The sequence below is a fragment of the Pelecanus crispus genome, chromosome 15, assembly GCF_030463565.1.
Source record: "Pelecanus crispus isolate bPelCri1 chromosome 15, bPelCri1.pri, whole genome shotgun sequence".
NCBI lineage: Eukaryota > Metazoa > Chordata > Aves > Pelecaniformes > Pelecanidae > Pelecanus > Pelecanus crispus.
Genome location: NC_134657.1, coordinates 4,953,979 through 5,014,926, shown reverse-complemented (window position 1 = coordinate 5,014,926; position 60,948 = coordinate 4,953,979). Strand labels below are relative to the sequence as shown.

Here is a 60,948-nt window from a genome sequence, read left to right as displayed (position 1 = left end):
CCCACGCACCATGCAGGGAGCAAGGAGAAGCAGCTGGTACCCTCAAGGTTCGTGTCCGTACAAAAGGGTATTTTTTTGCTGCATCCTGCCCCCATGTTCTGTGATCTGCAGAAGGAAGGGATGCAGCACCAGTCCTGCTGCGAGCCTGACTCTCTTATGGGGCCTGTGGAGGAGCATGGGTTTCCTTCCTTCCTCTCTCTCTCTCTCGTGTGTGTGGCATGGAGTTTGTTTTTTCACTTGCCATCCCAATCTTTGTTCTTGCCTCATACGGGGTCCTCTTAGTAATTCTGTGTTAAGAGCAAAACCAGACCACTGCCGCTGATGTCTCTTAAGATTAAGGAGAAGCTGCTGGAGCAACGGTAGAGGCTGGGGCAGCAGCTGGAGCTGGGGCAGGAGTTGGGGCTGGAGTAAGGGCTGGCTCGCCCTGCGGCCTGGAAGCATCACCATGTTCTGTGGAAGAAGCAGCCTCCTGTGGTTCTCCATCTTCTTTAGTGGCCAGGCCCTCAGGGTCAGGCAGCGATTCTTCAGAATCTGTGTTCAGGTCTTCCTCTTCGTCATCCTCCTCCTCGTCGTCATCATCCTCCTCCTCTTCATCATCCTCCTCTTCTTCATTCATCTCCTCCTCATCATCCTCTTCATCCTCTTGGGAAGAGTCATCCTCATCCTCCACATCACCAGAGCCAGATGCCGCCGCCCGCCTCTCCTGAGGTGCGGTCCCGGCTCTGCTCGGTGATGGACCTTCAGTGACTTCTGACTGCTTCTTGCTGAGGTCCAGGGAATCATTGAGGCCCACGCCAGCCGCGTTCTGCAGGAAGAAGAGGGAGCTGTTGTTGTCAGTGCTGAGGTTGAGGGAACTGTCCAGGTTGATGGAAGAGTTCTGGATGTCATACTCGAGAGTGGAGTGGGCAAGGCCCTCAGGGCCAGGAGAGATGGCAGGAAGCTCCCCTCGCTCCTGCTTCTCGTGTTTGCGCTTGTGCGAGTCCATCTGTGACATGCCCACCACCGTGTGTTTGCAGCCAGGATAGGTGCAATGGAAGTGGGAGCACTTGAGTTTGTACTTGCAGTCAGGCACCTCGCAGTCCACGCTTGAGCTGAACTGGCAGAAGCCAGCAGCACTGATGACGTCCTGCTTGCCGTGGTGCTTACGGTGGGCTGTCACCTTAGTGCTGTCAGTGCAGCGGAAGCCACAACGCAGACAGTGGAAGTGTGTGCTATTGCCAGAGAACTGACAGTCTGGGAAGTTGCAACTCAGTGAAGACTTGAAGCGTTTGAAATCATCCAATACCAGGTTGTCAACACGATCGTGATGCTGGGCGTGCTTATACATGTGGGTACGGCCACAGAACTTGTAGCCACAATTCTCCCGTGTGCAGTGGTAGTGAGTAACCTTGAGAGAGAATTGGCAGCTGGAGTCCTTGCAGTCCTCGTAGAGGTCATAGCGCCGAAATCCCTCCAGCATCATCCCTTCATCCAGCATCTTGCGTGAGGATGCGGTCTTGCGGCGCTTGCCAAATGGGGACATGTCCTCAATAATCCAGAAGCGTTTTTTGGCCCCCGAGGCAGTTGGCATAGTGATGGTATTCCCTGAGGAGAAAAAGCAAAGAGTGGTGTTGCTGACAGCCAGGTCTCTCTTCATCTCCTAACCACCCTGGCAAGCTCTGCATTTGCCAAGACACAGTGCTGCAAGTGTTCCCACCCAGCAGCTCATCCCTCAAGCTCTAACTAAGACTGAACTCTGGGATCGTGGGCTGGCTGATGCCTGCTGGACGTGGCTTCCTCGATTTTCAGCATATCCCACCTTGCCTCTAATTGCCGCTCTTGTATATTGGTATTGTCCAAATGCTAACTGTTGCATCTCTGTTTTGCTGCTCTCAGTTTCTCCTGCTGCTTAGTTAATGTCTAGTTCTATTTCCTCAAATCAGACTTTAATACAGAGGAGCTGGCTTGTTCCAGTCCAAGGACTGAGGTGTTTTACTGTAGCTCACTGGGGTTGAAGTGGTAAAAGAGTTTAAGCATGCTAAAAACTGGTACATGTATACCATTTTCCCCTATCCAGGCTCTTGTAATACGCTACAATTGCCCAAGGACAGGCAGGAAGTGAAGGAAGATCCCGTGCCTGATTAAAACTGCAAGGGGGGGAATTTATAGAAATAGGATGGACTTTGGCCAGGAGACTGCAACATCCCTCACTGTAATGAGCCTACATGTTACGATGAGTGCACTTAGAAAGACAGATGGACAGATGTTCAATGGGGCTAATTCTCATCATCACTAGCCAGTGGACTCTGAGAGAAAATACCAGTTCTACAGCTTTCCCTTGGGTCTCAAAAATCACATGATGCCCCTAGTAAATAAAGAGCCCTCATCTATCTTCCACTTTCATTCACAGGGCCAGCATAACTGGCTAGTGCTCACGTCCCCTAGGATCAAGCTGACATCAAGGACTCGACCTCATTATATCTATTAACTTTTTTTTCTTCTCTGCTTGCTATTTCCAGAATCAACCCACAATCTCCAGTATCAACATGCAGCACAGACAAGGTTGGAGGCAAGAATTTCTCACCAGGTGCAGAATTGTGAGTGTAATTGGAAATTATAGCTTGCAACTAAAACATACTTGGTTGGGTGTTTCCCGCCCCTTGATGCCGACACTGCCATCCTCTTAAAAAGAGGCATGATTTGTGACAGGCAGTGCCTGGGGCCTGAGAATCCAGAGCAGCTTGCATCCTTGTCTAGGAGACTGAAGAAACAGTCATCTGATTGACTGTTGTAGAATTTTTTTTTTTTTTTTTCCTCTGGCTGATAAGCAGGTCTTAAAAGTGATGAATGCAATTTTTGCCGTATCTGGCCCTTCAAATGACAACCCTTCCAGAGAAGGATCATTGAAGGGAGCCTCCAAAAGTTAAACTGGCACTGTATTGAAAGATACAAGTCAATGGAAACAGTAGCAGCAACCTAATCTCCCGCATCGTTCGCATGCCTGGGCTATACAGATTGCAGGACAAGCAAAGAACAAAAGATTTTTCCACAGCCATTTGTTACATGGCACTTTTGCTCAGACTGCAAATAAGGACACCAGCTTGGGGCATCCATGGTGAGACCATCTTTGTGACATGTAGCTGCTGGAAACTGCACGTTAAGGCTAATTTAACCAGCTACCAATGAAATAATAACTTTCTGTCACTGTAGATTTTAAATTAGCAAGCTCTTAGCTATAGAATCTGTGACCAATTACTCTCTGCTCTCCCCTCAAAACATCTGGTATTGTAAAATCTCGTTCTCCCCTTCCAGGCGACTAGTGTAAGTGCATTGTTGCCTGGACAAATCGCTGCTATCCAGATCAACTCCTTACTCCTTCTTTTAAAAAAAATTACAGCCAAACCATCAAGTTTTTTATCATTAGTATAAATGCTCATCTTGTCTGCCTTCAGACAGGAACACGGGATAAGCCATCTTAGGGGAAAGACTCTGGATGGGAAATCTGGGGAATAAGTAGAATTCAAATGTTACCTCTTTTAAACTCAATGTATCTGCCCAGCTTTTACAACAGTTCAAATGGGTTTGCTTAAAACCTTAGTTAAACCAATTTTGTTTTCTCATACAGACAAACTTTCAGAGCAAGGGTATGAGAAAGAGATGATAACCTGGTACGCTCTCCCCCTTCAGCCATGAGACAATGTCCAGGCCCTAGCACCCAACTGAAGATTACAAGCCTCAACAGATGTAATCCCAACGGTAGGTGCATGCCATAAGCTTGTCTTTTCAGCTACTAATAATGTAAACATGCACAAAACTATACAAAGGTAAAAAGAAAAGAAACTTAAAAATATATAATTAGAGGAAAGCACAGCACAAGGTTAAGATGTTTCAGGCTGCATGCAAATCGGTTTAAAAAATAAAAGGGGGGGGCGGAATATAGTTTCTTGTGAATTTTGTTCTTTGGAGCACGCTCCTCTGGACAAGGCAAGAATCCTTCTCCTGCCAAGTCCCATGAGAAAAACCTGTGAACTTCCAAGTGGAGTTGGTCTTCCAGCCATACTCCCAACCATTTACCTTGGATTTGCGCATTACTAAAACCGGCAGGAAGAATGACTGGGACATTTGTAGGCTGCCAGAATCCTCTTAAGTGTGAACTTTAAGCACAAATATGCCTTTAATTAACTAGAAAATTGCTGGGAGTTGGGAAAAGAAGCCAAAACTGAGACACACCCTAAAAAAACATTCCCAGCTGGAATGAGAATCTCCAGCCTGAGACATCTCTGATCTTAGTCACACATGGGAAACATGGCAGCTTAAACTAAAAGTCTAGCTGTATTTTCTGCAGCTGTTAAGAGCAGATGTAAGTAACAGTGAGTGTGAGAAACAGCCTGAGCTGTCTGAATGATGTCATCATGGTGACACTGACTGTACTTCACTGTTACTTGTGCTGGGGAAAGCAGCCCTGAATTTTATGGCTTCATATATGAACAGGAAGCAGTGAAGCTTACAAGATCTATAAAAATAGGGGAACTGGGTACCTTGTTGGACATTTACCTGCTGAGGTGTGTGCAGCAGACTACGGTAGGCACTGCGTTAGGTGGCCTGAAGATCTAAGCAAGAATTCCAAGTCCCATTAAATGCTACATGAGCAAAAGTTGGCTTTGTGGCCACCCTGCTGAGGCTGAAAGTGCATTTTAACTATGGAATTTGTTAGATTTTTGCCTAATTTGGAACTGGTGGAAATTGCTCTCAGGTATCCAAATGTCTCTCAGTGATTTGCTGTGGTTTTGGTTAACCTTCTTCGCTGTGGTTACTGTGTCAGCAGACAAAAGGAGTAGGCATGGACAGGCCCTCGGATAAAGTTAAATACGACACAGAGTGACGTATGCTTTTTTACTGACCCAAAGGTGCAGAGGAAAAAAACGTGGCCAGGGTGAGTGGGGAAGGAGATGGGCACAGGACACTAAGAGAGAAAGCAAAGAAGTGTTACCTGCTGCATCCTGAACTAAGGGAACGTCACTTTTTACTGGAGTTGGAGTGGCAATGATGGGCGAAAACCCAGTGGTGCTGGCGGCAGGCATGACAATGCCTCTGCTGGATCCAAGAGTGGCACTGAGCAGAGAGTATGAGAGACAAGATGGAGAGAAGAGATAGGGGAGGGTGGGAAGGGGAGACCTAAGCAGGGCTTGTGAGAAAGATGGAGGCAGAGATGGTGGTTGAGGTTGTGGTGCATTGTGGGTAGCATCATCGGCAGCAGCAGTAGCAGTAGAAGGAACCAGGCAGCCTGGAGAATGTGGAGAGAAAAAAAAAGCAGAAAAAAACAAAAACAAAAAACCAAACCAACAAAACAACAACCAAAAAAACAAAACAAAAAACAAAAGAACTGAAATGAGAACCCAAGAGCAGAAGCAATATGATGAAAATGGAAAATACATTCACAAATGTATGAAACAGAACTGTAACAGAGAAGAAACAGAAGGTGAGGAACTGACAGCATCAGGAAGAGGAGGGTTGTCTCTGCAGAAGGTAAGGTGGCTTTAGCGGCATGGGGGAAGAGCCACAGGCTTTCACGCAGGAATTCCTGCTTGTTTGGTCCTTGTTCATCTCTATGGTGCCAGCCTGTACCAACTAATAGCTGTTAAGGGCGGTCTTACACTTTGGGCGGGTGGAGTTGCTCACTACCTGGATAGCGGTGGGGGGGGCATTTCCTAGGAAGCGTGACTTGGGCCAGAGGGCGTAGTGACAAAGGAGAGAGTGCCAGGAACCACTGTCCCAACAGAACTCTTTGGAGGAACTTTAATGTCACGGGGCAACCACTGTCATGACCCAGCAGCGTTCATACAACATTTGGTTAGATGTGCTACATGATAACCTTCATCTTAACTGGTGTGGGAAAGAAAAGTAGGAAAATGTGTACAAAATTAAAGCAAATTCAGTGAGGCTGCCTATCTAGAATGTACCACTTATCCCTGGGAAGGACAGCTAAGAGATCCCTGGATCACCACCAGATCATAACAGAACTCATGAAAGATATCCGACTACTGAAAAGATAATGCTGTGATAGAGGGCAGTGGGAGATGGCTATGCATTATCCTGGCAAACAGGAAACAATGGCAGAAACTTACTTCCAAAAAGAGGGGATGATGGAGGTCTCCTCTGTGCAACACAGCACAAAGTGGAACAAGAGTTTTTGCATGAGGAAGGGAACTCAGTGAGCTGGTTTTATATGTTGATTTCTGAAGATGTGGTGGGTTTTTTTCCCCTGTGTATATAATATTTGCTATTGCACAGTCTTTCTGCACCTCAACAGTATAGGAAAGTGCCTGACTTCAGATGCTGCACAAGGAAATACAAAAATCTATCAGGGGAAATGCCAAGTACAGAACAGACCCACAACTTCTTTTTTTTTTTTTCTTCTTTTTAAAAATCAGTTATTAAAATAGATCCAACTCCAAGACACAGGATAAAAACCTCTCATTGGGGGAGAATAAAGATACGCTGTTAGTTCATGGATGCTTGAGGTGCATGTTTTGATGGATCTCTTCTCACAAATGATGGAGGGGGCTAGGTTAGTACGAGGCACTGTTGTGAAGCTGGTACAGTTTATGTTTTAAGGTGTAGTGGTCCTTTGGCCTCTCTTCATGAGTTTATCTCCCAAGAGAGCAGGCAACTGATGATCCATTTCACCCCCCCTTCTCTCTTACCTGCTGATGTACTTTCATTGCCCACTGGAGTGCTGGAGCAGCTGCGGTCCATATTGGAAGATTCAGAGGAGATACCCCCAGGGCTACAGCCAGTGTAATCCATGTACTCATCTGTTTCAGTGTCCATCATGCTCGGGGGTCCCTGAAAGGAAGCTGGGGTTCCTGATGAGGCTGGGCTGGGTGCCATGCTGCCAACCTGGGGGAGATTTTCATTTCTTGGAGTGTGGCCAATAACCTGCAGCAAGAAAACAGGACGGGGACTTTCACACCAAAAGCAAGATGCCAAGACCAAAACCATCTGTCTGCGCGTTTGTTTCTCTCTGCCACGGTTCATGAGGGATAGCTGGAACATGCTCGTGAGTGGAACCCATGGCACTGTGGCTAGGAGCGTGAATCTTCCTTCACCGGGAGCTCAGAGCATTAAACTTGGCACATGGATCCTGGTATGTGAATTGTGATGCGCTCAGAGGCTGGGAGTGTTAATCTTGGCACCAGCATCCTGGCGTGTGGATTCTGATGCATTCAAAAACAGGAGGTGTTAATCTTGGCATTACTACCTTACTGTGTAGGTCCTGCTGCATTTAGAGACTGGAAATATGACTACTGGCATGACTGTCCTAGCGCCTGCATGCTGAGACATTGCAACAGGGGAACGCAGACTGAAACCGGTGACGTATGCGTACGCTCTGTTCACATGCAGCTGTTGTGGCCTGGCATGGCATGGTCTTCTCTGGGTAGCTACATAGATAGGTACCCCGAAGCAATGTATATCCAAACACACCATAAGTGCCTACTGAGCACTAAGGAATGGGAAAAACTGGAGTTAGTACATTTAAATGCAGAAAGGCAGTGGCGGTACAGCAATCTGGTTAGCTTTGCCACATGCCCCGATGTGTGGCTTCATTCTTGTTTTGTTCACTGGACTGCTCCATGGACTAAGCACAGCAATAGACTAAGACTAGCACTGTATGCTCCCAGGATTGCTCAGGCCACGATTACTACTTCGCCACTGCTGAAGTGAGATAGGATTGCCAGTGAAAGGAGATGGAGGTCAAAACTAGCATTTTCTGCTCAGCATGTACTAAAATTCTTAGGGCTAGACTCAGCATGTACTAGGGGAGTAGTGAACGCAAATGTAGTTGTTAAATCTCTCCTAAGCTGGATACTTGTACCTAGGCCTTTCGTGTTCAGAACAACAGCTACCACAACAGTAACACCGGTTCCTTGGCATCTGTGAACTCATTAAATCCAACAGCAGTAGACTTGAACAATTAACTTATTGACAGTACTTAATAACGAATAGGGACCTCTCATTCCCATGTTGTGGAATGAAAGGGGGTTCCCATCTTGCTTCTACAGGTGATCCCTTTTGTTTTTCATACGCCAGATGATGTCCTTACGGTCAGATCAGTCTCAGGAGTTTAAGTAAAGCTAGCTTGTTTCATCTCCCAAGTCAATGGAAGCTAAAGCAGCTAAGGAATAAGAAGAAGCAGCAGGAGGTTGCAGGACTGTTGCCATTCTGAGCAGCAGCTCAGTGCTGCAGTTGAAACTCTTCAATTTATTCATGAAACGGACAAACCTAATCTGCCAGTTGCTCTCAGTTACGTGTTAGAAAAGAAGCAACTGCATCGCTCTGCTACTTCCTGAGAGAGGACAAGGAGTGCCCCAAACTAACTCCAAATCAATAAGGGAAGAGAAATTTTGAGACTGGTATTTCTCCCATCCTAGGTGGAAGCAGCAAATAATTCTTTATGTACAACAGGAAATTTTTGCTTTAACCAGCACGTTCAATTCTTCCACATCCTAAGCACTTTAATTTTAATAAGCCAATTGCTGTACACTGAGAGAGCAGGGAGGGAGTGCAAGTTGTAAATATGAGTATTTTAGTGTTATCCTTCTCAATTTTTTTTCTCTATAATTCACAAGGAAAAGCTGTTTACACTACGTAATGCTTTGATGTCTGGGCTTCATCGTCTTTCCTCGTATTGTACAAGTCCAACCAGGTAAAGCTAGCTTGGGTGAACCAACCAGCTGCACCCCCCCAATGCAGACATACATCCTTAAGAGTTTGGGTACGGGTGTCTTGGCACTAAAGCAGTTCTGCAGCAAGCAACCAAAGGGACCAACGCTACATGCGGATCTACAACTTAAATAACCAGTGAGTCACCTGAGTAGGAACACGATCAAAGTTCTTCCCCAGCATCCTTCTCATGTGCTTTCTGGCGTGGGATGTCATTTGGTGCTTGAGCAGGAAGGAGAACTGGCAGCCCTCTCGAATGCAGTGGAAGTGGCTGTTCACCTGGTTGTATTTGCAACCTACAGACACAAAACCATTGTATGTAGTACATGAAAGGTACCAAGAAGGAAAGGGACTGTAGGGAAGATGATCTGGGGACAGGACAAGGCTGTTGCTACATGGGTATCTGGTGGATTGAAGATTATCAATAGTCACGGGTTCTTCAGGAACAGTCCTGAATTAAAATGAGCAACTGCAAGAGAGGATTACAGCATACAAAGATTTTTTTTAAAAAAATGAGCCTGAGCTGCACGCTAGTCCCATCCCTCTTCGTTTTGTTCTAAAGAAAGGAACATTACCATTACATCTAGTAGTGCCTAATGCTCTCCAGTCTTAGCCTTTCCCTTACAAAAAGAACAAACCCAAGACATTTAACTGTATCATAGAAGTTACAATCAAAAATACATCCTCATAATTAGATTAGAAATGAAAAGTTCTTTTTCTCTTTTTTCCTTTTAACTGTGCTCTCAGAAAAGCAGTCTCTTAAAAGCTCTAGCTCTGGACAGCGTATGCTCTCTGGTCAGATAGAAATGAGCCAAGAAGTGTTTATTGCCACTCCAAATTTGTTGTGTAATAGGGGCAGCTACTAAAAACCAAGCAATTTGTATGGGTTCTGGCATACAGCACTTGACACATTTTGCTCGTGGATAGTGCCATGCATGCTGGGAGTTTGTGTAGCTCATTAACAGACAATCCTAAACAGCTACATTCTATAGCGGATAAATAATGGCTTGTTGCAGTTAAACCACAGCTATATCAATAATCAGGGTCTGTCTGCTCTCCATCATCCCTTGGCCATACCCTTACACACACAGAGGGACAGACCTACCGACAGGCTCAGTTTTACTCACCTATCTATCATCTACACCCATCCACCTTACATACGTATGTATTTTTCATCTCTCTCCCTCCCTCACCCGCACACACAGGTGTATATATTTATACACACACAAACTTACATATAAAAAAAAATCTATGGGGTGTGTGTTTGTTCAGAAACATTCACAACCCTTAAAGCAGGCCAGTGCTTTCTGCACCTGCTCTCTATATACACACATATGCAACATAAAAAGCACAGAGATGTACAGAGAAGTAGACATGCATTTACATGTTGGTGTAACCATATACCCCTACACGAACACATCCAGCTACACCATCCCATCATGCTGCCTGTTATCTACATAGGCAAATGCAGCATGCTGGCTAAACGTATGCTTCTTGCACGGCAAGCCCAACCTATAGGCCTATGTACATACTGCTGGATGCACGTACCCCATCGCTCCCAAAAATAAACTCTGCTGACACATGCACAGCCTGTAGATGCCTCACTGACAAACAGCTCCTGAATCACCCAGTCCTCTTTAGCTCACAGATAGCGTTTTATGTGCGTGCCAAGTTTATGTTTGTTTAGGTATTGCACTCCCCCACAGCCCCACCTCATCTGCCCTCCCCATCATGTTGCGCTGTTCTTTGGGATGGAGAACAAACAGTGCTGGTGGGACTGAAACAGTATCAGCAAAGGGCAGGTGAAGGCTCGCCTGTTGCTAGGGCATCCGTGTAGGCTGGGTATCATATATCATTGTCCTGCTTTGTCTAGCCCTGCTATCACCTGAAACACCTAAAGTTGAGTAAATAACAGCAACTGCTGAATCTACCGACATGTGTAAATGAGACCTAGGTACGTACTGACTGTGGCGTGTTGACACTCATTACCCTGGTTACCACAAACAAGCTACCATTTGGTATAAAGTCTTGATGTATTCAAAGCTGAAAAGAGAAGTTTGGTTCTGGTTCTTGTGGCTGTTTCCCTGCAGTGTGAGAGAACAGCACCCAGAAATGTTATTCTGAACCCTGTTTTGTTTCAGCCTTTGTTCCAACCAGGAGTGATAGGGAAGACTGGGTCTGTGATACTGTTAAGCCGAAACGCAACTGGAAGGGTTAAGTGAATCCCAGGCAGTTCTGGATAGAGCTCCGCTGGAGCAATCTTTAGGGATTTCCCCCCAGTTCAGAGCCCTGGATTTCAGCTCTAGAATACCTCCCTGGGAATGCATTCTGCTTTCTGTTGTGCGTTTGTTTTACCAGCTTTACACTAGAGGCACTTAGATTTAATAACTACTGCAGGGCTGCTAATAGTTTTGGCAAGTGGGCAAGCCACCGTTTGAGGTTGTGCCACAGCTCAGGTGTTTCCTTAGGCCGTGCTCTGGTGGAAGGCTGGCACAAAGACACAGCGCTGTACTCCCTGCTGCTCACAAGTGGATGCGGAGAATGGTTTTGAAGGAGAAGGGAGTAGTTTATTGAATCCTCTTCTCCATAGCGTTAGCTCTGGTTATTTGCCCTTTGGCTTTCAATATGCCGCACTGGCGATGGCTAAGAAAGAAAAAAAATTATTCATTTGAAGCTGCCTGGAATCAGGCAAAGTAGCAACTTCCTTGATAGAGGAAGACTTTCACGCAAGAGACTCATCAGAACAGGCATTTCCCCTGTGCTGCTGCTTTACTCCTAAGAGCACCCTTAAACTCCACCCAAGACAAGCAGTAGGCCCAAAAGACTACAAAGTACAAAAAAAAAACCCCAAAAAAGGCCTTGACAATTACATAAAAAGGAAAAACAAAGGGGAAGCTGTATCTCCACACAAATTATATATATATATAAAATCCTCATTATTACAGTTTCTATCCATTTAACTTAGGTCTGTTTGGGAAAACGTGCTTCAACTCAGGCAGACCAGGAACTGCTTTCTGTTTTGTTCCATTTCTTGTTTAGCGATTTAATGACCAAATACATCTTAGGCATAACTCGCAGGCTCTAACTCATGGCATTCTTAGCCTGGACATGGGACAGACCACATGAGAAAGGTGACGGGGGAAGGAGAAGAAAACTCACCTAGTCTGCCACACTCTTCTCGCTTGGTAAAATACTTGAAGCCATTGGCTGCCCTTCTCTCTGCCTTCTCATGTTTTTTCACATGCCAGGGCAGCTTGGTGGTGATGTTAGTCACAAAGTAGCAGCCAGGACGAAGACAGTGGTAATGCCCTCGCATCCTGAATTCACAGTGCTAGAGAGAAGCAAACAGGCAGGTTGCTTTAAGCGTATCTAAAACACATGCGCTCTCATCTGCCTGCTACTAATGCTGTCCCTCTGAGACATGAGAGAGACACGTGAACTGATACTCTAGATCACATCCATTTTATCTTCTGCAAGCCACAATGCAAACTTGTTCCCTGTCTTGTCTTTTGTATTGCTGTCATGTATTCTGTATTGCACTATTCTACATTGAAATATCCCAAACCTAACTCGTGGCTTTCCCCAGTATTCATCATAGATTTTATTTCATTTTGTGCCTCTTAGATCCTTCTAGCTGCCTTGTCTACTTCACCCAAGTCAAAGAAACATAAAAGCAGCGCGATTTTCAATTTGATGGAAACCAAACATTTTGCTAGACCTTCCATGGTTCTGTAGTTAGACCAGGACTGAAACACTCGGCCTTGCTTCCCATTGGGTAGTCTACTTGCTCTTTCCCGTTCTTCTCCCGCACACATACGCAGACTAGAGCACTGCTTTTGAATTGCTCTTACCTGGTTCGGACAGAGACACTGCAGCGAATAGTAAGCAAACTGGTCTCGCACATTCACCAAATTATTGTTGGGGTTGATGTGGTCCAGGCAGTGGGATTCTGCTTTGCCAGAGGTTTTGCACACATACTTGCAGTTCCCAAAGAGACAGTGGAAGTGGAATTTGTTGGCGTACTTGCAGTCCGTTGCCAGGCAGGGATCACTGGAATACATCCAAAATCCAATCGTCAACTTCACTCATTTCACACATTTGTTTCTTTGTCAAAATGTAATTCAAGGGGAGCCCAGCTGAAGCCTCTGTTCCAAACATGGCCTACAGATTTCCCATAGCCACCTTCCTCTTTAGTAGAATTGATGCTGGCAATACTGCTGCATTCCACCAAGCTAGTGCACTTTCTTCATTAAGATTATTAAAATACAGCAATGCATGGTGGGTTCTGTAGTCTTTGACGGCCACACTTCCAATTTAAAGCTCTCTCAAGATCTGGATAGATGCAGTTTCTCCCTTTCTGCCTGTACTTACCTCAATGGATTCAGATAGTTTTTCCCATCTCAGTTTTGTGTAACTGAAATGAAACTCTTAGGCATGCACACTGCAAGATGCCAGGGCTTCCCCTGATTAGACAAAATTGGTGGTGGCCCGTTTAATCAGCTAAATGGTTTTGGTACCTCACTCCCCCCACCCATTCCATGGATTTCTGGCTGCACAAGCAGAGGTCAGATCGGAGGCAGCTCAAACATTGATCTCTTGGATCCCAAGCACTGTACGCAGTGATACGTACTCAGATACGTGAAATAGAATTAATCCACTTTGAAAGCAGACAAATGACTGTCAATATATGACCCAGAGACTGGTAACTCCACCAGCCTGAATAACTAAGCTGTAATGCCTAACCTGATCCTGGACTCCATGTCCTCCTGTAAACTACCTAACTTCTGTGCCTCTTTCTGTCTATGTAATAGAAATAACACCCTCATCACAGCAACACCATGACGCTTCTTTAATGTTTTAAAAGAAGTTCAACAAGGTTATGTTACCTTCTGCCAGACACCTCCAGTGTGAAGTACTTTGTAAACCTACCACTACAAAACCAAAGGCACAGAATTTAAGGAGACTCATTACACTTGTACAGAAGGTCAGCCAGGACAGCAAAACTGACAAATCTCAAGTGAGAGAGAATTGCTCCCTATTCCTTGAGCTGCTGAGAAGCCCATTCCTGGTAAGGCAGAGTCCAAGCACTCATGCCCCCCTCCACTATCTGACCCCTAGTCTTCTTCACTGGGAGGGATTAAAAAAAAAAAAAAAAGAAGCTGTATTATACTGAGTTACAGATGGCATTCCTAGGAAAAGGCCATAGAGCTTACTGGGGCAAATCCAGGAGAAATCCAGCAAGCTTCCTTTTCAGCAATCTGTAAGCATCTACTCTTAGTTCTGTGTACTCTGCTGCAGTAGCACTTCACCTTTGCATGACTGAGCACTCAGTTGCCCACTGATTTTTGCTCAACTACAGAAACTCATGGCAAATCTCAGACTTGCAGCAACATCTGGAGGTGGGCTAGTCAGGCATCATGCTGAAAACTTTAAAGACAGCTTCCTCTGTAGCCTTCAGGGTCAAAAATACTGCAGACGCGCATGTATTTCTGTACACCTCTCATGAAAAAATGCTTCAGTGATATGTCAGCAAGTTTATTTCTCCTCAAAACTCATACCTAAAAGTGCTCCCAGATATACACGGAAATCTTGGGTTTTTTTCCTAGGATAACTGAATGTATTTTCTGGACTTTACAGAAGTAAATGTTCTGTGAGAGAAAGCCCAGAGTACTTTCTAGACAGAAGGTCTCTCAGTGGGCAAATACAGATGTAGTACTACAGCTCTGAGGAGCAGTAAAGAGGGGATTGCAAGGCTGGCGAGGACACAAGGAAGCAAGCAGCATCTACAACTTACTTCTCCTGGAACTGGAGAAATCCGGGTTTGACCTGAGGCTTGGCGTTCTCCAGGGAAGTCGTTGCCAAGGGTGAAGTTGCCAGGTTAGGCACTGATGCTGGGATCTGAGGCATCTGGGGTATGGTTGAAGCCAGCTGCTTCCAAGCTAGCAGTGTGGGGGCAGAGGGCACAGTAGCTGGACTTGGAGTGGGCACGTCAAGGGCAGGAGCACTTGCCATGGTGACGGAAGTAGCAGACGGTGATGAAGGGGCCAGCGAAGCCTTATTCTCAGCAGCAGTTGAGAAGGGAGACTCAGAGTTACTTTTCACAGTTCCACCCTCAGTTCGGAAGTGAAAACTGCAGAAAGACAGTGTGATTCAGACATAAATTCTTGACCATTGCATATAACTTGATTAAACATCAACAGGAATGTGGCAGGAGCCTGCAAACAAATTAGCTGAGGTTAAATCCTAAAAGAGGCTCTACAAACGTTGTAGAAAGATTTAGAGGCCTCCTAGACTGTCTGTGAAGAGAAAGGAATTCCTTAAGAGGCGTGGAGAAAGCAAGGTGCATGTTGAAATCAGAGAGATGCAAGAATCGCTGCAGTCAGTAGGATCAATATGCCTATGAGGGCAGCTTCCCAGCATGGTTGTGAGAAGCCAGTAGTTTGTAGTAGTGACCCACAGGGAACTATCCAACACCAGAGACCAACTGCGCTAACAGATCTTTCTGTCTTAAAATTTGCAACATTTCCTTCCCTTTAAACCCCTTCAGAATCAGTCATGTGGCCAGCTGCTGAAGGCCTCATTCATTCTTTACTCAGGCAAATCTTCCATTGCCTTTAAAAGGAACTTGGCGTGGTTTTGAACTGCAGATTATGCTCTGTAGAAATCTACAACAGGGAAAATTCCCAATATCCCACCCTTCCTTTGCTAGTCCCCTCACTTCACACAGTGGAAGCATATCTTAAATTCATTCCTCACCCAAGAGTTACCCAGAGTTCTGAGCATGCTGTGCAGCCTCTGTAATACAGGCCTTACTATCTAGCCTACAGTTCTGGCTACCAAACTCTGGGCTGTTTGCTGCTTTCCAAAACGATGTGAAATGACAAAGGGTTTACAATATAGAACATGGCAAGGTGAGAAGAAGGTTGCTGTTGGGCTGGACAGTTTGACTGCTTCATTTCAAGATCCTTATCCACATGATGTGAAACTCTTAAACGAAACCATATGAACTAAGGGCTAGGGAAAACTTGTTAAAAGAGATTTGTCATGACAAGACAAAGAACAATAAAATGCTTTCTACACTGCGGTGACGTGGAGCTGTCTACTCCACAAAAAGTCTGTATCCTGTGACAATGGTTGGGTTTACAGGATCCTCTCCCTCCCATATTTTCTTATTTTTTTGTATGGTGTATTTGTGTGTGGTGAGAAATATGGGTGTCCTTGAACACGCTGTCTGTCAGGTAGGCCCCAGAAAAACACAAATGTCCAGTTCTCAGCCTTGCCAACACTGTGAGACACACCTTTTTCACAAGTTGAGTGCATTTATTGTGAAACAAAATTAAAGAGGATGTAGTGTTCTGCAAAAATGTTAGCTGAGCACATTTACACAGGAAGCGTGTGGGTGCCCAAATTGCTGCCCTCAGGACTGCCCACGTTCCTGCTCTTGAATAGAGTTACTCAGTAAAGTCTCTCTCGTCCTGCAGTGTGTGTGTTGTAGAGTTTTCTCAAGGTTTCCTAAGACTCGCACTCTCCTACTTACTTGGCATGCTTGATGGCTCCATCCAGGGTGCTGAAGAGGGCACCGCATTCCTCCACGACACAATGGAAATGCACCTTATGGAGAAAGTCGCACTGTGCATCGCAGAAATCCTTGGTACCAAACCTGGCCAAAGCAGACAAGCAGGCATCTTATGGAAGGCCCCAGAATAGAAGCGGTGTTGGAACAGACATATTTGCTTTGTTTTTCAACTCTACTACCATTCTGTTTTCCAATGTCACTATCCCTGCTGCGCAAACAGCAGTGCTGGCATTGTTGCTTGATTATTGCCTGTTAAATAGATATAAACATGCAGAACAAGAACCTAATTTCTCTCCATTTGAACTTGACCAAGAAACTCCGGTTCACTGTTAGTGGGAGCAAAATACAGAACTAAAATATCAGAACAAAACAAAATATCAGAATCATTAGTGTTCTTGAGCGCCTACGTACAAAAGCCAAGGCACTGAGGCACGATCAAAGGTTAGTAAATTAAGGGAAATCCAGACCAAGAGGACACTGCTGAAACATCACAGGTCTTCTCTTTTTCTGTTTCCATCTACTGGGGGTAGCAAATGGGAGTAAACAACAGTGGTTCAAGGGAATCTAGGTCCAGAATCTGCCTGCCCGCCCCCCACCTTGAAACAACAGGGTATCACATGGATGGGAAAGACACAGTATCGCCTATATAGCAATTACAGCCTAGTATGCATAAATGCTGAAAAGCACAGTCCCTGAAGTACAGAAGAAACAATGCTGCAATGCAAAAACCAGAGCAAAAGCCATCATCTAAGCTATGCCTCGTCATCTCTGAGGAAATGGTCAAGAGGGCAAAACCAACTAAACAGGGTTTCACTGCTCATCCACTGCTGAGATTCTGCAGACTTAGTAAGAGTAGCATAAATACATGTGATTTCAGGAAACTCCAGAATCACAGGGAATCGAGAAATCAGGTAAAAAACACTGGCAGGAAGGATTTGAAACTTAACAGAGGAATCTTGCATAATTAAGATACAACAAACGACAATTGCTCTGATGAGCAGGAAAGCAAGAAACAAACAGCAGCCTGTGTGGTCCCAGGAGGGACCTCTTCAAATTTGAGGGTAAAGGAAAAAGAAAAAAAACCTTGTACTGGAGAAGGAAGGTCAGTGGATATAGAATATATCCAGTCAGTTAAGGCATGCAGGCAGAAGATGAAGGAAAGTAAAGGTGTGGTAAGAGATAAGAAACCAAGTTACTGCAAGCTAAAGGGGTTGTTTTATCAGGGACAAGAGGTATTGTACTTAGAAAGAGGGTCCGATAAAAATGGGATGTGATGAGTCAAAAATGGCTACCCTATAAAATTTGCTTTGGATAGGAAAAATAAAGACAAAGCAGACAATTAGGGATACAATGAAGACCTTCTAGAAGAGCAGATAAAGGGACTGGTTGGAAAATATAAATATGCACAAATCAGCCAGTCTGGATGATGTATGTCCTGAAGTGCAATGGAAATTAACTCACAAACTGATTGCATTACTATTTGCTATTTTTTAAGCCATAGAGAAGAGGGAGGTACTAGGAAATTGAAAAAAAAAAAAAAAATTAAAAATCTAGGTACTGATTCTTTCAGGGAAAAAAAAGGACAAGTGATCTTTGGCAATTATCATACCTCTAGTCTTAACTTCTCTTCCAGTAAAGTAATGGAACAAATATTAAGAGGGAGGAGAAAATCATTAAACATCTAGAGGATAAAGGAACCATGAGCAATAAACAGCATCAGGATTATAAAGAATAAATCTTGCCAGACAAATTTAATTGCTTTTTTTGATAGAATTACAAAATTAGTGGATGAAGGGATGCAATATATTTGGATTTTAGTAAAGCGTTTTGATACAGTCTCGCATATGCTTAGAATTAATTCAAATTGGCCTGGATGCGAATGCTACCTCATGGATTGAAAACTGGCTGAAGGACCGTAAACAAAGGCTAATGACAAACAGCAACATATTGAGCTGGGAGGAGGTATCTTGTGAATGCTGCAAGGATGACTTTGGTTAGGTCTGAGCTTATTTAACATCTTCATTAGTAATCTAGGAGAAGGAGTAAACAGCGTGTTAATGAAATTCACAGAAGATACTAAACTGGGAGGAGCTGGCAACACCAGTGCAAGAGGAGAAAAATAACACAGAGGCCTTGCAAGACAAGGGAGAAGGTTCAGAATACGAGAGTCGTGTTTGGAAACGTACAGCTAATACATCTGCGGGGCAGGAGGGTGTATTTCTGTACGTAGGGGACTCATGAGAGCAACATTAAAAGCAATCCTGTGTAACACTGGATGGTAAACACGATACATATACATTATGCAATATAGATGCAAACAAGGTAGCACAATCGTGAGCTGCCTATATGGGGGCAGGAAGCTTGTTACATCTGGTGTGGTGATACAGGAATGGCAGCCCAATTGTGCACCCATTCCGGGAACAGCGAGAATGACAACAGCAACATGATCAGCAGGCTGAAGGGCCTAATTTACAAAGTCAGATTAAAGGAAGTGAATAAGCTTGGTTAAATAGCACGCTAGAAGTTTGCGACTGTCTGAAGGGGGTGAACTCCAATTGCAGAGAATTATTATCTGCTGTGGTTCAAGGGGATGTATAACCAGAGAACTGCAACAAAATTACAAAAAGGGAAATTCAGGCAGCACACCATGAAAAAAACATTGTGACAGTGAAGCATACTAGGTGGTAGAATAATGCTCCCAGAGACAAGAAAATAGCCACGCTGCTTGGCATAATTAAAACTAGGCTGGACAAAATGCAAATGGACTGCAGGGAAGGATCTCACACTGGCCAGGGGCAGATGGACTAGAAGACTTTCTAGTCTTCCCCATTGAAGTCTGTGATTTACAAAGCGTCCACAGGCATTTGTAGGCAACTCTGTGTCAGAGCACAAACCCCTATGTGTCTGCCTGGGTGTATCTGTGTATGCTCGAAGCATGTGTCTGTCTGGGCATGTATGTGCATGTGTCTGTGTGTGGGTGAGTTTTGTGTCTGTTCCATTTTTCTTTCAAGCCGCCTTGTCTACAACAAAAACAGCAGAAACCATCCCAGTTCCCATACCCCTTATACTCCTTATTTTCTTTCAGTGGCCTATTTCTACGATCAGAGGAAATGCCACAGCAAGCATTTTAAGACTTCTGTGATCTGTGCGTAACAACTAAACATGGTCCAACAGAAGCTCAGCACTAAGAACAAACTGCAGTGGGGATATGAAGACTTGCAGACTGGGGATATAAAAAGGAGCCTAAGACGAAGTCTAGGCTAACAGTACTATGTGAAGATCTGTGCTCGTAGTTGCCTCTCAAGATCCCTTTGCAAAGTAATTCTGTGTGGACAGGTATTTCTTATAGGACATTAACACCTACTGCAGCTAGCCGGGACCAAGGACTAAATGCACTCCAGAAGGTGATGAGCATATCACAGAATTAGGCCTTTAAATTCAAGAGAACTCTGTGTTCAAGTGTGAATTAACGAACCAGACACTTTGCAAAGGAAATAATTTTCCCTTTCCTCTATTCCCAGCTCCATGCTCTCCTTACCGGTGCAGGTACATCTTCCATGGCTCAGAGAGCTTCTCCTGGACAAGTGCCTTCACTGCCTTGCCCAAGTACTGTGTTGGCTCTCCAGCCCCAGCCTGGCTGCCATCTCCTTCTGTCTTAATGTTCAGCAGGTTGCCAAGGCTGGCACTGGTCTTGGACATCTGGAACAAGATAATAGACACTGCATCAAGCCCAGCACACAGCTGTGCACACTGCCAGTCTGGATACCCTCAGGACTGCCCACGGAAAGCCATGTCTTCAAAGATCAAGAGAGAAAACAAGAAGTCTGCACAGGCTGCCTCAACTGCATCAGCAAAACTTAACACCTCAGCCTTCTGCACCCTCCACCCAACTATCACAGAGTACTCAGGTGCCCATCTAATATTCATGGCTCTTGCGTAAAGTAATGAAGCATCGTGTCTATTTTATACATGGGGAAACTGAGGTGAAGAGAGACATACCTTGAGTATGGAAAGGGTGTGCAGGCATAAACATTAATAAGCCCTATACAGCTGCTCTCTTAGTAAGGAGCTAGTGATAGAACTAGCAAGCTCTAGGTTATTTAGAATCCTCTTATCCCAGCCACAAGGATGTCTCCTTCTTTGAAGTGACTATCAGGTATGTTTGGGGGTGGGAGGGGGGCAATCTCATTCAACTGGGGAAAAATTCTGGCTCCACTTAAGTTCCTGGAAAATTACCAACTTCAATAAAGAAATGATGTCACTTTCTGTGCTAAATGGATGTCTCCTCCACAAAGCAGGACCTGGACTCACAATTTGCCTTGTGTGAAAGGCTTCAAATAGATTCTACACAGAGAAGGTTCAGAGGGCCAAGTGTATGATGTGCAGGACAGAAAAAAAGAAGTTACTCCAGAGTGCTTAGAGAGAAAATTTTCTTTCAGAATAAACGCACAATTTCCCAGACCCTTTCTTGCTTTGTTGTGCTCTCAGTTATCTCCAGGAACAACAGTGAAATTCACAGCATGAATAAAATGCAGGATTGGGCCCAATACTTGCATTATAAACTCCACCCACTTGAGGATCTTGAAGCCCTTTATAAATATCAGTTAATTAAGCCTGACAGCCCCCCTAAATAAACTGCAATACGCTACAGGAACCCTGGCTATTTGAGGCTCTCTTAATGCCCCCTGAAGGTAAAGCCCCTGCTGCTATGTGGAGACTGCAGCTTTTTATGGCTGGAGTCAGAAATTCAGGTTGTCTTTTTCCAGTGGTGTTTGTTGGGCATTCAAACTCTGTAAAGGGTTCTTTTTCCTAGACAAATAATGAAGGATTCCTCCACAAACAGAAATTGTGTGCAGCACGAGAAAGAAGCAAGCATGATGTGTTTCTGAGCACACTGAGCTCGACTCTGCAATCCTTAGTCTTGGAATTGGCTCCTTCAAACCAGTGGGCTCTATTCTTTGCTGGTCTGTGTTGTTGGTTAATCCCATTCCTTCTTTAAAAAAGGAACAAACCTGAGAACTCATGTTTTGTACCTGTGCTACACTTACTTTGCACAAAATAAAGAATCTTATGCAGGGCTACACACAAAACAAATGCTTGTTTCTAAGCATATGCTTAAATCTCATATTCTCCTGGATATTTTCACGTGAAGTATCTATTGAAACAATTTCCCTGAGCTGGAGCCTTCAGAATGCCTCAGGACAGGACTCAGGCAGCAGACTTACTAAATAAATCTATTCACTAGAGAAAGAGCTGCACATTTGGCATCACTAAAGGGACAATATGCAGGAACAAATAAGAAATTAAGTTTAAAAGGGAACATCAAAAACCCAGTGTAACAGAGAACCAATGGAGGAGAAAAGTGGCATAAGGATAAACGCAGAAATTAAACAACACAGAGAAAAAAAGAGTGATGAAGTAAGAGAGAAAGGAGGCGAGAGATTACTAGGCAAAGTCACTTTGCCCTCTCTTGAGGGTTATATGGCCTTGATGCATGTAACGCCCAGAGCCAAGGGGATGGCAATAGTTATGCCTGTAAAACCTATCACACAGTAGAATATTAAAGCATAGCTCAAAGGCTGCCCTGATCTCTACTGCAGTTGTATACAAGAACAAAATTAATCTTGGTACAGTAGAATTTATCATGTGAAAGCAAAATACATATTTGAGATGATGTATAATTTAAGGAAAAAGTAAGGAAAAAGAAACCATGCATTATCTAAAATAAATATTATAGAACATGGTCAAGGGGACCCTGTTGGACACCATTACTCACACCAGAAAGACAGAAACTGATAATTTTGGCTCAAAACTTCTAATCTTTTTTCTTCTCTCATAAAAACAAATTATTCTCCTCCCCCTCCCCCATTGAAAGAAAATGTTTTTAAGTAAATAAACAAAATGGGTAACTATAAAAAGAGAGCGAGAGAAGTTGCCAGCTTCTGGAAATAAAAATGGAAAAAAAAAAGTGTCTTTCGGAGCCCTCCTCTGTCTAGAAAGGATGAAGAAAAAAAAAAAAAGGTGTCAGAGGCTGCAATATATTTCTTCAGCCAGTTCATTAAATTAATTCGTAAGCAGTGGCTCTGAAATTATACCCGATGAAAAATGGTCTCAAAATTTAAATGGTACAAACTCATCTTATTAGAGGCAAAACATTAAAAAACAAACGCATCTCTTCCCCCCCTCCCCGCCATCGCAGCTTTAATTTCTCTTGGTGGGGGGAATGAAAGGCGTTTGATGGATGGCTCTTACCTTATTCATAAGCGAGGATAAAAGAGATGAATTTGCCGAGACTGTGTGGCCATTTGATTCATTACTGGAACACACAAACCAACAGGGTTTAGTTAAGATGTGCAGAGGGACTGTGAGCACTGAGATTAATCCTTCTCCCTTCAAGCTGCCTCACTCCTCACCTGCTACATCCGGAGGAAGAGAATGATGCCCACCCTCCCTTGGGCAGGCAAAACTCTTTTTACTTGTGATAGCCAAGATGGAGAGAAAGAGGGTCCAAGTTTGCAGAATTTAGTTCTTTCAGCTATTAAACAGTCCGGACCCCTTCCTCCAGTGTCCGCACCATCACACTTTTTTATTAGCTGACTCACAGCCCACCCCATTCCTGTTAGAATTTTCAAAAATATGCCACAAAACCAGGGGGGATGCTGATGGAAGACTCCTACTGCCAGGACACAGGCCCCCTCAGCAGCAGAGGAGAAGGCAAGGCAACAATCCTTACGGCCATAGCTAAGCATGCTGAAAGGCAACCTTAGCATTTCACATGCATTAGTAATAGTTCTAGCTGACTACAAGTGCTGGGGTCCCAAATTGAGGCTTGTTTAAATGAACTATGGAAAGGAATGTACACAAAGGTCAAAGTGGAGCAGGCTCACTCATCCCCAGTATCAGTTCCTCTGCAGTTTTTCCACACAGGACAATCCCCTCACACTCCTGTTCTCAGTAGAGATGCTGTACAAGTGGGACACACACTTTGAGATAGGTATATTGACATCTGCACAAGTGCAAAGATTCATCACCGTAACTATAGATTAGCACATGCCAGGCCCAGGCCAGAGCTAGCGTGACACCCAATCCAATTTCTCTGGAAGGTGCCTCTCTCAGACCTGATTCAATGCCCAAATGCTCCTGCTAGAAGTGTGCTGAAGTGTGGCACTGGAGCAGCCTTCGACCAGCTCTTGATGACAACAGCAGGAATATCTAAGTGAAAGAAGGAGCTTTGCCAGTGGCTCATTTTTCAGAGGGGAGCACAAGAGGTGGGGCTCTTGTCAAAGAGTCAGTAGGTGCTTGTGAGCCCAAAAAACCATCTGGAGAACATACACTGGAGGGGGAGTAGAGAGAACCTCCCTGCCTCCAGACTGGGGGCATCCAACTCAGCCACTCTGAAATTGCCTTTCATCACCGTGTTGTGTCCTCTCATACTACAGGTATGGAAACTTTGCAGACCTTGATGCTGGGAAGAACTAAGTGTGCCTGCCTGCACACTTCCCTCACCCGTGATCCTTGACGCTCAGGTCCAAGCTGTGCTCCTGCAAGGAGTCCTGGCTGGTGGCAGATGACGATCCCATGGCCTCCGCAGGTTCCTGCTTCACCTGAACTGGATTGAACCGTCCGGGAGCTGCTGGTTGTCCATTCCCTGCTTGAGGAAAGACACCGACATTAAATGCAAAAATTAAATGAAAAATGTAGGTCTAAAATGAGGTTACAGTGGCAAATAAGTAAGTTAAATCACTAGCACCAGTGCATAAATGGAAAAAGCAAAGAAAAAGTGGGGGGGGGAGGGAAGTGCTGGGATTGCTGGTCAGCGTTTATTGCCAAGCTGACATGATGGGTTCTGACGTCCACTCCAGCGTGGAAATTCTTCAAGTGATAATTATTGCAAAATTATGTCAAAGTTGTCCAGGCTATGGGCCCTTTAAAGGAGAAGGGCGGAAGGAGCGTGGGGGAGACCTGATTCTCCGCACAAACTGTCATAACTAATTTGCGGGGCTGCCTCTTAAGCGTTTATTAAAGACTCTGTTAATGCTGAGGCAATGTGGCAGCTTTCGACTGCTAGTCAAGCCCCCTTTCTCGTCCCCAATCCCAGCGTTGCCGTAGCGACAGCGATGGCCCGCCACTGCGCGTGCCCAGCAGGAGCATCTGCCCTGTCAGGGCTATCGAAGGTGACAGCCAATGGGATTGGTTCAAACCGCGTGACCTCTTGCCACCGCCATCGCGTTGTCCCCACAAAAAGGGGGAATTCTTCTTTTTTTGGGGGGAGGTTTAGTGCTGAGCCCATGAAAGAAAAATTCAGATTAAAGGAAGAGAAAAAAAGAGGAAAGAGGGGAAAACGGGAGAACAAATTAAAGAAAAAAAATTAGGAAGAACAGTGAAGAAAAAAGGAGGGAAAAAAAGTTGCTGACAGGAACATGTCTGCAGAGCTTTTTTCCACAATCCCCAAGTGACTAAAATATTAATTTACCCTCCGGCAGTACAGCTGACAGCGAGCTGCTTCTCAGACAGCAAGTGGCATTTTATTAAAAAATAAAGGAAAATAGTTCCCTCAATGACCTTTCTCTGCTTTAGGAAACAATTTTTCAAATAATAATTTTAAAAGTATGTGAAAGTTCCCCTCCCTCTTTAATCAGATCACTTCGTCCTGCTCCCTCGTTTGCTCTTGGGTAGAAGGGAACATTGGCAGCGCTCACACGCCCACGGCCCAGCTGCCCACTCTGCCCCTTCCACGCCCCGGGGAAGGAGGCTGTGGGGCAGCCCCGTGCTGCAGGGTGCTGCCAGGCAGAGCCTCCCCTCCACGACCCCACGCTGCCCAGCACGAGCTGACCGTGTTCAGCAGGAGATTTCGGAGGTACCCGGTGCCCTTGAGGGAGCCCCATGGCCCTGCCAGCAGGGCTGGGCACAGGCAACTACCTGCCCCAGGTCTAGGCGGCAGCAGGAAAAGCTCCGGGCTGCCACAGGGGACTTCTCATTCCCATCTGTTGCGTTCTCTTCACGCAACACCATCTTTTACCCCTCTCACGGTGCCGCTGCCGCTTGCAGGGAGCTGCAGGGACAGAGAAGCGCAGTTTGCAAGAACTGAACAGGATAAAGGTCCAATCTGTGGACTGTACCAACACTACCTCCAAACCCACAGCTGGGACAGCAGAGCTGGAGCACAGAACCAACCCCCCAGATCAGAAAAAAAATTGGCAATGAGCTACAGGATCAACACCACTAGGCCCAGCCAAAACTCGACACAGTCTGCAGAAGAGCTTAGGCTGCTGTATGGCCTGCAAGTACTGGGCAAGCTTTTTCTTCATTTCCATTTTTAATACAATGCCTCTCTCTTTTCAGCCTACAGCAAACTAGGTAATAACACATGGCAACACTCTTCCTTCAGATCTGGCAAGAGCCTACTCCATTTGTGGGCAAAGCTGTGTTTCCTGCCTCTCTTCTGGCAACGTGGTGTAGCCAGGCTCCACAGGAAACCATGCCAAGACTGCCCTCTTCAAGGGTTAACTGGACACGACCAAATTTACTCTCCCATTTTTATTCCTTTACTACCTCCTCCCCACCTCCAGACCCATGGGTGGCTTCTCATTCACTCCTCTCCAAGTCATCAGGCACCGCTCTTCCTCCCACCACTAGCACAACTGATGAGGGTAACTCACCTGCTTCAAGTGCCACAGAGGGCTTGACTGCAGCTGCTGCCAGCCTGGCCATCATAGGAGAGATTAATCCCTTGCTAGCAGAGATCCTTTCCATTATAGATGCCGCTGGAGCTGGAGAAGAAGTAGCCACTGGCTCACCAGATCCTGAAATGGCCTGGGATGAGGAATCCGTAGGAGCAGATGATGTTGGATTGGTGCCAGAGCAACCAGCGGTCATCAGATTAGCTGAGCTGGCAGGAAGTGGTGTAGAGACCCGACTGGGGATGATGGGGAAGAAGGATCCAGCTGTTCCAGGAAGTGCTGAGTTGGAGAGTGCCAGGGCCAAGGGTATATTGCTGGGAAGAGCCTGGGAGAGCAGGCCAGAGATCTTGGTGGCTGGTGTCATGCTGTTGGCGGACTTGCTGGCCTGTGAGGAAGCAAGCTCAGCAGCAGAGGAGGGTGCAGCTGGGACTATGAGAGAAACGGAAGACTGTTGACTGGTGGGGGAGGCACTCAGGCTGGAGTTCTTCGAGCTCATAGCGGAGAAGTCAATAAGGTCATCGTTACTGGACTCCTCTTGCTCATTATCCTTGGACCCCAGGAGAGAGGCAGGCAGGCCCAGCACTCCTGAGCTCCGGATATGCCGGCGCTCATGTTTGCGTTTATGGGAGGTCATCTGGCTGGTGGAAGTGAAGGTGAAGCCACAGCCTGCCCTTATGCAGTGGAAGTGGTTGGTGGCCTTGCTGTAGACGCAGCCCTCATACTTGCATTCCTCATACTTGTAGAACTTCTTGAAGCCATCCTTGGCATAGGCATCATCTTTGATGTGGTAGCTCTTGTGCTTTTCAATGTCACACTTGTTCTTGAAGGTGAATGTACACCCAGGTCGCCTGCAAGGGCATCAAGGAGGAGAGGTGTTTGGCTGTGTGGGCTAGGAGCGCAACGCAACTGCTGTCACCTGCCTCCCTCCGGGATAAGGACCGGGCCACTATGAGACAACAGCCCTGGCTGCAAAGGGGTTGAGGAGCTTTATGCGGATTAACCCATGACACCAAGGCAAGCAAAAATGCTGCCATGTGAGAGAGCTGGGAAGCTCATTCCGCTCTGAGGAACAGCCACAATAACACAGGGATGCAGGCACCCACCACTAAAAGTTCCAACCAAAACAGCAGCTAAAGGACACTAACGTACAAACTGTGCTTTCCTACTCTTCCTGAGAACATGAGAAACCAATAGAGGAGTATTTGTGTACAGAAGGCAGAGTCTGGCCCTGAAAGGGATGAGCTGGCTGACTGCTGGCATGAAAGTACCACTAGCAGTATAGAAAGGCCTACTTCAGTCAAACTCTTAAGAGCACTGTCATCTCTTTCCCAAACGATTCTAGGATCTATTTTCTAGTCGGTACGCTTTCCTCAGATCACACTCCTGCCTTCAGAGTGGTCTGTGGCAAGATCCTGGAAATCACATCTGCCCTGGAGCATGAGTTCTCTCAAGAGCGGTACTGAGAAGGTGACAGCAGGGAAAATCAAGTCCCTGTGTATACTCCTCGACTTATGACTTGGCAGAATGAGGCAAACAGATCACGCAACTCTTGAGGCAGGATTCCTCCCCTTCCCTTCTGTCTCACCTGCAGTGAAAGTGAGTGGTTTTCTGCCCGTAGAACTGGCATTCCACAGTGCCGCAGTCCTCCGTGGCACGGAACCGCTGAAACCCGTCGTTGATGAGCTGCGTGTTCTTCTTGTGAAAGTTCTCATGGGTCATCACGTCAGAGGTGCTTGTATAGACCTTGTTACAACCCACCTACCCCAGGCCAAAACAGGGAGTCATCAGCACAGCGTTTTAACAGCCTACCATTATTACCAGCAATAATAAACATAGCAGCAGCACACACACATTTAATAGTTCCATTTGTGCACTTCTCCTAGGAGTATTAAGTCATCACTTTAATTCCCAATCTAAAGACTGATAGAACCGTTGTGAAAAAAACCCAACTCTCTGGGCATGAAACAGTAAGAAAAAAAGGGGAGGATGCAAAGGGATAAAAGACCAGCTACAGATAATCATGCCTGCTTAGGGAGGCAGTAAGCAGGGTTCTTGCTCTTAAGGAGAAAAGAACACTGACAGATGCCATTACTTTTTGTTATCTTGGAGCGACATGGAACAAAGTAGGACTTTCATCTATTTGGGGAATACAAAATTGAGTGGGAATGAGTTATTTACCTCTTTAGTGCTTCTGGGAGGTAAGGCAGGGTGGTGCAACATGAAGCCAATCTTTTGAGCTTGTAATATACAGGTTTCATTCTAGCCAAGCATAAACCCTATGTTCAGCTGATCTTAGCAAACCAGTGACTTTTTCCCCCCGTCACTGTTCAAGACTACTACTTCAATAATTTTAAACTCGTGCAGCAAATGGGAATGGTGTGACGAGGACGGAATGCTGAAAACCTGCCTTCCTCTGGGTAAAGCGGGCAACTTTGCCATATTGAGTAAAAAAACACTGGAATCTGAAAACGTCCTCAGCCCTGCTGAGGGAGGATTTTTTTTTTTTCTTTTCTTCTCTAGCACAACGTGTGCCAATGCCTGCACCATCTCAGAAGTGAAGAGAACGAAAACACCACCTCTTAGTTCAGCCCAGGTTGATTCAAACAGGCAATAACAAAACCCATGACAAATACCCAGAAAAAAAAATAAAAAGGATCTCCAGCTATTTCCAATATAAAAGAGCCTCTCTCTCTCTGCACTGACACCTTGAAAAAAGACAGACTCTGCACGGCATTAAAAAAAAAAATTAAACAAAAACCTCCTTAGGAATAATTTGCAATGCAGCTCTTGGTGCTAAAGCCTAAAAAAAATGTCAGTTTATATAAACAACTAACTGAATTTTATCCACACCAATTATGGACATAAAGAAAAAAAACCCCCATGAGATGGATGGCACAAATTCTGCCATTTAAGCAGTATTTTCTTTAATTGGGAGTTTATATTCAGACACCTTTCCTGTAAGACACTGCTTACATGGGCATTATTTTACTGGAAGACAGTGGGCACAGGATGGAATTACCCATATATAGTTGTGTAAATGAGGGTCTCTATTCTGTCTTGGGAGTGACTTAAAGCTGTGAAACACTCCTTATCCTCTAAAAAAAAAAAAATTAAACAAATCCCATCCTGGTCAACTGAAGAAACTAAACAATCAATATTATGGAAGCATAACAGAAAATGTCCTCAAGAGAAAGTCACATGAAGTTCCCAATTTATCAAATGTTGTAAGCACATGCTTAAACCAACCCCTATTCAGGACAGTACTTAAGTGCATGCCTAACATTTAAGTATGTGCTTAAGCCCCATTGACTTCAGAAAGCTTACCTGACTTCAAGTTAAAACATATGCTGGTCTATCCCAGCAAAGCATTTAAGCATGTGATTAAGGCCTTGTGACTTTAACTGAGGCCTTAAACTGTTGGGACAGGGCAGGAAGTGAGACCTGGGTTTTCAGAATAGAAAAGCTTTCACCAAGGGTTGCCCGATTATTCTGTTTGTAACCACAGCACATTCTCATGGCAATGGCTTGGGCCACAATTCTAATGAAACAAGCACATACCAAACCCTCTAATCTGAAGAACAATCAGGGTAAGACCCAAACAGTCTGGTGTGTCCGTGTCTAAAAACAGCAAAGGCGTCACCGTTACACCTATGCGGCAACTCCAACTCTGGTTACGCTGCTGTTGAAGCCTGGCTGGCTCTTGAAACAAGACTCCCAGCCTACACCACAGACAAGTAAACTCCAGTACCACTGGTGAAGGAGATTGAGAACCAGGGGTGTTAAGTCTAGATATGTGACACTGAAGTTTAATTACTTTAGAAATTGATTATGGAGGAAATTAATCCTGTGTCAAAGGGCAGACGTCTCACAGAAAAGTCTGATTTCAAGGGAGTGCCAGATCAGATTTGGGTAGAGGCAGTGCAGTGGCATCGCAGAGAGTTCCCTGAATCTCAGAGAATGGGACTTGTTTGAACAAGTGAAGTCCAAGACTGTGAGAAAACCTTGAGACCTGCTTTGCCTCACTGCATACACAAGGCTTCTAAAAGCAGAGAATGGTGCTTCCCTTTGCCCTTCCCAACACATGGCGGGGCAAGTGCAGCGAGGACAGGGCACAGACTCTTCAAAGAGGTGCCTGAATCAGAAGTGAGCAAGAGAAGCTATGAATGCCACCCCTTTGCCTCAGCACAGCCCCTTGCTCTCTAACAAGGAAGTGCTGAGCTGCCTGAACTCAAGAATCCTTTCAGTCCACCCCAAAACCGACACAGCTCAAACAACGGCTCTTCATTTGCTTCGTGTGCTACCACCTATTCCCCAGTCCAGCTGTTACCTGCATGCAGTGGTAGTGTGTGCTTTTCCCATTCAGGTGGCAGCCATGATAGTACACGCTACAGTCATCCAAGGGGCTGAAGCGCATGAAGCCGTGCTGGAGGGAATTATCACGTTTCTTGTGCATGTTGTAATGCCGAATCACATCCTGTTTACTAGTGAATCTCTGGAGAGATAGAGACAGACAGTGAGACACACGTGATGGGAGTGGGTGAGTAATCCTGAGGGCAGGGTATTTCTTTTGATGTTGTTGTTAATAAACTTATAGTATGAAGAGTTTAAAGCTCAGCAATAGTCACCTCAAGAGAGTCGGATTAAAGAGGAATTGTGTGCATGTATCTTCTTGGTAAAGGGAAAGTTGTAGAGTAAACATGACACTGGGGTGCTGTCCAGAATACGCTCCCTGCAGCTTTAAGGCTGCAATTCTTCTAACATAATTTTAGCTACTATCTCAAGAACTGCTATAGTTAGAAAGCAAACCAGTGAACTAAACAGCCTACAAGAAAGTAATCCAAGCTTCCAAATCACTCAGTGTAGTGGTTAGCAAGACACTGGCTGCCACATTCATGTCAGACTAGAAACTGGGAAAAACACTCTGCTCTTTTATAGCATCTTCCCATCATAAGCCTTCTGCCTCCCCTACAAGGTAGGACGGCTTTACTAGGAAAACAGGGACACAGAACTTTCTTCCAGTCACAGAAAAAGATGGTAGTAGAGCTTAGAGCTAAATCTGTATGACCAGAACATCCTTTTCATCCTCTACCTGCTTGAGGTAATGAAGGGGTACCCCACTGTCAGAGCAGGCTAAGTGCCTTTAAAACGAAGCTTTTCATTTCTATTTCCCACAGACATCAATATTTAACAGTGAAGGTGGGAAAGTAAATCTGATTTTTTTTTAAAGAAATCAATATCCATTTATTTTGAGGAGTAACTGAAAAGGCCTGTATTCTAATGTTTAACAACTTTTCTAGTCTCCCTCATAGGAAAAAAATGATTATCGCTTCCACTCTTTCCTCCTATAATATCAATCCTGATCAATCTTGTTGGTATTGGCACGGGAATATATGGATATAGATTTCAACAGGAATCCCGTGGAGGCTGGGGGTATGATTTCCCAGGGCGTACATACAGGATTGCTATTGCCAATCATCGTTAATTTGTGCCCACTTATTACCGAGCGTTACTTATTCTAAAATATATCTCAGCCATAAAATAATTTGCATTTTAAAAAGCAGCCTAAATCCTTATTCCCTGCGAGACCAGACAGCTCCTTTGCAAGCAGCTTCCAGACTCCTTAGGAAATAATCACGAGGCCAATCATAATAGTAGTCTTTTCTGTCTTTCCATCCTTTGTGTTTCTCTCTCTCTGGTGCACAGAGATCTGTGTCACAGTTGGGACAGACTCATCTCGATTACCAAATGCTAGGCTAGGAGGACCACTATATGCATCCCAGAGACAAACTCTCCTTTGATCAACAGAAACCCCCAGTCAAGCTCAGCAGATCCAGATCAACTTCCTATGCTGTGGTCAGACTCATTCCTTTGAGACCCAAAGGCCTCCTGGGGTAGAGCTGAAGTTGCGTCTGATGCACAGTAGAGGCAAACTCTGGGATTCCCACTTAGACACATGCAGCCTGACCACAGAAATGGCAGTGTCAAGCTCACAGACCTGGGAAGAGGGTAAACAAACACAGCACGTGACTCGGGCTGGCTTGACGTCGCTACCCTGGCAGTTCTCCCAGTAATTACAGCATCGCACATGCTCCTGCCCCCACGCTTTCCCCACAAATCCTGGACTGCTGCTGGTCTCACTGGGTGTTGTGTTGCAGATACTCCTGCTACAATGTCACTCGGGTAGCAGGAGGGAAAGAGACAGACTAACAGATCAGCATTCCCTGGTTTCAGGCACAATTTGTAACACAGCAGAATTTATTCTCTTGGTTTCACTGATGTAAATCTGGAGTAGTTCCCACTTGGCTTGAGCTGATCTATATTCTGCTCTTCGTTATACTGGTCTGGGTTTGGTTACATGGCGTTAGATTGGGTTAAATGGGAACAAAATAGGATTCTATTAAGTTCAAAATATATCTTGCCCTCTTTCAGAGCAGAAAAGTGAAGAGGCATGTGCGTGCATGGGGGAGGAAAGCACAGGAGGACACAAATCTCCCCTAGGTTGTACCCCTTTACATTCAGGTAGCTGCGCTGAAAACTTTTTTACCATTCTTTTACCTGGTAGTTGCACTCTGGGTCAAGGCAGTGGTAATGTTCTCGATACTGGTACGCACAGTGTATATGTCCACAGTGCTGACTGCCAGAGAACCTGCAAACATGAGAGCAGGACAGAAGAAAGAAAGGGAGAGACAGAATGAAACAGTGTCCTGACAGTAGTGCCTATAAGCAAGGCAATAAGCAAATTTTATTTTATTTGCTTTCATAAGCAAATAAAGTAAGTCCCATTCCTGCTTTCATCCCACATGTTTATGGCATTAAACCCCATCTCTCTTATCTCCTCTGAGGATGGTGACCCCTCCGCCTTCCTTTTCTTATTTGTCACTATTTAAAGGTGCTTACTGAGCAGGATCATTCAGGTCTTGTACATCCCTCATCCGTCTGTCTTTCCCTTGGAAATTCATCTCCATTATCTAAGTTGCTTACTTGGGGAAGAGTAAGAAGGGCGTGTTCCTTGAATTAAGTATCATACAATTCTAAAATTCTCATGTGTGAGTTTAGATACCACAGCAGTGAGTTTCAGAAATCTCCCATGCTAGGAGGAGACAAATAAACATCGGTCAAATATGGACTCTAAATTTTAGGTATATGCCCACCTAGTAGGACCTCAGAAAAGCTCAGGCATTCATTTGTTTTTACAAGTTATGCCTCAAGACTTTTTTTGAAATCACAGTATGGTGTCACACTACAGAGAACGTTGCAAACCAGTGGATTAAACGGTAAGCCACACAGAAGATGATCATGGCAAGACTATATAGGAACTTTCAATAAGATGGACAGATCAATAGAAAGATAGGCGAGAGGGATGAACAAGAACAGAACAAAGCGTTACAGGCAGACCATCTTGACCCTGTGTGCGCATCTTCTCCTGTGCACAACAGCCCTGCTAATCATTATTTTCCATGTGGATACAGTATTTGTTCACAACAAAAAACAGTGCAATGCAAAAGAACAGGGTTTTCAGCCTGCCTTTGAGTGCAATTAAAAGTAGGACACAAAAAGCAGCAGCCAACAACATGCATCTAATCCTTTTCTGCAGGCCACCACTGAGCATTCCACACAGCAAATTTGGAAACTCCTGACATACAGGGTGGAAAAACCAGAAAGACCATATAACATGTACATACAAACAGACAGTACACAGAATGTATTGACAAACAGACACATCAGTAATTGGCAAACGGGGACGATCCAGTAACAGGCTAATCAGTGCAATGAACTCTCTGATGTATATTCTAGAGAACCCTGGAAGAGCGGAAGAGCTTGAAAGGGAAAAGCAGTGGAGAGAAGGGGACTCAGAGGGGAAACATTCAAAGATAAAGTACCATCTGCTCAAAGGTTCCTCAAAGGTTCCTCACGTCACTTAGCGCTAAACACAGCAGGAGTGCATATGATAAAGGGCATGGGAAAGAAACAAGGAAGGGCAACACGTTAAAAGGAAAAACGAGAGGAGTGAGAGTGTCCTGGGGCAATCAAGGAATGGGGCAGGAGCACGGAAGATTATGGATCATCATAAGGTGCAGTAATGCTAAGCTACAGGATAGAAAAAGTCGGGATGAAAAGCAGTACTAAATAAGGCATTTCTGAAGCACAGTAAGGAAGAGGAGGTCAACTGTGGAGACAGCAGGGCCTCTAGGAGATGGAAAGGGGACTTAATTGACAGAAAAGATAGACATTGCTAAAAAATTAAATGACTTCTTTGCCTCAGCATTCACAAAAGGAGACAGGGACAGATGCCAGGAGCAGACATGCCTTTCCCTGGGGAAGGAGAAGAAATACTGCAGGAAATCAGGATCACGTCAGAACAAGTGATTGAGAAACTGGAACAAACCTCAGCAGCGGAGAAGAAACAAACCACAAGGCAAACAGCAAGGCTGGCTGCACAAACAAAGGTGTGGAGCTGAAAGCAGAGGAAGCGATTCCTGCTCAACGTCTGGGCAACTGTGAGGCTAGTACAGGGCATAGGCAGCAGCCTGAGTCACCATGGCATTAGCCAGGTACATGCAGCTCGGCAGCAGAACAAACCAACTGGTTCTGCTAGTCCAGGGCTTTATGTCAGCAGCACCACCGCCAGCAGCTTTGAAGGAAAGAAGCTGCTCTGTGGAAAGCTTCCTCCCCATTCTGCTGATGAGATGGGGAAGAGACAGCAAAGGGCTGCGCAGGGCTGGAGAGCTGTGGAGAGCAGGCCAGGCAGAAAGAAGAGGAAGATAAAGACCTTGCTGACAAATATACACCTTTGAAGCAAAGTGGTCCAAAATATCAATCAGAAGTGGGGATGCAAAAGGACCAGAGACGCCAACTGCAGTAAAAGAAGGGCCAGACAACAAAGAGATCTGACTGTATGGGATGAGTTACTTGAAGCATCCTAGCAGGAGTAACTCACAGGCTCAGCTTTAAAAGCAACAGCTAAACAAGCACTCTAGCACTTCGAACTCCCACCCTCCCTTCCACGTGCCACGGAAAGGTGTGCGTGTGGTGTCTACAGAGCAGGAAGGGAGAGGCAAGTGTTCTACCAAGCCGTGTGCTTGGGGAAGGTGGGAAGCAGCAAACAGCACAAAGGGGAAATTCTGCTCTTTCAGTCTGTAAGGTTAGGCTCCTAAAGGGTTATATTTATCCTGTGTTTCTTCTGACACTTGAAACAGTTCAAAGCTATTAATTTTTAAAGCACAGCATCTGTTTAGCTTTTTCATAACAGGAAAGCTTACACACCACACACTCACTCACACGCATACACACGCGCACATTTACATGCACATACTCTAAGGTACATCAACACCCCTCTTAATTTACATGAACGTACCCACAATTTCCATGCAGGCGATCAGCCACGAACACACACACCTGAAACAAGCGAGCTCGCAGACTGTTTAATCACACTGATATGCAAATCCAAACTCCTAAATTGTCCATACAGGCACATAGATTCATTTCCCCAAGAACAACCCCCTCCCCCTTCCCTTACTTTAATCGGGGGTTTTTTGGTTTTTTTTTTGCCAGAAAGAACTAGTCTTGATCTGGCAAGAGTTAGAAAGAAAAACCAAGATAAATAAATAATAATAAAAATAATAAATAAAGAAGTCAGCATGCTTAGAGAGTGTTTACAGACTCATTACCCTGTAACGATGATGTGAAAGAAGGAAAAAAAAAAACCCACCCCAATTACAAGGGGGGAGGAAACCCACACAGAAATAAATATTTAAGCAAGTGCTGCCAGAAGCACCATCTGCTGAGGCACTAATAATAATAATAATAATTTTTTCTGTGGTCTTTTTTTTTTTTAATTATAAATATACAGGGGGGGAAAAACAACCCAACCCAAACTAGCTAAGTAAGAGGTTTTGTTTTGTTGTGTGAGAGAGTGGATTATCCCTGGGCAGCTTTTGGCAGTGGCTTTGGCAAACTCATTAAGCTAATTATGCAGTACAGACATAGAGTGTCGTGTCTCTCTCCCCCCACCCCTTGATTTTAAGGCTTTAAACTGTTTTTAAAATTGTGTGTAAATTGAAGGGAAGTGGCTGTGCTGCCAACGGGCGGCTTGCAGAGCTTTTTAAGCAGGATGTGGTGTCCCTTAGCTATCTCACAAGCCTCCCTCAGTTACCTGCCTGACCCAGGGGAGGGGGCTTGCAGAGCGCTGCAAAGAGTGGATGTGGGTGAAGTGTTTATACAGCTCTCTGCTCGAGAGGGGAACTGGGGACAGAAAGGGTGGCATCTCCTCTCTCACTGCAAGAATCACGATTCTTGCAATCACAGCAATAAAAGGGTGCTGCTCCTTCTGCCCCAAGCAAAGATGGGCTTAAACCCCTGCTTTCGTTCCTATACTCTCGCAGGAGGCAGCGAATTGCACACGCCCTGGAAGCATTGCTCCTTGAGGAGCTGCATGTGGTGCTGCAACCGTCCTCTCTTCCCACATGGTCTTCTGCCCCATTCTCCTACATCAGGGATCTGGGCAAAAGGGATGGAAGGGAAATCACCTCTCGTTCCACTCTCCAGCGAGGGAGAGCACTGCTCCCACCCTTTTCCCCTGCTGATGCACCAAGATCTTCCCTTGCACCTTCCTAGCAGCTGACTGCCTCCCACAGAGAGACTCTCTGTAGACTCTGTCGAGGTGGGAAAGCACAGCACACATTTCCCTCCCCTCTTGTCAGTAAGAGCCCAAGTGCTGGTGGGAACAAACCCTTCACTTTTGTCTCTGGAGAGAAGTGTTTGCTTGCTTCCCTGACTGGTGTCTTTCTGTATACAAGGGGCTTTTGTAGTGAGCTTCCTCACAGTACAGACGGAGGATTCAACAGGCCAGGGGCAAGGCTGATGGACCCTTTACACCGTGAGCTACAGAATGGGCAGGTGTCACGCAATAATCTCCTCTGTCCCTCTGGCTCTCATGGCATTACTCACTCTGTCTCACCAGAGCCTTGGGCTCCCTCTCAGCATCGCTCATTCTTGACCTAAGCTGGCCCAGAGCTGTGATAAGGTGCCCTAGTCTGCACCTTATTCAGTGAAGGTTTCTCATATAAATGAGCTGCAAAATATTCTAGGATAAACATCCCACATTGATGCCAAGACCTGCCTAAACTCGAGTCACTTGTGAATTCCTCCAGCCTAGATTCTTGGAGGTGAGATGTTCTCTGCTTGCCTCCTGCAGGCACGGGATGTGGTAGGGGCAAAAGGCTGGAGACAGCACAGCAACGGACAGAAAGAACAACAGTCAAGAGACAGCACTCCCATTTAAATCCTGGACTTCTGCAGTGAAACATTTTTCCACTATTTGTCACAAACTCTAACAGCTCTGGGGAGCCGAGCATGCTCTTGGCATGCTTGTACACCTCTCTCAGCTACCGCTCCCCCAAGCAGGGGAACAGAGCAAGTACAGATGCCAGAAGGAAATGGAAATGCCAATGACTGGTTTAAACACTTGATCCAGATGGACAAGACCTCAACTCTCCCACCACCACTCCACCCTCTTACTTCCAGCCCTCTCCCCAAGTAAGTCAAGAGTTTTGCCTACCTGGCAATATACTTCTGGTAAATATTTACGTCTTCGCTGACAGCTGGTTTGTCAGTGGGTAATCCATTCCTAATGAGAAACACAGAGGGCAGAGCTGGTTAGCAGGCAGGAACAGGGCACAGTCTAAGCTCCTTGTTTCTCTCGCACACCACTGACACATCAGGAGAGACAGCCCACGGAAGAGTACCCAGCAAAGAGACCCATAGGTTTAACCTCCCTCCCCCTTGCCCTTCAAATCCTGTACTACCTTCTCCTAAGGAACCATACAGTCCACCTACCACCCCTCCTGCATGCTCCCGCTTTGCAGGACTCAGTTCAGTTTGTTGGAGACACTGAGAAGACCAACCATGAAAACCTGCTTTTCCACAGAAAAAAACTAAATACCCATATACAAACAAGTGATGGCCACACGAAAACAAACACCTCCCCAAAGCACCTTGCAACACTGCCCTTGTGTGCACAGAAGGGCCGTTGAGACATGTCTGCCGCAGGCTCAACTGTGGGAGAAGAGTCTCTGTGCTTCACCCATGCTGTGAGCTACTGCACACTTCCTATGGCCAGCAGGCACAGTGTACTCCTACCCGGTCCTGACAACATGGCTACAGCCCCCCAGATGGGGCTTTAATTGCCTCTTTTTTCACACAGACACCCCAACTCCAGTAGACAGATGGGGCAGCAAAGGTATTTATGTATTTTAATCAATGACAAAACGAACCCAACTGCATCCAACTGTCACATAAGCCTGGGTTACTTCACATCATTAGGAAGCAGACAAAAATTACACTCGCAGAGTTCAGCAAGAGGAAAAGGAGATACAGGGCCAGACTCCAGCCTACCTAAGAGACAGCGGCATACCAACGCAATCCCAGACAGGCTGTACGTGGTCTTCCTTCTCAGTTTTGCCCCCACCCAACCTCCACTCCTACTCAGGACAGCTCTGCAGCCTGGTTTAAACAAGGACACTTTCGCACAGAGTTCACTTGAAGTAGATAGATTAGTTCGGGGCAGGTTAATGGCATTAGATGTTAGAGAGTTTAAACCCATGGCTAGGGTACATGTGCATGTGTGTCAGAGTAAGGGGTAATTCCTGCCAGGTTATTTGGTCCCAGTGGGCACTGTGAATGGGAAGCCAGGTCCCAGATACCACAGCTAGCACTCCCTCCACCAGCACAATTAATGGGCTGCTTTCTTTTATCATGAAAGCCTGTATCGGCAGCCTGAAGAAGGGACCAGAGCCCCTTCTGTACTCCAGTGTGTGACCAGGACACTGGGCACTGCCAGGCTGAAGGCCCTGGTCACCTCTAGTCCTGCTGCAGCCTCATCGTGATGCCCCAGTTGAGGAAGTCCTGTGGCTAGAGGAGGGATCACCATGGTGCTGCAAACCCACATCTGCAAGCGGCAGGAAATGAGCAAGAGAAAGGAAATCAAACTGGGATCCCAGTGCAACACCAAAGCTGATAAGAAGAGGCTTACAGCCCCCCAAGCACAGCTCTAGGATGGCCGCTGAACTCCAGGCAGCTAAGCGTTCTGCAGACTCTTCAGGCACAGAGTCCCTGGCCAAGGGACCCACCGCAACAAGGCACCGTGCCTACAGGAGTATTTACACCACAGTGTTTTTTAGTAATAGGAGTCCCCGCCTGCCATCTGGAGAACGTACAAGGTTCATCCTGAGCAGGGGCCAGATGCAAATGTTAATAATCCTCTGCCCTTTCCCATACACCTTAACCACAGAGCTCCCAAATCTGTCTGCAGGCAGCTGGGAAATGACTGTTTCACGTGGAAGACAGGTGTCATTAGCTCTGCCTTCCAGGTGGGGAAACATAGAAAGTGAGGGATACAGACTTAGGCCTGAGACTGCAAAGAGCATTCGAGTGAGGATTCAGCCCAAGGCCTCCTAGGTCCACATATTAAACATAAAACAGCCTTCCCCCTTACCAGAGGGCAAAGTAGTAGAGTGCGTGTGATGACATTTGCCACCAAAGTGCAGGCCAGAGGTCCTAGACTTACTACAAGTGACCTCATGGGATTCACAGCTCACAACAGCCCCAGGTCCACCGTGGAGAAACAAGTAAATGACAAGAAAGTAGAGGTCCCTCCCTTCCTCCCTGTTTGCAGCCTCACATATGTAGCTTTTCTATAGTTACCACCTCCGGAAGCCACATTAGAAAGTCATCCAAGGATTGGCAAGGGCTTCAGATATCTCCATTCAGTCAATGGCATCACTGCAGAGATTGCCAGCAACGTATGTGTAGGAGGTTATTAGTGGTAATTCGGCTAATGAGTTTGCCCAGTCTGAGGGGTAATTGAATCACCTCTATTTGTGTAAGGAACAAGCAAATTGAGAAGACACAGGCCTGGCCCCACAGAAGTATGTGTATGCCTAACTCCTATACAAATTGATGGGAATTAGGCACCAAAATGTCTTCCGAGTTCTGGGACAAACAAAAAGCCCCATCTTGCTAACAGTAAAGTCAGCAGAGCTTTGCCATTGAGTTAAATGGAAGCAAGAATCCAGTTCTCCTACAGACACAGCTGGATACCTGGGGAACCGGAAGAAGGAGAAAGTAAAGTACTTACAACCTTGACCTTAGAGTGTTGACAGCACCATGTTCCCTCATCTTTCATTTTAACATACAAACCCAGGAGCTAGTGGGCTCTAGATTCACGGCTGTGACTGCTGATGGCAGGCCACATCCTTCATGCAAGTAAGATAAATAGAGATCTAAGGTGCAACAGAGGAGCAGACACTCCAACGGAGAGCAAAAAGAAACATCACAGTGCAGCATTTATCATCACACAACTGGACCTACCCACTGATCTACATGCAGACTTTAGGTATGATCCCCCACTAGTACAAAGATAAGAAATGTGGGAGGACACTTACTTTACTGTAGAGACTGTTCCAGTTGTGATGGAGTCTGTCTTGGAGAAAGTTGATTTCAGGTACTCAGGAGTGTTGAATGGCAATGAGACGGACTGCTCTGGCCCAGCCACAGGAGTGCTGCTGGGGGTACTGGCGAGGGGAGCAGGGGCCAGGCTGGGTGTTGGAGCTTTTACTGGAGTAAGCTTCTGAATGTTCCTCACATCATACTTGGAGGGCCGGCCTACCTTGCCTGTCTTGAAGGCGATGGCTCCTCCCATATCTGGGCTTCCTTCTCCAGGCTTGAAAAGGTGCAAGTACTTGACATTTTCTAGGTCATACTTGGAGGCCTTCTTGTAAGTGTTGCCATTTTGTGGCCTGATGCTCTCACCCGTCTTCAGCTTCTGAATGAAGAAGTCATATTTGGAGGCCCGTGACATCAGGCCCTGCATCTGGGAACTACTGGGAGAGGGCAGCGGCAGGATGGTGGCTTTGGTCTCCGTCAGCATGGAGGCATCTGGACCTGGCACCCGCATGGGCTGTGCCAGCACTGAGGAAGTTTCTTTGCCCAGCTTGGAGCCCAACTCCTCAGATTTGGCCAAGTGCATGGGCCAAGAGAGCTGCTCTCCAGCTTTCAGTTTGCGGATGTACTCCTCATACTTGGAGAAGCGGGCTCGTTTGCTCACGGCATCCTCGCCGGTGAGAGAGGCAGCAGTCGCAGTGGCCTCTGAGGTAGCAGCATTCAGCTTGTCAAAGCTGATCTTGCGGGCCAGCTCATCCCGCATGTTCTGATCATCATAGCCGAACATGCCCAGGAACTCATTCATGGTGGTGGCGGCATAATCTCGCAGCGATGAAGCTTCCCCTACAGAGAACCAAAGTGAGAGAGTCATGCAAGGCGTTGATTTTTCTTCTCCTCCCATACCAGCACTAGTAGTGGGGAGGGGGAGTAAGGGGAGAGGGGAACATGATCTACTGACGTTTGGCTCACTTGTTAGGTTTTACGACTCTTAAATTAATTTGTTTTAAAAAAAAAAGTAATTAATACTGGGGTAAAATAAAAAGAGTTCATCAATGCCAGGAAAATCAATTTCCTAAATGTTCTAGCCGATGGCTTTTCAGTACATTAAACAAAGTTTCATAAATGTCTCTGCACTCTTGCCTTGGCCTAATATGAAGAAAAAGTAATTTTACTGGAAGTGAGACCAATGCCAATATGCCGAGGTTTGTACAGTTCTGTCCTTGTGTGTGTTTGTATATGGAAGGAGGTGCACAGAGGATAGACGGCAGTGTGTCTGCATGTGTAAGGGGGGGTAGAAACACGTGAGATACGCTACGTGTGTTGGTGAACAGCAGGGCTGAGAGCAGGCAGGACAGCATGGTGTGAAATGGGTAAGGGAGACAGGGTAAGACAATGTATGGGGTGGAGCAGGAGGAGGGCAGAATGGAAAAGTGCAGAGTAGAGAAGGAAAGCAGCAGAGGTGAAGATGAACTGAGGTGGGGGAAGAGCAGCAAAGGCTATATGCATGAGAAGCTTGGCAGTGAGGAGTTGGGGCGGGGGGAGTGGAGAAGAGAAGGCAAGATGCAGACAGGATAGTTCCCCATAGCTGTTGCAGTCCTTCCCTTCCCTGTCAATTTTGTAAGATTTCTTTTCACCCAAGTTGCTCCCTTCCTTCTCGGTCCCAATGACTGGAGAGCTGCTACTCTCCACATGAAAAGGGGCCACAGTTCAGCAAAGGCTGTGGAAACCCACAGGCAGCCTCCTGAGCAGCCAGGAACAGCTTCCAGTAAGACCAGGAAAGGGCAAAGTCCATGCAGGTGCAAAACGGGTAAGGAAGGGCCTTCTCTCCATCAGGATTTGGACTGAGGACAGAAAGAGCTGTTGTCCCAATGGGGGCTCCAGGGAGGGGGAGAAAGCCTGTTCTTTGGAGCATGGGTTGGGGAAGGGGCAGGAAGGGCTCAGTCTACCTGAGCGTGATCACGGGGAGGAAGAATGAGCAAAAGCTGTCCTTCCTTGGGTCTCTCCCTCCCTTCCTCCCTCAGGCAGTTTCACAGACCACCAGGAGGGGAAGAGCACACATCTGGAGGTCACCCAATATCAGTGTAAAGGAGGAAATAAAGATTGCTCTGACGTGCCAGCTTGGACTCATTTAGGCTTCAGTCTGACACAACGCTCCTCCTCTTCTCCCTCTTGCTTTCTCCTGCACCGTAAAGATTTACTGTGTGCAGGAGTCCTTCAAACCTCCCTCGTCATCTTTTCCAATCACTCACTCTAGCTCTCATGAGCAAGCACACTCGTTCACAGGGAGCCAGCACAGGCAGGTACACCGGCAGCAGAATGGAGGTTCTGAGCACTGGGTCCAGCTCAAACCAAATCAATGCTACCTTGAAACATAGTGGAAAAGGAAGGCAACAAGACATAGCCACAGAACAGGTCAACAGATCCAAAGCATGAAAACAGACCCCTAGGATTTGGGGGATCGGACAGCCAATGATGCTACACGCACAGGCATGCATGTACATGAGAGCATTTCCGTGCACACAAGACACAGTCAATAAGCGAAGTCAAAGTTCAATAGCCATCAGCTTCCACAAATCAGTTTCCACAGGACTATACGGAGGAAGAGACTGCCTGCAACGGGCATGAAAATGTGCAAGACTATGAGGGCCGTATTCCTGTTTCAATATTGCCTGGTATAGCCGCATTCATGTAGCAGAAGTGCCGCTGCACTAGTTGCCTGTGTATGTGGTACGTGAGGAAGACAAAGAACATGCCTCAACCCTGCAAGCAGAAGGACAAAGACACGTCTGCTAAGTGCTGGGATCTGGTTTAGCCCAAAATTACTTTCTAGTTCTGGGCACTTAGGCCCAGCATCTTGCATGGGATTTTGGGATGCATGACTTCAGGATAAACACCCTGTTAGTTACAGAACGGGAGGCAAAGCCCCTGCAGTGTCTGGCTCACGTTGTAGCCTTTTTGTCCTCGCACAACCTCATGGGTCAGTATTAATCTTAAAGGGCGTTAAATGCAGAATCATGCCCCACAGTGTCCAATAACAAGTCCTGTCAGAAGGAAACCACAAGGAAAAGCTGTATTACTCCATCCTCAGAGGTAGGATCATTTCATCTGTGCTTCCCCACTTGGCCCTCTCCTGTGGCCCCTCTAACACCCTACAAAAGCCATCAACTTTATCTTTCACACACAGACATATTAAATAATTTCATCTTGCTTTAAAGCAGTTCTCCTTTTTACCTCTTTTTCTCTCTTCTCCACCTCCATTTCAGTGTAACCCCATGACCCAACAGAAGTGATTAAACCCATGAAATCCCTACTGGGTCTAACAGTTCCCTCCTTCTGTTAAATCTGCGTTCCCTGTCTTTTTGGATCTGTAAAACAATGCTCTAGCCTCCTTCACAATGCCCTGACTTCCAAGCACTGCACAGAAAAACTCCAGCCAGCCTGTGCCAAACTGCAAGGGGAGAAAGAATACCACGGAGAGGATCTGATAGGAAATTAAACTATTAAGTGTGGTTTTTACTAGATTTAACAGCTGCCCTGAAAGCCAGCCAACCCCTTTCCTTCTTTATCATAACCTGCAGCACACACACAAAAAAGGGGAGACCCTCTTTTTCAATCCCACATCTCAAATCAGTTTTACAAATCCCAACTCGGTTCAGGCTCCACAGACATTACAAATCCAGGATTCAAGGAAACCTAGGATTTTCTTTTAACACTGGAGAAAATTAAATGTTGTAGGAGACCAACTCCTTTTTAAACTTCTCTGATCTGCACACCTGGTCTTGGAAAGCACCTTTGGTACCCATGTGGCTAGAGCTCAGTTGGTGCAATTAGATGCAAAACCCAAGACCATAGGAAAGGGGGAGTTTTCAGACCTTTTTTTGCGCTTTGCAAAGTCTGAGCTTCAGTTCAGGTTTCACCACCCTGGATTTAATCCCCTCATCCCCCAACACACCTTGCATTCTGCTTTTCCTTTGTTTAATTTAGTTCCAGATGATCGCAATACCCTCCCTGATCAACAGCTTTCCAGTGCTGCTCAGTCTTTCCTCATCCACATTTTGAGATGAAACCCTGGCCAGTTCCCGCTACTCACTGCCGAACAAGCGCACCTTCACTCATCCCAGCATGAGCCCACCAACACACCCCCTAAAGCCAAGACAACCTTCATTTATTTGCACAGGCACCTAACCAGAAGGCTAGAGGCTCTTCAAGTGGAGGCACCTTATGGAAGGGAGCTGTCTCAGCACAAAGATGGTATGAGACCTAGCCAATTCATTTCACATACACTTTCAAACGACAGCGAAGAGGCAATTATTATTACCTAATTGACAGAAAACCCTCCCCATACCCACATGCAGACAAAAGTGAAGCAGGACAGCGGTTGGGAAACAAATCCCTGTGCAAAGCGCACAGCCCTGGAAGGCACAGGAAGCATTGTCCCTGGGTCTTCTTCCCCCTCCCCTGAACCGCATTTTTCTCTCCTTTTCTATGTGATAATAAAAGGGCTCCCTCTCCCCTTGCCGCTGCTCTCCATTTGTGGGCATTGCCAAAGAGCAGAGATCTGTGTGTCTCAGAGCAGCTATCGTATCACAAAGGATCCGAAGCTAGCAAAAAAGGGGCTAAAAATAGCCTGCAGCAGCACACTATATATGGATGGAAAAGCAAAACAGCCCAAATGGAGTGCAAGGTCTGGATACTGGGGGATGGGACATCCCAGCCAGGGCTCTGTCCTTTATTCTGCTTGGGAGGGAAAACATGTAGGCTTGGGGGCTATAGGATAACAAGCAAGACACTGGCACTCATCATGCACATTTTCCCAAGTGGAGTCTCCCCAGGAAATTATGAAGAGAAAACCCCCCCGTACTGAAAACAGGGCCAATATTCCCTTTCTAAGAGACTTAGCCAGCAGGCTAAGAAAAGAAAGGAGAACTTTGAAAGCTGGTACAGGGGAAAGCTCCTGGTGACTACTTTAGCCCACTATGCAAGTAACAGGCAGAGTAAAGAACACGGGACCGTATAGGAAAATCTCCCTGGGTATGTGTGCGTCAGTGAGAGATTGTGGAGAGGGATCTCTGTCAGACACTGTACTGGGAAATCTAAATGCTATATATAAATGTGTGTAGAGAAGTACGGGTCAGTCAGTGTGCAGGAGAGGGTGCGTGAATGAATGAAGAAACACATCTGCATGTCCAGATCAGCTTCTGACACCCATCTCCTGACAGACGCCAGCTTTGCAACTCCTGAACACGTTTCCTAGCTGTACCAGAGAGTGAGGCACATAAGGGAAGACTGAGCACCAACTCATTAGTCCCTCATTTCCAGGGGGTGGCTCAGAAAAAGAAACAGGGAAGCCAGACATGCACCTTCCCCATCTTGTTTCAAAGCTTGAAGATTGAATAGCATGGACCAAGTCTTTGCAAACTCCTGCCTGATGCACAACAAGCCTCACTGTCTGAGCCTGGAAGGAGACAAAGGTGGCAGGGATTTGGCATTAGACTACAGGAGGTGCTAGTGGAGGACACGAGCAGTAGCTGAAGTCGCATATAGCAGGCTGCGTGTGTACACACCGGGACACCTAGAAGCAGGAACCCTTCTCAGCCCCATATAATTGGGATCACTTTCCCCACTGATCAAGAAAGCCCAGCTAGATGTAGGATCTGTTTTTCTGCAGCTCCTGCTTTTTACCCAAGTTCCCAGCTGATCAAAGAAGTATGGCCTCAATTTTAAATGCTGCTGAGCACTGCCAGCTCTGTATCCTTTATGTCCTCAGAGGGAGCAACGGGTGCTCAGAACCTTCAAAACCAGGTTCCTGTGATAGCTCCCCTGAAGCCGCTTTGACCAGGAGGGCAAAGCTGTATTCCCCTCCTTTGATCTGACTGCCTCCTGCTACCCCTCAACTCACAGGGAAGAAAACTCCTTTTTGGTACAGGCAGTTCCAGATCTCACTGGAATAAACTTAACTTCCACCCAGTAACACCAGATCTGAGAGGACTCAGTGACCAACCGCTTAAAATCCATTTTCTGGAACACTGACAGAAAAAGACAGAAGAGGAAAAGAACTTTGTCCTTTCCAAAGCAAGAGATGTTTCAGCTTGTGCTTTCCAGGGAAACGTTGCAAACGACATTTACAACAGGGTTCTTGAAACAGACGCTTAAGACCTGGCAGCACGTCTGTTTGCAAGTCAAATCCCATGTGGCTGTATATGTAAACCGGACCCCGCATGTGCCATTACCTGCCTTAAACATAAATGAGTCTTCAGCCCCCCAGGAATGCTTACACATTTTTGCATAATCCTTCGACAATACAGTCCTACAAAGGCATTTTACTGAGAACTCCAACCCCAGTGAGAAACCTCAGTTCCTTTTCATTTTCCCCAGTTTGGTAACATATTTTTTAATTTAAGTTCCCCTCCTTTCAGTTTTCGTAGCAAATAAAAGCTGCAAATGGGGTGGGGGGAGGAATTAAAACAAACTAAAAACTGAGTCCAGGCACAATCACCTTGTGTCTGGGAACGACAAGGGCTTTCCTATCAAAGGAAACTGAAGGTCACACTTTTCCTCATTGATCTTGCAATGTTTGTTAATTACTCTGTCACTGATGTGGCGAAGGATAATTAAACAGCTCTGTTTATATCTTATATGCATAATTATGTGCGCTGCCACTGAACTCATGAAGACTAGAGAATGTGTCTCTCCAGAAGGGGAACGGACAGACGGAGATGAGTTTCGGCTGCATTATTAACAGGAGGAGGAAAACATGCGCACACACAAAAGGAGGAAAGTTCGATGGATTCACAAAGTGCTGAGATCAGGGGAGGGGTACGTGCAGGTGGAGCAGATTAGGGGGAGATCTTTCAATTACACATCCAATCCAGCTGAGTGACAAATCGGGGGAGGGAGCTGCTCTGCCCTAATGGAGAGAATTCAATTTACCCTAAGCTTTTACCAAGGCTTAGCACTCATATGCCCCCCAAAATCAATCTGGGGGGAACCTGGGCATTAGAAGCGAGAAAAAAATTCAGCTGGGGCTTTCCTCAACATCTCTTGCTGAATTCAGCCTTTGAATGAACCACAAAAATATGGTAGAAGCTATCCGAAAATAAAAAATGCACACACAGCCTGGGGGAAAACACTTTGCAACTGTACGCAAGTCGGCATCCCGGACCGAAGCGGTGGGGGCTGTATGGGTTTGGAAGCAGCAGCTTCAGCAGCTGGAGCCCGCACCGAGGGTGTGCTGCCCTGCTGGCAGTGCTGGGGGCCAGGCTCCCACGCCTGCCTGTGAAGGAAGCGATGCCACGGCGAGCGCTAAGCCCCCAGCCCCTCCGGCCGGCATGAGGGGACACGCAGAGCAAAAAGGCCACGTGATGTCGAACGGCTCTCTTACGGGCTCCTATGAGACACCCAGACAGGGGCACCTGCGCTGGCAGGCCACCCAGGGATAAGCGACAGGCAGCGCTTCAACAGCCGCCCGCTCCACGCTGGCTCCCAGCACCGAGCCCCCGAGCAGCAGCGGCCGGGACTCGGTGCGGCCTCCCCAGCCTTGTCCTGGCCCGGCTCGGCCTCCCCCCCGCGGGGTCCCCTCCCGCCCTTCCCCCGGGGAAAGCCGCCGCCGCCGCCTACCTCCTGCCTCCCGCCGCGGCGGCCGCTCCTTCCAGAACCGTCGCGCCGGGGTGAAGGGCCGGGTGCTGCCGCCCCAGGGGTGGGCGCCTGCGGAATGGCGGCCCCGGGCCCGGCGGGACGCCACAGGTGCAGCCCCGCCCTGGCGCCTCTTCCCAGAGCGGCCTCGGTCTCGGGCCCCCGAGCGCTCCCGAGAGTCCCCGAGCGCCCCCGAGAATCCCCGAGGACCCCCGAGGGTGCCCGAGAATCCCCGAGCACCCCCGAGAGTCCCCGAGAACCCCTGAGCGCCCCCGAGAATTCCCGAGGGCCCCCGAGGACCCCCAAGAGTCCCCGAGGACCCCCGAGAGTCCCCGAGGGCCCCCGAGTGCCCCCGAGAATCCCCGAGGGCCCCTGAGGACCCCCAAGAGTCCCCAAGGACCCCCGAGAGTCCCCGAGAACCCCCGAGCACCCCCGAGAATCCCCGAGGACCCCCGAGCTTTCGGAGGCGGCCGCGCCGGACCCGCCCGTGAAAGCCGGGGGAAGGGGCGGCCCTGCGGGCAGCCCGAGTGCAGCACGCACCGGGCTGAAGGGCCCCGGGAGCTCCCCCGCCTCCAGCCCCGGGCTCCCGGGGTCAGCTCTGATCTGGGGGTTAATTGCCCTTGCGTGAGATGCAACATGTGGGCACGAGTGTGTTCACACAAGCCTGCCTGCAATGCAATGCGCTGCACTGCGCTGCACCGCCAGCGTGCTGTGAACAGGCTGCAGAACCCACCTGGGATTTGCCACAAAGACACTCTCTGCTTCCCCCCCATGCGGAAATACATGACCGGGAAACCAGCAGACCCCCCAGCTATCTCCATCTGAATGGTGTGAAGGAGTCTGTGGGGGAAGATCGATTCCACCGAGGGATCTATGATCTGGAAAGAGCCATCCAGCCACATCCACCCCAACAAAACCCCTCTCGGAAGGGGAGGCTGAAGCTGAGGCAAACTCAGCAGGGTGCCAAGAGCAAAATGCCAGGCCTCTGCAAGGGGTTGGGGCTTTCACCCTCCTCCTTGGCTGCCAGATGCAGGCAGTACCTGGTATGGTCACACAGCAACAGCTTCGTCTGTCCCACAGCAAACACAACCACGACGCTGCCCCGCGCAGGGAGGTGGAGGGGGCAGAGGGCTTACCTGAGGTGGTTCCTCCCCCCAGCTTGGAGCCCGTCTCGCCGCTGGAGGACCGGTAGGCATCGTCCTTCGAGGCCGGCCCGTCTGAATCCCTGTCATCCAAGAAGCTGCCATCCTGCGAGCCCCTCAGAGCGTCCGCCTCGTCCCCGTTATCTTCCTCGTCACTGCAGCCCTTGGGCTGCACCATGTAAACCCCTTCGGGGGGCACCTCCGCGCTCTCGGCGCCCTTACATTCCTTGCCCTCCGCTCGCCCCAGCAAGGGCTCCTCGTTGTATTCCCCGTTCACCCACTTCTCAATCACCTCCCTCCTTTTGTCCTCCTCGATCTTCTGCACGCGGCTGAGTCCATCTGAAAACTCCGTCCCCAGCTCCTTGGTCCCAGGCTGAGGCAGGTCCTTGTTGCTGCTCTCCCGCTGCGGCCCCTTGTCCGCTCGCGCCTGTTCGGCTCCCCCGTGGTCGAAGACGACCTGGCGGCTCAGCTTGGCACAGATTGCATTTAGCTTCAGGCCGCCTTTGCGCTTGGCAGCCATTGTGGGTTTTCCTGAGGTTGCGTCAGTGCATATAGTTCTTTCAGCTGGAGAGGGGAAAGAAGCAAGGAAGGGCATTAGTGGGATCAGACAACTTGAACCCAAACAGCAAACGGGCCGGTCCCAACCTAACGGGCCTTCAGGCATGGCCAGTCATCCTCTGGAAGCTGGGACTGCCATGTTTCCTAAGCTCTGAGTGGAAGGCCAGCCAGGAGAGCCCGGTGAGAGGCACACTCTGAACCTGCTGGTACCAAAGGATGCCACTGGCCTCAAGAAAGAGGCACGTATTTATGCTGGGACTGAACTGGGCTCAAAAGGCCCACAAACACCTCAGGCAGGTGAACGTGGTATGGACCAGCCTTTGCTTGGGCCCTTGAAAGCCTGACTTGCTCCCTCCTTCAGACTGCAGCATCACCTGCTTTTAGCTCCATCCCAGATGTGTTGGCTGCCAAACCCACAGCAGCCAGTAACTGCACCCAAGCACCTCTAGCAGGGAGAACAGCTTCCCCAGCCTAACCCTAGGGACGGTGAGGAATTCACTTAATGGGGTTTACGCATAGTGTCAGAGAAGAGAACCAGTACAGACCAGAAAGAACCAGTACAGAGGACAGGAGCCCTGGCAAGCGCGTGCGCTGGAGCACCAGACTGGTGCGTGGCAGTCGTATGGGGAGAAAATCGCCTTGGGTTGGTATCAGTTGATCAGGCCCCTTTGCCTGCTCGCTCGCTCTCGCGCACACAGGAAATTCTGCTCTCACACTTCCCAGCACAATCAGCTAATTAGTGTGGGTTTGTTATTTTAATGTAGTTTATTCATATGTGACAGCTAGTAAAGGAGGGGTAAGAGAAAGTGGGGGGAGAAAGGAAGAAGGTAAGGTCTTAACTTCAAGGTCACAGGGAATCTTGAACTAAATGGTCCCTATCACAGAGTCACTCGCATAATTATTGCACCAACAGTTAACAAGATTCAATCACAAATAAAAGCAAAAACTGATTCTAAAGCAGCGGCATTGTCTCATTTCCCTCTTTATTTATGATACATCTGAGAGACACCTTTAACAAGGGTTAAAGGTCCCAAGGCAAGAGACGCGCACACAGCCTGGCTCCTTCCCCAGCGCAAAGTTCCGAGGCAGACCCTGCTCTGTGCCTGCCGGGGACACACGCCACTGGAGCTACTGTGGGGACATTGCTGGAGGTCTCTTGGACTTTATGTCGTGCTGAAAGAGGGGCCCATCGCACGGAGAGCGAACAGAAACCGTCTCCAGGCCTCGAATGGTGAGAACGGGCTCCTCCATTGCACAGGAGTCCCTCGTGGCAGCTCAGCCCACACCTCCCTGTCACCAGCACAGAGGTGCTGCTCCACAGAAGCATGGTGAGATTAATCAGACCCCCTACAATGCATCCAGAAGCCATCGTGACAGCCCCTAATCCCATAACATGACAGCCCAATACAAACAGACTGAAACTTTAGACCTGCTGTCCAAGAGCCAGAGAGTGGCTGCTTAGCGTAAACTCCTGACAGCTTCAGACACGCTTCCCTGTCAAGGACTGCAAGAAAAATAACCCCCCCGACAAATATATCAGCCCCCCACACAAAGGGAGGCAAAATGTACTCCTCCACTTTGCAAACGCACGCCCCCCCAGCGCTAACACCTACGTGCAATCATGCTTTCACGAAGGGAAAGCACACGTTGCCCCCAAACACATACCTTCCCATCTAGAAATTATAGCTGTTCAAGAGCTGTGTGTATGCGCTGGCACGCTCCATAAATGTAGTCATACACGTAGGGGTTAAAAAGTCCCATCTCCCCAAAATATATTCCCGTACGTTTCCCCACGCATTTCCCTTTCACACATTCCCCAACACACGCACGCAGTCCTCACGCATACAGATGGGCACAGGCAGACGCCCATGAAGCTGCAAAAGTCTCTGTGTGCTGGCACCTTCCCTTCCCATCACATTCCCACTCTATTTAGGGCAGAAAGTGAAGGCCGCTCCTGTGCGCAACTGGTACCACAGAGGGAATCTCAGGAGGCTGCTGCGAGCTCCAGCTGGAGCCTGGCCAGGACACCTACAGCTCACGCCTGTACGCTCGGGCGAAGGGCCAGCGGAGCCTGGACGGCTGCAGGTGCTTCGGACGGTGCCTCCCGCGCGGTGCGGTGCCTGCCCGGGGCCGGGGCACCGGGTCAGCGCTGCATCACCAGCGCCGCTCCCGCCAGCGCTGCCCGGTGATTCCCCGTCCACGTTCTCACGATGCCCATCCCTGCTTAACTGGTGAGATCAGCACCGCTCGCAGCTGGAGATAACTGGGAGGCAGACACACGGCGGCCCGAATCCCCGCTGCCCTCCCCCTTTCTGCAGTGAGGGCAAGGTCCCATTATTCTGGTCTGGAGGTGAGCAGCCAAGTGCGTGCACCAGCCGGCAAATGAATATATAAATATTTATTCAAAGGAAGAGAGGAACAGACGTTCCCGAGGCTGCACTTGCCGCGTACGCAGCAACTCCAGGGAGCCTGCAACTTGTCTTCCATTCCTGTTCCTGCCTCCTTCCATCTCACCCAGCCTGGCTTTGCCCCTCTGCCTTCCCCAGCTTCTGCCCCCAGCTCCTGCCCTTCCCCTCTGCGTCTTCCCTGTCCCTTCTCCTTCTGTTGGGGATTTTTTGGAGCACAGCAATGCTGCTCTTTAACATTTTGAGAATCTTTTCCTAAAGTTTAAGTCAAAAATAAAGCAAGTTCTGAAAACGTACCTTTTCCCTGATCTATAAAACTAACCCTCCCAGAGACCTTCCCGAGATGGGATTTGCCCTGCAGTACCAGGGCTCTTACGGATCTCCATCCCACCTGTGCACGTACGGCCGCAGGAAATCAGAACTCCCAGCTGCTTCTGCCGACCTCGCAACCAACTCTCCGCAAGCCTGGACACATCGTTTTATCTTTCCCTTGCCTTATTTCCTCCTCTATGGAACGGGAGGGACATTACCTCTATCAACACTTCTGTTCCCCTCTTTCAGCCCATCAATTTCAAAAGCAGAAGGGAAACCCTTCTTACAAAGAAACGCTGAAGGTGCCATCAGGGCAGAGGGGGCCAGAGCACCCGTGTTTCGTTCACTCGGGCAGAGGGAGAGGAATTGAGCTGCTGAACGAGGGACGCTCCTACCTGCCTGAGGTCGGGACTGCCAGGCAGGGAGGGACCCCCGAAGCCAGGCAGAGGCTCCCTCCCCCCAGGCCGAGCTCCCCACCCCAAATCACCCTGCGTCTCCATCGCACTGTTTAAAGATTCCAGGCTAAGTAAACATCCCCCTTCATTTTCTTCGTCTAAATAGAAATGTTTTGATTTCACATCAATCTGAGGAAGCCGTTTATAACCTGAGCCTGTCACACGGACTTTTCATCTCTGCCCAGGACAAACTCTCCCACATGCTCTATTTACACTGAGCACTTCCTCTGAAAACAATGCCACCAGGAGTTTACTCCGCTTGCCCCCTCCCCACACCCTGCGAGGAGACCCCGGCTCCCTCCGCTCTGCGCCCAGCCCCGTGGCATCTTGAGAGCAAACCTCCCTTTGAGGAAACGGTCCAGCTTGCCGCAACCAGGCCTGCCAAGGAGGAGGAGGACAAAACCCACCTCGCCATTTTGCTGCCTTGCCACCCCTTGAACTTGCTGCCGACAAGCCCAGGTTGCTGCCCCCACCACCCCTCTTCCCCCCGGTCCCCACGCGCTGCCAGCGCCCCGCGTGCAGCCCCAGGCTCTCTCCCTCCACACAGCCCCCGAAGCAGCCCCTTCTCACCCAGCAGCTCCACGGTGGGATGCGGCCAAGGGGGGCACGGCTTAGCCCTGCCTCCCCCAGGGGAGAAGAGGGGCTGCCGGGGGGCACACCGTGTGCAGGAACGAAGGCCTTTGCAGCGTGGACAGAAATAGGGTGTCGTAGCCGAGGGGCAAACTGCGCTGCAAAGAGAAAGTCTGGCGTTGCAGGGAAAGGAAAAGAGAGCCCAAGTCTGGCTTTGGCTTGGGGTCAATGAAGAAACGCGCTCCAGTAGAGGGGAGGAAGGGTTCCTGGCTGTGAAAAAGGGGTGCGTGGGAGCTGGATGAATGAGCTGGCACGGGCGGAGGAGAGGGGGCCCTGGGTGTGCAGCAGGAGCTCACTGGTGTGGGGGGAGCCGGGGGTGCGGGGGGACCCCCGCCGGATGGGGCAGGGGCTGAGGAGGGGCAGGAGAGGAGGGCAGCAGGGCCCGCGCTGTGGGGAGAGGGGTGCTGGCTGGGGAGGGACGGCACACTGTCACTTCAGAGGGCTGGGTACGTCGAACAGATGGAGCTTTCATATTCCTATTGAAGAGTTTTAAGCCCAGCTGAGCAGCTCCGTTCAAGAGGGAGGTCCCAGTGCCAGCTTTCCAGGAGCTGCAAGCTCTCATTTGATTAATTATTAACAGCATTATTTGGGACGGGGAGGGGGAGAGAAGGAGGGCCAACATGCTGCACAGTCCTTTTCTTTTTTAACCACTGTGGTGCAAGCTTGACTGGAGAGCCTCCACTCTGCCCAGGTGCCCCAAACAGGGAGGGCAGCACGGCTCGCTGGGGTGGGGGGTGAGGATGCTGCACGCCGGAGCCTCTTCGCACTTGCGCTGCGGTCCCTCAGACAGAGCCAAACCCTCACAGCAGAAGGCCGCTGGGGCGCTGGGAACATGCTTCCCCGGAGCAATGCCCTGGCGGTGCCCGGCCGCATGCCAGGAGGAGGCAGGGAAGGCAGCCAAACGCTCAGCCCCTTCCAGAAAACGTTTCCCCTCCAGCACGACGACTCGTGCATTATCCCAGGCAGGGCCAGGGCAAAGGCAGCAACAGCCCAGGCATGGCCCACGATGTGTGAGAGTGGATTTAGTGTGTATATTTTCCCCTCTTCAGTTTATCAATAAAACATTTTATTGCTTTTAGCCCAGGAAATGACCTTGGATTAGTGGATGCTGTCTCTTCTGGCTGACCTTGGGGAGTTCACAAAGGCTCTTTAACAACCTCCTCTGCCCTGCAAGCATGGATCCCGCCTGTGCGTGTCTGCGTGAAGCCAGGGAAAGCCCTCGGTGCGAAAGTGGAACCTGACAGGCTCCAGCTCAGCACTGGGCAGGGAGGAGAAGGAGAATCAAAGACGTGGGAGGAGAAACGAAGCGAGCAGCCAGGGCGTCCTTACGGAAGCACTGCCAGCTACACTCCCCGCTTTCCCATAGCCGTGAGGGCTCTCCCTACACACCCCATCCATAAACCGCGGAAGGAAAAGCTGGGGACTCTGCTCTGGTCCCCACGGCCGGCGCTTGTCAGAGTGCAGTCTGCCTGCATTCAGCACTGCTTGACCTTCTGCCTGCCACACTGGCATCCCCAGCTGCACGAGAGGCCACTTTTCTCCCTGCTGCCAGCTTCCAGAGCCTGGTTCAGCCCTGGCCCAAAGGGGCAGAGACCAGTACCAGTTCCCTTCAGCGAGCCTGTCCTGCTTCCCTTTGCTCAACCTTCTCAGAGTTAAGCTGCAATTTTCTGGTGACAGTGAGGGGCAGCGTGCAGAAACCAGCACTGGGCAGTCAACGACGGGAGACATCCTGAGAGGAGGGGGACGCGCCGGGGCTCCGGAGATGCTGCTGCCCTGCACCGGGGCTGCCGGCCAGCCGCGCTGCTCCTGTTTGCCACCCGGCTGCTCGGCTGCTCTGGTGCTGCTGCCGGGGTTTCTCCGGGAGAACAGCTCATGAACATGGGGAGCCTTTCCCCAAAACAGAAAATAGCCACATCATCTCTGAATGGTGTCTATTTTCACTGCAGAAGTGTAATTATGGAGGGAGGGAACGGGACAGGAGAAACCGAGAGGAATTTTCCTCCTCAAGAAACTACAAGCAAAGAGGGCTAGTGCTGAGCTCTAAGCCAGAGCGAGGTCCCCGCGCACCGCAGGGCAAAGCCTGCAAGGGTGCTGCAGCGAATGGCACATCGCGTCAGGCAGCCCTCCTTGCTGCCTTCCCCCGTTAACACGGGCCGCCCTTCCAGCCACGTCCTCTCCCAGCGTCCCCCTGCAGCGTCCCCCAGTGCTGGGCACAGGGGGTCCCCATCCTCTCCTGCAAACGGCCCCAGCTCTTGCCGTGCTGCGTGCAGAGGCAGCCCCTCTCGGCATCGCGGCCACGCGGGCTTTGCCCTGGCACGAGAGCCCCCTCCCCGGAGCACGCTCCCAGCCCCCAGGTGCCCCTTTTCTCCAGTCGCGTCCTCCTGAAGAGCGAGCCCTAAAGTGTTAACGGCGATTGGTGAAATGGCACAGCAGATTGCTACAATAAATAATTTACTGATATTTATAAATATTCAAATCAGCAGGCTTCAGAAATTGAAAGGGGGGGGGGCTGAGCTGACGGGGAGGAAGGGTGTTTAGGGAGGGGAGGGGGGGCTGACATTAATTCCCAGGCTCTCCAAATTCATTTGAGAACTGTTTCTCATTTCAAACAAATATTAAATCTTTTGGTGTCAAGCCTCCAAAATAAAATATCAAATAGGAAGTCACCACCCTCTTGGTGGCCAATGCATCGTCTGCCATGATGCTGGGCGCCCGTCGCCCCGTCCCCTCGGACAACCAGCCGACGGCAGCCTGCACCGGCGAGGCGGCCGTGCAAGAGCAGAAGCCCACCCAGCCACACCTGTAACACAGCCCAGCACACCACCAACCATCAGCCAAGACAGAAATTCCCATTACTACCACCTACAAGACCTTGCCTTCCTCTTCCAGCGGATTTTCTAAATCCCATTGGGAAGAAAGGGCTGAACGTTGGAGCAGTGAAGGTGGAGCCAGGACTCGCGGCTCCACCCTGGGAACAGACTGCCAGCTCCACCTTTGCGGCAGAAACGGAGCAGGGGGTCAGGGCTCCTGACTTTCACTCCTTGCTCTGGAAGGAAATTTGGGTTTAGTGATTTAAGCTGGGGGTCGAAAGCCAGGAGTGCTGGCTTCCAGCCTGGTTTCCAATGGTGGCGTGACTGTCGGTCTCCCCAGCTTTCTGTGCCTTAGTTTCCCCACGCAGAGGAGGAGGAATGAGGACGATTACCCAGCGGGCTGAACCCGGCCGTGTTTACTCGGTGCTTTGAGATCTCCGTATCAGCACTCTCTCACTGTGCTGGATTGTTACTGAGTCTTTTCCACCACTGAGCACCCTACTGACCCCTTAGATGGCCGAGGGAGATGATCCTGTGTCCTCCCCTGGACCACCCCATTGATAACGCCAGGCTCCAGCATGGGGTGAATTTCCCCTAGATGAGTAATGGCTTTTCTAATGCACGGGCAGGCTGTCAGCTTCCCTACTCCCAGTGTTTTATGGGTTTAACTGAACGGCTCTGAACTCCCTAGTAAGAAATAAAGTTATCCCTCAGCGTCCCTTCTAAACATTTCACTCAGTGCAAACGGTGTTTAAGAAAAATGAGGACATATTTCTTCTTAAGGATGCAGTATCCCCCTTCAGAGGCCTAATTTATGCCATATATCACTGGCCAGGGAGAGAAAGGCAGCACAGACCTCACACTAGGAGTGAGCTGGCCCAAGCACAGCCCAGGCACAGCCGCTCCTGCTGCAATGGTGCAATGGGCTGCAACTCAAAGTCCTCCAGAGTCCGCAGAGTCCCCGCTGGAGAGCGGAGCCCGGCTGGCAGGCAGCAGAGCAGGACGGACACCTGCTCACACTCAGCACTGCGCTGCGTCCTCGGCTGCCGCATCGGCCCTCTCCCACCGCAGAGACCTCCTCACCTGCACCGCCCAGCCTGCACAGACCCCGTCCTCCTCACTCCACCCCAGCTCAGCCCCGCTCGGGGCCCTTCTCCCCCGCACGGCTGAACCACAACAGCCTCCACGCCGGCCCCGCACCCTCGCACCGCGCCGGTCTCCTCTGCGACGCTGCCTTCTCACCTGCTGCTGACCTGCTCTGCTGCCGCTCGACCAGCTCTTCACAGGCATTTGGCACAGCTGGTGGGGAAAGTGGTTCAACTGCAAGCAAGGACAGGACTAATCCTTCTTCACAGCTCTTTAGTAACGCACGTCTGAACCTTTTCCTGAGCAGATCTCAAAAATGATCCTAAATGTGCTTTGATCTTGTCTACCCTCAGCCTCCTTACTCTGAGAGCTGCTAAGGCTCTGCTGCTCACCCCCAAGTGCTGAGACAAAGCTCCTTGCCTCTGCCCTTGCCTTCGCCCTGCTCTGCACTCACGTACCCTGAACCTCCGAAGGACAAGAAATAAACCCCTCTTTCTGCATACAAGTAACACAGGGAACTTCCAGAATTAACAGAAGGAGCAGAGTGGAAAGAAGAGGGGAAAAAGTGAGTAATGGGAGTCAGGAACTCTGGGTCTGCTCCCTGCTCTGCTACTGACCTGCTTCTCCTCTTTGGGCAAATAACATCACGGAGGCTCCCCTTCTGCCCTTGACCTGCTGGGTCTCTTCAGATGGGCAGCCCTCTGGGCAAAGATTTCTTGCCTAGCTTAGCGGGCCCAGTATCTTGTTTGCCATTTTAGGTGCTACTGCAATTCAAGTAACAGCAGAGGAAAAGCACTGATTCAGGACAGTTTGAAGCTCAAAAGTCCCTTGCGTCCTGCAGCCAACTTTCTAGTTCATCTGTCAATGCAGGATCTTTGACGAGACATTTCAACAGTTTTCTCCTCTTGGTCCCATGAAAACCTGCTCTCAGGGTCTTGCTGCTCCCCAGGCTGAGAGGCTGCTCCCTGGGAGCCTTCTGTCTTCAGAGTCTGTCTTTCAGACAGCATAAAGCCAAGAGGATCGGCTTTTCTGATCCAGTTTCTCCTCCTTGCCTTATTTATTTATTTATTATTAATTTTTTTAGTCCAGTTAAAAGGTTTACTATCCAGACGAGCCTAAGTGGCCTCACTCAGCCTAAGTAACTCTATAAATCAAGCAGAACTGCTAACATCTACATCACAATCCCACCATCAATCTCCCCACAGGTTGTGAAGAAAACCGAGGGGAAAGACGCAAAAGGGAGAGTGAAGAGTAATAGCTCATCACCGTCAGGTCCCTGCAGGCTGGCTGTGGCCCTTGGAAAACTCCCTATGAAGCCAGACATGTTGTCAGGGCAACTAAATGCAAACACGGTGCCTAACTTCACCTCTCCATAGACACACATGCACGCTCCGGGTGCTGTGCCAGGAGGACACGGCGGATGCAGAGAGACGGAGGGAAGGGGTGGTGGGGAGCAAAGCGGGCTGGGAAAGCCTCCGGAGCAGGGCCAGCCAGCCCATGTGGGAGCCAGCTCCCAGGGAATGAAGAGGAGGCCAAGATATGAGCCTCTTCGAAATGCTGCACGACCTCTGCAAATGCTGAAAGAGACAGGGCAGGGGTGCAGTGGAACTTCAAGACAGGGAACCAGACTTAGCTGCAAGTACCTGACGCTGGGGGAATAAAAAGGCCCTGGGAGAGACAACAGGTCTCTTAAGGGATGCAGGTTCAGAAGGGAATTGCTCAAAGTTTCATCAGTCCCTCTTGGTGACTGTTTTTAATGAGTTACTTTACAGAGAATCCAAACCCACCTCATCCCAAGTCAGCGGAGAGCAGCTCCCTGGCTTCAGGCTGGGCTCAGAGTCACCCCTAATTGAGGGCAGGGGTTAAGTGAGCCACCTCCTAAAAAAGGGTCCCTCCAAACCCTGTTGGTAGTTGGTAGGCAGCTTAAGAGCAATTTGCAATCCCTTTCAGCACTATTAAGCTCAGACCCAACAAACAATGCAGACTCCTAATTAATTGCAGTGGGAAGTCAGGAGCATAAATGGGAGTTGGGAGCCTGAATGCTTGTTGCATCACTAAGAAACACAGGGCCAGAAAAAGTTCATTACTGTGGTCTTTCTGGTCCTGCAAAGTAAATCAGTGTGTTAGCCCACACGAGGTAAGTGAGACCTCAGCAAGAGCTGCATGACAGAGAGCAAAGCAGAGCATCTCAGCCTTCCGGCTTGTGTTATGTCCTCCCCACAGCCCCCAGCCGCTGCCTGAGCTGTATGTGAGCAGGTAACGTGCTCTGGGCTTGGTATGCGAAGGGGGCACTCGCATCCCTTCAAGGTTTCTATAAGCCCCAAGTGGGGCTGGGAGTCTTTTGTGAACCCACAGAGCAGGCACCCATCACACGCAGCTCTGGGAGTTCGGGGGCTCTTTAATCCCTGGAGATGCCTGGCACCTGCAAATACTGTGCACCGTGGTTAGGAGAAACGCTTGTCCGTCCTGTTTGTGTGGAAAAGGCTCACAGTCTGGCCAGAGGAGAGCCGAGCTCTGGTGTGAAAGCAGTCGGTCATCCCTGAGCTTGTTAACTCAGCAGTCCTGTCAGAGCAGGATGGGAGAGAAACCCCACCGGCTGAGCTGTGTGGGCACTCACCCCACGCTTCCCAGTGCTCACGCCGATGCTGATTCTCTGCCTTGCCTTTTGCTGCTCTTTCTGCCAGTCATTAGGGCTCATCTTCTTACCTCTCTTGTCCTCGCGAGCCCATCCATGTGCTAGCACTATCACCGACTGCAAACACCCATCCGTGGGAACACACACGTGTATAAAAACGTGGCCGTGCAGGTGCACTATCACATGCAGAGGCACACATGACCCAGCACACAAACACACGCAATCGCACGCCCACACATGTGCTCGTGAAACGGTACGCACACAGAACACACGCTAACGCACACAGACGTCGATGTACCTGCGACCGTACAAGTATTACAACCCCACACCGCAGCACACAGACAGCTGCACAGCGTCCGCGCCTCCCCAGAGGCGCACACCCGCACGCACCGAGCTCCGCTCAGCCCCGCACACGCGGTGAGCACCCTCGCATGTACAGCCCACCGGCAGCCGCACATGCAGACGCACGCAGGCAGCCACCCGTGCGAGCGCGGAGCACCCTGCATGCACTCACACACACGCACGCTCTCAGCACGAGCCCGCGTGCCAGGAGCGGTTTATTCTGCAGCTTGGAGTGAGAAGACAGTGGGCTCCCAGCCGGACCCTGCAGACGGACTCGGCAGCAGGGACAGACACACTCCCCATCCCACCAGAGAGCCCCTCTTTACCCCCAGCCCATCTGCACCTCACTCCTTAAGGCAAAAAGAGCATCGGTGAGTGTCTCATTGGAGCTGGCGTCCCAGCGGAGTGTGTGTGCCGGGCAGGGGATCTCTCCCTCTCCCTCTCTCTCTCTCTTCCACTCGCATCTTTTCATGAACTCTATTTCTCTTTCCTTTCTGAAAACAACTGAGCTGTAAATACTGTTTAACCTTCTTCCCCCCTTCC

General features: G+C 48.5%; 1 protein-coding gene across 1 annotated transcript; it reads right to left on the bottom strand.

Moving 5' to 3' along the window:
• Window positions 1-334: 334 nt before the first annotated feature.
• On the bottom strand, window positions 335-52,756 carry CASZ1 (castor zinc finger 1). The gene is made up of 19 exons (XM_075721728.1): window positions 52,666-52,756; window positions 49,167-49,736; window positions 40,401-41,241; window positions 37,517-37,585; window positions 32,515-32,605; window positions 30,287-30,451; window positions 27,545-27,717; window positions 25,939-26,807; window positions 23,786-23,927; window positions 22,532-22,595; window positions 19,818-19,978; window positions 16,241-16,363; window positions 14,498-14,833; window positions 12,555-12,753; window positions 11,863-12,034; window positions 8,851-8,999; window positions 6,684-6,918; window positions 4,970-5,263; window positions 335-1,584 (listed from the first exon to the last, which is right to left on the bottom strand). The coding sequence occupies exons 1-19, from the start codon at window positions 52,754-52,756 to the stop codon at window positions 335-337; spliced, it is 5,994 nt and encodes a 1,997-aa protein (XP_075577843.1).
• Window positions 52,757-60,948: the final 8,192 nt, after the last annotated feature.

Excerpts from the sequence above, each read along its gene's own strand:
- CASZ1 (XM_075721728.1), bottom strand. The coding sequence starts at position 52,756 with ATGGCACCTTCAGCGTTTCTTTGTAAGAAGGGTTTCCCTTCTGCTTTT. Across the intron at positions 37,586-40,400 it reads GGAACAGTCTCTACAGTAAA|GAATGGATTACCCACTGACA; the intron begins GTAAGTGTCCTC and ends GTTTCTCATTAG. Across the intron at positions 6,919-8,850 it reads TTGATCGTGTTCCTACTCAG|GTTATTGGCCACACTCCAAG; the intron begins GTGACTCACTGG and ends TTCTTGCTGCAG.